The sequence below is a fragment of the Hirundo rustica genome, chromosome 2 (genome assembly GCF_015227805.2).
Source record: "Hirundo rustica isolate bHirRus1 chromosome 2, bHirRus1.pri.v3, whole genome shotgun sequence".
Taxonomy (NCBI): domain Eukaryota; kingdom Metazoa; phylum Chordata; class Aves; order Passeriformes; family Hirundinidae; genus Hirundo; species Hirundo rustica.
In genome coordinates this window covers 1,685,792-1,757,430 of record NC_053451.1, presented here as the reverse complement: position 1 = coordinate 1,757,430, position 71,639 = coordinate 1,685,792, and the positions used below count along the sequence as shown (strand labels likewise).

Here is a 71,639-nt window from a genome sequence, read left to right as displayed (position 1 = left end):
GTGTTGGCCACCCTCTATCTCAAGGAGGTCTGTGGTGACGTTATATTTTTAATTCATTGGCGACCGCAAAGAAATCCAGAGGAAAAAAAGCAGGAATAACAAGACGAGAACATTTGGAGCTGGAAGGGATGGAGAGAGGAAAGACTTCCAAAAGCAGAGATGTAAAGGGAGAGAAATTACTCAAACCTCTGGAAGGCACACAGCAGAGCAGAGAGTCCCTCTCAGTCGTGGGAGCCTGGTGCAGTGTGAGTGCCTCGAGAAAGTGTGGAGGTGAAACGACGGCAGGTGAAGGAAACAGGTAAAACACAGGGAAAGGTACCTCTGACCAGGATTGTAGCTATGAAAGTGCTTTATAGGCTCATAAGTGCTCAGTAGCAAGCTTAAAATAAAAACAGGGCTTTAATAATAGTGATCACGACATTGTTATTGAAGGGTTTAAACTGAAAGCTTAAACTCCCCAGCAGAGAAGAAATTCTCTGGCCAATTCTGCTAATACGTTTTAATGCTTTTTAAAAGACATTTTTAATGCTTTCTGGCTACTTTACATTACTTTGGCTCTGTAAGGGAAGGGTTTCTCAGTCCCTACATGGACATTGTGGGTGATAGAGGGGTTTTATTTGAACTGAAACTAGGCTGGGATTCTGGGCCAGAAAAAAAAAAAAAAGGAAATAAAAGGGAGATGCTGGCAGCCATGAAGAAAATAGACAGTTTAAATTTGTGGAAACTATGCAAAAATGAGTTCTCAGCTGAAAGCATTTGGGGTTTTTAAGAACTTTTTTGTTGTTGTTATTTTTTTGGAAGGCAAGCATATATTCACAGGGTTTGGGTGTTTTCTGTGAAAACTCACAACTTTCTGAAGGGATGGAGGTGTGGGAAACCAAAAACAAAGAGATGCACTGGAAATCTTGAGACATTTCTCAGTGACCTATGTAAATGTTATCTTATACAGCGTGGTGTGTACATTAGATGATTTTGTGACATTTTGTCTCCCAAAAAAAGCTTAGGGAGGTAATTTCCAAGTCAGATTAAACACCAAGACTTAATTCTTCGGTGTTGAACAATCTCTTGCAAGGGCAACAGATTTGTTTGCAAGCCACTGCAGTGAGAGGAAATGTGGAGGGTAAAGCTGAGCAAGATAGACACCATGTCTGCTTCCATTTGAATGTAAAGATTTATTACTTCTGTTCTTGTATTGCCTCCGTTTGGTATTTCTGTGCTTGTTCCTGCCCAGTGCTGCAGCGCTGAGAGGTTCTCCTGTCCGCAGGTGTCAGGAGTTAGTCGAGATATTGGGATACTTGTGACGTTCATCTGCAAAGGGCTGGATTCCAGCGCTCTCCCAGTACCTCAGGCAGTGTCATGGCTGTGCAGGTAGCGCTGCTTCAGCAGATGTCAGGAAGTCATGTGCTTTGGAGAATCCAAAAAGGGGCTGAGCACTCCACTTCGTTGCCTTCCGGGAGTTTCGGGTCACCGAGGACCAGGCAGAACTGAACCCTTTAGCAGATTTAATAATGATTTTTTTTTTCTTTTTTCTTTTTAAATTACTGTGTCTAAAGAAGTAGCAACACATGTGCTGGCTCCAACATTTCCATTTCAATCCATCTGAGCTTCTGAGGATGTTGAGAGCGTGGCCTCTTTTGGACCTTGGAATTAAAAAGAGTATCCGAATAAAGCTTCCTTTTATTAGAGAAGAGAAGCATTCTTTTGAAAGGGTCTCAAATATCATCCTTGGCTGCCAGCACATTTTGGGAAAGACAGGTGAGAAGTGAAACACATTCCTTCCATTATGCCTTTTGCCACAGCGTCCAGCTTTATCATCTGGGCAATTACAAGTCTTTGAAAAAAGAGCTGAAATGCCATTACACTTCTGACTTAAACCAAAAGGGAAAAAAAAAAAAAAAAAAAGGTATTTTAAGCTGCACTTTGGTAGGACCAGAATAGTACTAAAGGAAAGCAGCAGCTATTTTATCACTATTTGTGGCCTGAGTTTTTCTTAGATGATTCTTAACGCGCCACAATTTCAGTAGAGGAGGGTGAGAGAGGGGAGGAATTCCTGGGGTCTGTTTCAAGTGTAAATCGTTACTTTCAATGGGGTTTTGCACATCAGAGATGTCCAGTTATTTCCTCTAATTATTAGAAGCATGAGATGGGTACATGTGAAAAACCATGGCATTGGAACCTGCTTTGGGAGGAGTCTTGGGGACACACAGAATTCCATTACAGTGCTGAAGACAGAGGGAACCTTTAAGAGCGTTAGGATCACTCCTACTGCTCTAATCCCCGTTTTTGAGTGGTTTTTTTTACTGCATGCAAGGTTTCACTGTCCCACACGAGTATTTTCACAGCCCAGTGCTTGTTTCAGTGATGTTTTTTGTGGTTCTCGTGCTGCTCCTGGTGCTCAGTGCCCCAGCAGGGATTAACAGGCTCTTCAGGAGGGAGTTCCTGTAAGGGGAGAAGACCTAGGACTGTTCCATGCTGGATGAAAAATGCTTACATTGCATGCCAGCTGTTCCTCAGGCTTTGCAAGGAGCTTAGACCCATCTTAAACCCCCACTTAAGCCCTACTTTGATTTTTTTTTTTTTTTTTTGCCTGCATCTCCAGCGAATGAAAACTGACAGTGACATCTCTGTGCAATAGCTGTGAGGAGCTGGTCACTTGATCTGAGAAATGCTAATACCTGTGTAGGGAACTGCTTTTAAAAAAAGTTTGTGGTAGAAATGTGATAGCCTCAGGACACTGGAAATGCTCTCCTTCACTCTTACTTTTACTAGTTCTCCCTCCACTTAATTTTGCTCTTCTCCTGTTTATGTTACATAGATAATAAGTTCCTGTCTGCATTCTCCTTAATTACCACTGCATAGCACCACCAGTCTTGTCTCTTGAGGGGAAAGTTTCTTCCCGGATGAAAAATGAGTCTGTGGCATGGAATATCTGCTACTTTTATAGCCCTGCCCTTGAGAGTTGTCCCTGCCCTGCTTGCAAAACCAAAGCCTTGAACTGGAGAACCTCCTGACAGTGAAGCCAACAGGAGAAAAGTAGGATGGGTGATTATAGTTTCCCTAGCAAAATCCAGCTACTGAGTGGCAGTAGCCTGTACTTTCCATTTTCAAGACAAATACCAAGAGTTTTAAAAGCTGTGGCTGTGCCAAGCCCATGCTGTCTTTTCACAATCTCTCCTCTCTCATCCCCAGGAGCTGTAGATGAAACCAAAGGGGATGAGAGGCTTAGGGCAGGTTGGGGCTGTTGGATTGTTTTCATTTGAGTGGACTGGGCTTTTATCTACATTGACACTTATTCAGAAAAGCTATTACATTTAGGGCTGTTTCTCAAATCAGAACTTCAAAAATACCAATTGCTGTGTCTTCTTTAACCAAACCTTACCAAAGTTTCTGTGAATCATTTTCAAGGGGCAGACCTTGGGTCTGTAGGACTTCTCCTGATTGTTGACAGATATTCCTGGTACAGTGTAACGATATCCACAGGAATTTTCAAACCTCGATCTCCTTATGTCTGTCAGCAGCCAGCTTGTGCACCAAAGCCCTTTGGCACATGGAAACGAGGCAGGCAGCTTGGATGCCTGACTTTCAGTCATGCCTGCAGATGCAGCTGTGTTCATTCTGGCCATAAACAACGCAGGGAAAACCTGGGGGGGGAAAAAAAAAAATTGCCATAAAAGGGGAAGAAGTTTCCCTGACAGATTCAGTTTAAGCTGAGAAGGAGTAAGAACAAAGGGCAGGTCCGTGTTAGTCAGCCGGGAGTTTTTCTTGCCACTGGAATAAAGAGTGACAAAAAGATAGGGGAGAGATAAGAGTGACTGCTTGAGGTTAGTTTTTCCCATTAATTCATTGTTTGAATTTCTGTTATGGGATCCCGGAATGGTTTGGGCTGGAAGGGACCTTAAAGATCCTCCAACTGGAACCCTGTGCCATGGGCAGGGACAACTTCCACTATCCCAGGTTGCTCAGAGCTCTCTCCAAGCTGGCTTGAAACAATTCCAGGGATGGGGAATCCAAGAACTCTGGGCACTCTGTGGCAGGGCCTCCCGACCCTCACAGGGAGGAATTTCTTCCCAACATCCCATCTAAACCCCCTCTCTTTCAGTTTGAAGCCATTCCCCCTCATCCTGTCACTGCTTTCATGGTAAATTGTCTCTCTCCATCCTTCCTGTAGCTCCTTCAGGCGCTGAAGGCCACGATCGAGTCACTGCCAAGCTTCTCCTCTCCAGGCTGAACAGTCCCAAAGCGAAGCACACAGGTGTGTATTCCTTGGATATATAATACCTTCTGAGTTGTGGCTATAAAAAGAAAACCAGCGTGACATTTTCTGAAGGACATTCCCAGTTAACATTCCTTTAATATTTAAATTTTTTTTTGGTAGCCATATGGTTTAGTTTTAGGCAGTCCTGTGAGGAGCGGGGAGTTGGACTCTGTGATGGGTCCCTTCCAACTTGAGACATTCTGTGCATTTATGGTTCCATGCCAGGCTGGATACAAAGAGAGAGGTTTGTTGGATTTTTTCACCACAGCACAGCCACAGAGCTGGCTGTTGGGCAGAAAACAGAGCAGGAGGGGAAGTGCAGGTTCCACTGACTTCCCAATTACTTCTTGTACAATTAACCGGAAGGAGAAAATTCTCCTGTGCACACCTGAAGTCTCAGCTTGACACAGGCAGCCCAGAAAGAGATTGCTCTTGCAGAGGCTTTGCTGAGAGGAGTTTATGTGAGCTCCCAGTTGAGCTGAAAGCTGTTCCACCTGCTCCCTGGCACAAAGGCAACGTGCATAATTAAAAGCAGACATTTCAAAGGCTATGAATACCCAGCAGGGTTTTTGAATGCTGACAGTAGTGAGGGGTTCTACCTCATCTACCCACTGTTTCCACCCTTTAAGGACTCTGGAGAAATTAACTAGCGATGTTTGGTTATTATTAATCCTTTTTACAATGGAAAGAGCATCTCAAGGAACGTCTGGTGCCAAGAATCTGTTGTTTCAAGCAGCCTCAGACACTGCAAGTCCTCCCCAGTTAAAATTTTGAGGGTTTAATTTATTCCAGAGTCTGGATCAGTGCTGGTGGGAAGGTGAAAATCCTGTGTTTCAGTATTCACTTCAGTGGAAGTGAGACTCTGTTTTTCTTTCCAGGCTCAGAAGAGAAGCTGATTGCCACAGAATTCCTCTTCCTAGGGAAAAGGGTTTTATTGGTATCAGAGACAAATTAGTGCTTAAAGTGACTTATTCCAAATTACTTTTTCTTCAACAAAGCCACGTTCTTAGATGCTACAGATTTATGGTTATTTCATCCCAGATGTAATCTGTGCTGGCTCATAAATTATCTGCTTAGAAGAGCTGATAACATTGCTTTGTGAGGGAGTCTAACTTTTTTTAATAAAATAAGGAGAAGCAATCCAAACATAAATGAAAATACAATTGCCCACCCCCTCTAAGTTTTCTGTACTGGGATAAGCAGTCAACAGGAATTATCCTTGGTTCAGAAATGGGAAAATATTTTTTAAAAAGATATTTAAAGAAATCACATGCTGATGACATCCTTTATCAAACATCTAGTGACAGAGCTGTCATTTTCTCCTAAAAAGATTAGAACTATCACCAATGAGTAAAAGTGGATTTTACGTTAATATAATTACTTAACACCAGACGAAGCTTTTCTCTCATTGTTTCTCCTTACAAGCCAGTCCTCAACAGAGGCATGGACCAGATGATGACTTCACACCTCTCCAAGGCTCTGTTTTATACCTCTAAATTGAAGTGAACGTTTTTTTGGAGGTTTCCCCTCTCAGTTTAGAAAAAATTATATAAAATACGCTTTCCCCATCTGAGAGAAATTAATACTGAGTCTCCCACTAGGTCATTTGAGAATGAGGAACACTTTGCTCTTTTTCTGCTAACAATACCACCTTTTCCTCAGAGGGTCAGATTCTGAAATGTGTATACCATGGAGTAAAATACATTGATCTGAAAGAGTTATTAATGTGGATATCCGTATTTCCATGTGAATAGGGCTGTAGGGTCAGGCCAGAACCATGCAAGTCACCACGGAAGGATGGATTATAGGATTGGAGAGGAATGACTGCAGGAACTTGCAAACCCCATTGTATTCTTGATTGCATTTGGAATTAAAGGTTTACAAGTTATAGACACCCTATGAGAATTGCCAGACAGTGCTTTAATAAACAGATGTCCTGCTTGGGCGACCCTTCTACACAGGCATGAACCCAACTCATTTCCTCTAGGGTCTGATTTCAGCTGAAGTTGGAATCTGTCAGGACAGGGAACAAGACAACCAGGACAGGAGCAATGAAACAGAGCTCAGCTGCTCATGAATTAATAGAAGTATACAGGCAATAATAATGGATTAAGTGGGTGGCATTCCAGACTGGGGCTTCCCTTCTTCCTCCTTTTTCTCTCCACCATCCTGTGTCACTCCCTGCTAAAGCCCTGTTTGTCTCCGTGGTGCCAATCTGAAAATCACACGTGTCTGCATACTGCCCAGAGAGCAGCACAGCTTTAAACCTTGCAGTGATTCACAGGCTCACAGATTGCTGGAGGTCATCCAGCCCAGCTCTTCTGCTAGAGCAGGTTCACCCAGAGCAGGTTACACAGGATCCAGGCAGCTTTGGGATATCTCCAGAGGAGCAGAACTCCAGCCTCTCTGGGCAGCCTGTTCCAAGTGCTCTGTCACCCTCACAGTGAGGAAGGTTTTCCTTGTATTCAGATGAAACTCTCTGTGTTTTCAGTTTGTGCCTCCTGCCCCTTGTCCTGTCTCAGGGCACCACTGGAAAGAGTCTGATCTCTTGGTTGTCTCTTCTCGAGGCTGAGCAGCCCCAGCTCCCTCAGCCTTTCCTTGTAAGGGATATGCTCCAGGCCCTTCAGCATCTCCACAGACCTCAGCTGGACCTGCTCCCGTAATTCCTTCTCTTTCTTGAACTGGGGAGGCAGAACTGGACCCAGCACTGCCCAGAGAAGAGGGGAGGATCATTTCCCTCAGCCTGCTGGCCACACTCTTCCTCCTGCAGCCCAGGATCCCACTGGCACATGTTTCCCTTGCTCATTTCCCACTCAGGGAGCTAGATTGGTCACAGAGCTCTCTGGATCATCAGGATCACTTCTCCTCTCTCCATCACCATGGATCACTCCTGTCTGGCTCCACAGGAGAGAAGAGTTTCCTGGAGCTGCACAAGTGTGGAGGGCACTGATGTTTTCTTCATGGAGTGCTCTAAAGGCTGGCACGTATTGCAAGAGTGCTCTTTGGCTTTAGATCCGTGAATAGCAGGGCTCATTTTTTGTAAATAGCGGGCAAAAATAGGTGGCTGGCTAAGAGGAGTGTTCCTGAGTTTTATGGCATCCATAAAAGTTGTTGTTGTACAGAGCACTTGGCTTTCTCCAGAGGTCTCGTGCAACAGCTCTAATCAGGTTCGTCCCTGCACCAGGATGAACTAGGAGTTTGCTTGGCGGCTGTTCCACCAAATCCGGTCAAAATCCAGGCTTCCCACTGGAGTGAGCAGAGCCTGTGGATGCACTTGAGTGCTTTGCTGAAGCAGGGCCAGCCTGGGTGAAAACATCTCTACCAGGAGCCAGTCTCACCTTCTTTGGAGATACTTTCAAGGTATGAGATTTTTGTTTTCCTTTCAAATGTTCGGTTTATTTAAGGTTGGTTCTCTGTTGTTTGGTTGTGTTTTTTTTTAAATCGGGAATAATCTCACCAGAATGAAGATGTATGACATCCTCTTGTATATGAAAAATGGCATAAATAAGAACAGATGCTTCCAGTGCAGAGGCCTGAGAAAGGCATTTCTTTTGGAAACAGCACTCAGAGGCTTTTCGTAACTCTCCCCTTTTTGGCTGATGAAATGGTAGAGCACTGAGACCTGGGCTGGGAAGCCCCACTAACCAGTTCCTTCCTTTATAAAACAGACACTGAAGAGGAATTTGATCCAGATCTCTCCTGCACATTCCACCACACACCTTGGGTCTGAGCTCCAAACCACTGAGGGCAGCTGGATGACTCCACTGCAGTTCAGGGAATATCCGACCTGAGGTAGGCTTGGAAAATGTCACAGCAGCATTCCTGGCTTTGCTGAGGATGTGGGCTGCTCCCATTAATCAAGGCCTTAGAAGCAGACAGTCAGGGCTGCATTTAAACTAAAAATGTAGAGGAAAAATAGGAAAGAAGATGAGGATAAATAATGGGCCCATGTGCATTCAGACCCCATTCTTCACATCAACAAAATATAAAGCAGAGCCTAGAAGGAAGCAAGATTTAGTGCTGGCTTCCTTCTAACAAAGCTAGAACTAATGGTATTATACCTTTTTATCCTGTTTCTTTAAACCAAAGCTGAAATGAAGGAAAAGGAGGAAAGAATCCCTCCAAAAAGAGGACTCTCCCTTGTGCTCATGGCCTCTCAGGAAGCCTGCACAGTGAACACCTCCCTCATCCTTTTACTCATCCTTTCCCCCTGAAGAAAAGCAGCAGAGTGAGGTGGTGGGCAGGCTGATCGTGCCCCAGTGTCATTTTAATTGGTTGGAGTTGATGGGTGGCAATATTTACTGCGTTTTAAAATAAAGCCTAGCTCAAAACTGATTGTAGCAAACCACCCTCCCTTCTACCAAAAGTAAAACTCCGGGTTTGATGTATGTGAGAATTCTTTTTAATTGTAAATGACCATTTAAATTACCTCATTCAGCTGGATAAAAACTGTTGGAGTGGAAACCCGGGCTTAGGTGAGTCAGTAAATATTTGTACGACTAACAGCAGTAAAGGAAAAAGCAGGCAAGTTTGCTTTTGTTTAGGCAAACAGAATGATAAAAATAGAATTGTGTCTTGTAGGATGAATGGTTAGTGAAATCTTAACTTCTTCAAGCACTGTTATTAGGTGAGGCTGGAGATCTGTCAGCACTGTCCCAGTATCGAATGCATAAAAGAGAACCTTTTCAGTGTCATTGCAATAATATTAATAGGTTCAAGATGCCTCCAGACATGTCATTTAATCTGTAAGACAACTGTTCTGGAATGGCTTGGGCACCAAAGTGTTCTTTTGTTCCAAGATTTCAGAACAAATTGAGGCAGAGATGCAGGAGAAGATAAAATGTGATAGCTGACGTCTTCCAGGACAGCAAAAGAGACTCTCCTTTTCACAGGTTTTCCACAGTTGTCTCTCATTTGTAATGATAAATCCACATTGCTGGGATTTTCCAAATGCAATTTCAGGGGATTACTCGAACTCCTTCCTAAATTATTTAGGGGTTTTACAAAACTCCCCAGCCGTTTGTCAGCGACTTTCAACGGCATTTAGCATTTCCAGGACGGCCTCAGGCACTTCTCTGGAATGCAAGTGTAGGAACCTGTGGGGATGCTTTTGCTGCCATTTCGAAAGAGCTGAAGGTCATTTATAGGTGCTCCAGCTCCCTGCAAGTTTGGGTGCTTATGGCATTTGGATAAGGATCTGCCACATCCAATTCATCCCGAATAAGGCCCCAAACCAAAATTTTCTGTACACGGAAGAGGCACTGGACGTTTCAAGACCATTTTGCTGTGTGCCTTCAGCTTGGAGACTTGTCTGCTTTCCAGAAAATCTCTCATCAAGAGTTTCACTCTTTTAAATTTATCTAAGCAGCAGTGAGCCTTTTCAGGTACCCAATCCGTGCTTATTTTTAGCTGGCGAACTTTCATTGCTGTCATGCTAAGAAGCAAGAAAAAGTTCCAGCCCTTAAAGAAACTAAACCAACCAAACAAAAAATAAACAAACAAAAACTTAAAAACCAACCAACCAACACACACAAAAAACCAACAACAACAAAAAAACCCAGAATTCACTATGGTAGACATTAAGCTGAAGGCACCTTATTTATTTTGTGAAGTTATTGTTCAGCAATTGGTCTCCAGCTTTCCATCTCATTCTTGCTCCTGGAGGTAGAAGAGCTGGAAAGGGCAGAGCTTAACAAACTCACTCAACATCACAAATATCTCCCTGGTTTTTAGCAAAACTTATGCAAATCTACTTCCCAGCTTTCCAGGAGGTTTTCAGCTTTAGTGGAGGGAGTCAGAGACAAAACAGAAAGCAAAGCAAATACAGGTTGAACATTGACAGTCACTAAATACTGTTAACAATCATTAAGCATTGCTGCCTGAGTCAGTAAAATACCAGTTGTCTCAGATTAAGACTCTGCCTAACAGCCTTTTGGAGAACATTCTTTAACAGAGTGGAGGTTCCATTTCTAAATTTTTTTTAAAAGGTACAGGCAGAATGAACACGATGAGAAGGGCACTGTCAACCGCGGGTCTGATTTTTCAGGAGAAAAAAGCCAAGCAGAGAGGTTCTCCTGCACAGGGCTTTAAATCCAGCATTTTCATAACTATTCAGCAAACCTCTCATGGAAAGACTTCCCACTACCACCTTCCTCCTACACCCATCAAAGTGAAAAAAGCTGTTAAATGATGACTTTAAATCATATTCCAGCAAAGAAAGTAGGCTGCCTGACAACAAGGAGTTTTACATGAAGTTATCTTTCTGAGTCTCAAACCAAACAAAGCCTGTCTTATCTCCACATCAGTTTACATGCTGTACTCCGGAGCGGTTTCACGTTTCGTTTCGTTTGAAGAAACGTTTTGCAAGAAGAAACGTTTCGAAGAAACCAATTTCCCTTCTTTCCAAAGGACCCGATTAGGCCCCAGGTTTGCATAGATTTCCACCCCAAACTCAGGCGCAGGAGGCAGGGCCGTTCTTTGCTTGGCTTGCCCGTCTGTTTCTGTGCGCTGGGAGCGCGGGGGAATCGTGGCAGGAGTGTTTCATGCAGACGGTGCCAGGAATATGGAACAAGTTACCCGAGTCGGGAGTCGGCGCGCGGCGGACACGTGTTCAAATTACCGGAGATTTGTTTCTCTGCTAGCGAGGATTGAGGGATGAAAATGCAAAAACCGTGGGATTCAGCTAAACCAAACAAAGGAATCCGTACTGCGTTTTGGGCCAGATGCGGGGTTTTTTTTCCCTGAAAAGATGTTGCTTCCAAATGATTCAGGTGCAGACTTGTTGTCCGCTGGGACCGAGAGCCAAGAAGCCTTGATTTTGCTTTGGGTGTGACACGTGACTGCAGGCAGGGGGTTTCTGCCTGGTTTTCTTCTGATTCAGGTTCTGTTGGGTTTTTTTATCTGCAAAGCACGTGCGCTAGGTAAGGAGTCCTAGGGGCTGTGGCTGAGGGCTGGACTTTGGCCGGACCTGAGTGGGTGCAAAGCAAGGCAGGGAAAGCTGGTGGAGGTTGTTAAAAACCTGCTTCGTGTTCAGCAGGGTCCAGAGAGGTTCCCTGAGACGAGGCATAGCCTCTGTAGAAAGATCTCCCGGGCCAGAGCTATGGTTATGGCATAGCAGAAAGCAGCAAAACACCTCCTCCCCTGAGCGCTTTTATTCTGAGGAGAAATTCCTCTGACATCCAGAAAGGCAGCAAAACCCCGGATCACCTGAGGACTGGGTTTTACCTGCAAGGCATCATCTCGAGGCAGATGATTGCAAGGGCTTTGATATTAGCTCAAGCACAGAACTGAGCTAACATGTCTGCAGGACTTCTAAATTAGAGCTGGCTGGTGTCCAGGCAGCTCCAAGCAGGAGCAGAGCAGCCTCAGGTCTGTCTGAAGTGTCCTCTAGATGGATTCTCAGATAGGATGCTCTGAAGTGTTGCCTCTTGCGGTTGCAGTTGCCGTGTGGGTGGCTGAGCTCTGAATCGCATCTTGTAAAAACAGCACCTTGACAGCCCCATTAACAATACAGAGAGCTCTGGGTTCAGTATGAAAACCCTTCTTTTCAGAGCTCCTCAGATCTGAGGGCTGGTTTGAAAGGGAAAAAAAAAAAAGAATCTGATTCAGAACTTGAAAGGAATTCATGTCTTTGCCACTACATTTACTACTGGGAAACATTACTAACTTTTGCTCAAAGAGGTATTGACCAATAACTCTCCCAGAGTTTTCCTGGTAGCACAGCAAGTAAAAAGGCTGGAGAAAGAGAGTGTTTTGCTTTCCAACATTAAAAAAGAAAATAACACACCCCCCCCCGCCCCCTTACATGCACACAAAGTGCCCTCAAATCTGCAGAAAGAGCCTGAAACTCAGACTAAGGGCAGAGCTTGCTGAAATCCATCAGGCCGTGTGAACGCAGGGCACTCACACCACAGCCTAATGAAAACCATCAGAGCTCCAACTTCTTGTGGCTTTCATGGGCCCACAGCATCTGCTGGCTTTGTTCTGGAGTTCTGCCTCTGCCCCGTGCGAGTCACTGCGTCAAGAGAAGCCTGTGAGGGATTCCTCCAGGTCTGCAGAGCAGGAACAGCAGGAGCATCACAGCTGAACCCTTCCAGGTTAAAACAGGGTTAGGCAAATGAGGGAGGAGAGAGGGCCACAGGGCTTACACTGCAGGCAGCAGACAGTCTGATGGGCCTTGCACTTCACGCGTTCGTTTCCATATGTGCATGAAGTTCTCGAGGCATTCCTTGACTGCTTAGAATTGGGAGTACCCTGTATGCCTGTAAATGAGCACACAGATCAAAACCTCACCAAACCCAAACCAAAACCAATAAAATACTGCGCCTCGCTCAGCATTCGCTGCCGAGGACAAGTACAGCTTGTGCACAGTGATGTGCGGCGAGGCTTTTTGTCAAGGACTTGCAGATCTGCCTCACCCACCAAATGTTTTCTCCTTGTGCTGGTTTCAGCTGGGGTAGAGGTAACTTTTTCCCCAGTTGCTGGTGTGGGGCTGTGTTTTGGGTCAGAGATGGTTTTGTTGTTGCTGAGCAGGGCTCACACAGAGCCACGGCCTTTGCTGCTTTTCGTCCTCTCAGGCTGGGGAGGAGACACAGCCAGGACAGGTGACCCCAGGGACCAAAGGGACACCCCAGTGACATCCTGCTCAGGATACAAAGTGTGGAGAAGGAAGAGGGGACGTTTGGAGTGACGGGGTTTGTGTTCTCAGAGCACTGTTAGGTGTGATGGGGATACCTGCTCTCCTGGGGATGCTGAGCACCTGCCCATGGGAGAAAGTGAATTCATTCCTTGTCTTGCTTTTGCTTGTGTGCAGCTTTTGCTTTCCCCATTGAACTGTCTTTATCTCAACCCATGAGTTTTCCAGCTTTGACCCTTCCAGTTCTCTCCCTGATCCCACTGGTGGGGGAGTGGGAATGTGAGACTGCTGTAATGCTCTTCACTACAAAATTGCTCTGACCTCAGATAGGCAAAACTGCAGACAGGCTGTTCTAAGACCAAGAAACCCTTGCAATTAGAATTTACCAAAATGAGCTCTTCAGAAGATGCAAACAGGAAAGCATGGGGGGTTTTTATGTCTCTGTGCAGTGCAGGAGGGAGGTGCTGTCTAAGCCCTATAAGTAGAAACGTGTCCAAGCAGCCAAAACAGGGCTGGAGTGAGGTCATGTCTTTGTAAGTGGCACTCAGGAAGCCTGGCTTCACTCTGAGGGACCCCTAAGCCACGTCCCACACAGCAGCCCTGGGCCTGGAAGGCAAAAGCTGCAGCTCACAGGGGTCAAGGAGGAAGTGACTGTACAACCAGGAGCTGTTACTCACCCTCATCCCGCCGTGGTTGCTCAGCGTTGCTCACGTGGATTTGCCGAGGCATAGAAAACACGCAGCAAACGTTGGCTGGATTGGAAAGTGAGAGACCTCAAGGTGGGATTGTAAAGAGACAGAATCAAGCAAGGCTTTCCTGCTCTATAGCAAAATACACAGTTCTTATCACAGCACAGTTTAATTGTATCAGTGGGCTGTGAACAGACAGAGAATCACGGGGTCATAAAATGGCCTTGGTTGGAAGGGGCCTTAAAGATCATCTAGTTCCAACGCCACTGTTGTAGAAAGGGACATCTTTCACTGCCCCAGGTTTCTCAGAGTTTCATCCAAGCTGGCCTTGGACCCTTCCAGGGGCAGCCACAGCTCCTCTAGGCAACCTTTTGATCCAGTCTATCCCAATGCAGACTCCTGAGGGATGCCACTGGTCCCTGAAGTATAAAATTGGAGTCATATAAATCATAAAATCAGCTTTGGAGGCGGTCTAAGCTTTAAAAGAGGCTGGACAGTGGTATGAAGAATTTAGGATCCCCATGATGAAGTATTGAGCAGAGCAGAGGCTGTGCAAAAGAGGAGGAGCTGCTGCTTTTCTTCAGGTAATGAGTTCCTGGTGTGGTCTCTGCCCAGCAGAGCTATGGAAGTCAAGTTGCAGCATAGCTTTGTCCAGCATCAATATCCACAGCTCAGAGATACTTTTGATTAGCTGAAGGAGGCCAAAACACAGACTCAAATATTGGAAATTTGTCCTTTGCATAAGCACAAAGTCCTTACTGTGCCTGAGGCTCACAAGGAAGGTGTCAGAGTGGCGAGCTATTATCTATAATTTGACTAATTAGGAAAAAGAAGGAGCAGACTCTTCAGACTGGCAGGAAAGTGTTTAATAAGTTGTGATGTCTGGGCACTGCAGCCTGAAAGGATTTCAGATTAGGAGCTGGATGCCATTTTTTACCAGTTAAGGTTAATAAGCATTGGAACACCGCTCCAAAAGCTCTCATTTCTTCCCTGAGAATACCAAGTTCTACTGAGTCAAGTGGGTCATTCTGAGTATTTTGGGCATGAGCACATGGCATAAACAAGCTGGTAACACTCATCTTCCTCGCCCAGCAGCAGCTGGCACCTTGTGGGACAGCAGGTGCCCGCACTGGATGGAGTTCCAGCATGGAAAGGGGAGCTTTTTGCTGGGAAAGGTCACGGGTGAGACATTGCTTGGTTCTGTTTCCTCTTAAAACATGTCACCATATGATTTCCATGTTTGGAAGTGGTGAACTCCTGCTCTGAGCAGAGGAGAATGGTGCTGCTGCACTGGGGATGGGTGAGTTTTTATGAACCGTGGAAAGTCGTGCTGTTCACTGGCAAGGGCTTGAGTACACACATTTGTCAGTTCATATTGGAGCATACAAACCCCAGTAAACATCAGGAAGGAAATAAGGTTGCCTGGTGTGGTTATGATCTAGACCATGACATGAACATTACAAAATGTTCCCCTGGGAGAAAAAAAATCTGAAAATATTGCAGGCAAGAGAGCAGAGAAGCAGAAGGGTTCTGAGAGAGAATGGGTGATTTGGGAAACAGCCTTGAGGCTATGACGAAATCCCTGCAACTCAGACTACAGAGGAGAGGAAAAGTTTGGTTTGGTTGGGAAGTTTCTTGCTCTGTTTGAACACCCTGAAAGATGGGCTGGGTGTTTTTATACTCCTTTGTTAACCCATTTCAGGCCACAAGAGGCTTTGTAGCATGATGTAGAGTGGAAGAGTGTGTTTGTGTAGTGGACCTCGGGTTTTTCTCCTGCTGCAGGTCAGGATAGATGGATTTTGAATCCATCAACTCAAGATCAAGCTGTTCTGTGCTCTGCCCGCATATTATATCTGTTAAACAATGCATTTATTTATTTCTTTATGAAGGTCTTTGCGTCGTGGCTGCTGAAGATTTCCAAGAGTCGTGTTTGATGATATTCTGGGTGTCCAGTGAGGAGGGAAATCATTTCCTGGTGCAGGAATACTTCCACGGCAGTATCAGGTAATGGAGCTCCCCCATCCCTTTCAAACACGCACCCTCCCGGAACAATGGTGAAAAAGGAGTCGTGATATTTATCAATTTCCACCATTTAACTTCCTGAAATGGAAACCCTAATGACAGCCCATGCAGGCTGTATGGTCAGGGAATCCAGACAAAGTCTCCCATTGTACCGGTCTGGTTGTTACGGGAGAGGATCTGCCTGCTTTGGTGTAACAGGATGTACTGCATATTTTGTATTTTTGCCCAGTGCTCCAATCCCTGTGGGCTAAACCTTTTCAACAGCAGCAATAAAAGAAGAAAAAGACTGAGGCCCTTCTCTTATACCACTTTTATTTTCGGGGGATATTAAATACAAAGAGTTTCACTCTCGGTGGAAGTTGTCCAACTGACTCCAGGATACTGTGTAATCATTAGGAACTGGAAAAACTCAAACGGCCTGTCTGTAGTGGCTTGGATAAGACCTGCTGGGTGCCTTCCAGAAATGAATATTGCAGCTGTGATGGGACTTGTGTTCGGGCTTTTCTTTGGGGGTGAATCGCACCCTTACGCCCAAGGCCAGCCTGAGCCTAATGCATCATTTGAGACCCACTTTAAGCCCTTAAAATAAAGACTAAAATAGCATTTTAAATGTCACACAGACCTCCCAGCCCTTCTTGAGGGCTGCGAGGTTTGTGCTAAACATTAAAATGTATGTGCTGATCGTGAACATGTCTGTGCTAATCATCGAACTGATGCTTTCCGCTGCTAGAGACAGGAAAATATATCCCAGAAGCTGCATCCCTGTCTTACAGATGGAACATCTCAGCCTGCACAGTGTCTAAAACCTTTGAAAAGGAACGCTGTGCGGGGCTCAGCCGACACTGCAGCCTGATGTTCCTCTAAAGTAGCAGGAGTGGCTGCTCGAGGAAGGAGTGCAGCTGGATGGGAGATCTGGACGTGGAGCGGTGTGCTCAGGACGTGGCACCCACTCGGCACCCCTTTGGGAGGATTAATTTGGTCTGGCTCTCTCTATTCCTGTGCCCTGTGTGCCCATGGCAACGTATTTCCAGTTGAGTTTCATCCCAAAGGAATCCTCCGTGGTGCAAACCAAAGCGCGGGCACTGGAGGGAACAGGAGAATCCCTCCAAAAGCAGGATCCCAATCCTACCCTGGGAGCACCTACAGGCCCTCTCAGACAGCAAGAGCTCTCCAAGTGGCTCTCCTTGGGGATTAAGGTGGGGAGAGCAAGCTCCGGGTTCTCCAGCTTTCCCTTTCGTGGCAGAGCTTTCTCTTTGGAGCGAGGATCAGCCAGCTGAAGCTCTGGACCAGGCACAGCGGTGCCACCCCAGAGTGTTCCCTCGTTCCTCACAGCACCTGCAAAGCCCTTCCTCCCCCAGGTTCAGGGCAGCCAGGGCCGAGATGGAAAAATCCCTGCACGCGGCAACCAGAGCTTGATCCCTGCAGTGGTGGAGCATGTGTATTAATGCCAGGTGAGATCTGGCAAGCGAAAGTTTGTTTTAAATTTCTCTTTAATCGCTCTTACGGTTTCGACTTTGAAGTCCAGGGAAGTGCGTTCTCTGGTTTGTGCCTCAGATGACATGGAAAAAGATACTCCACCTCCAGTACTGGAATATCATTTATAGATGTGTCAATTCATAAAGCTGTGCCTCTAACAGTTTGCCCATGTGGAACCATCCCAATTTGCAGCAACTGAGAACTTGACTGAAAAAGAAAATAATTTAAAAAAAAAAAAAATTTGGGGGGCATTTCTTTGATTATAATTGCCCCAGAATTTCAGATCTGGCCGAATTTCAGAATATAGGATCTATATCCAGGCTATGTGCAAAAGAAGGGCTGGGGGGGACAAGGAGAAGCTGAACATAACACATCTTTGGAAAAAGATTTAAAGAAATAATGACAAAAAGTGGTAAGGTTTGGAGGGGTACAAGAGAATGCAGATTTATTTGAGCTCTGTTTTTCTACTACAGATGTTCTGCTAACTAGAGCGGAGATGTTCAGAGACCGCATATTGGCTGTAAAATTCTAGGACTGCGATTAATTAAATGTCTGCTGCTCCTCGTATAAACTGCACTCGAGAGTTTTTCAGGCCTTCCACTCCTCTGAAGGAACAGCTGTAGAATACATCACACGCGTATCTTGCACCCTTAAAATGTATTTTTATAATAAGTGTCATTTTTTTTTTTTTTTACAAGGAAAGTTTAACATTTTACCCTTCCTCTGATTATCCTGCTGCTGTTGAGAAAATAAAATAGGAGAAGGGTCTGATGCTTACTCTGCTAACATGTGATACTTCCTGCAGAGCACTGCCTCCACCCAACATGTGTTTTTAAACAGAATTCATGGTAGGTTCGATGGTCACAATTATTCACTTGTCTTAAGGCTTATGTGAGTCCATTTCTTGCAGCAGTTGTTGGAAGGCGAGGAGCCCATTCCAGTCTGTTCTCCAGCTGAATGCCTGAAAGTGTAAGAGATGCAGTTCGTCGTTTGCATCTCCTGCTCCTCCTGACTGGACAATCCATCCGCCGACCCCTCCCCTGGATACCTGTAAGACTTGTACTTTTATTACATGCTACATTTTTTATTTATGTTTAATCTTGCAGAATTCTCTTCTCCTCCTCCGTGATAACCTCAACGGTTTGATTTCTAGCCAGGCCTCAGATCGTTTCCTATTTTAATTTGACACGGTACCCGCAAATTCACAACATTCCCGTGTTGTTACAGTAAAACAATACAGTATTTTAAAAGTGCCCAGCCCACTTTTAACTCCACACCCCTCGTGGCTGCCTCCTCAGCCCTGACAGAAAAGCGTGGCTGACGTTAAATGTAAAATTTTCAGCCTACTGGAAGTGTTGTAGCCTTGATCCACTGCTTGCACATGCCACTAATAAAAACACAACCCCCAAGCAAAGGCGTCTCCTTTGCTCCCTCGAAGATGCCATTGGCCATAAAGAAGCAAGTGAAACATATTGCCTTGGAGCCACAGCTGTTCACACCAGAAACACTTGCATTCCTGACCACATAACTGTATAACTTACTCCAAATGCTGGAATATCTAGCCTAAAATATTAATCTTTAGGAATTCTTTGCAAAATTGCTTATAATGAGTATTTTATTTACTAATAAGCCCTTTAGAAATAAATTTCTTCTGTGGTTTTAATGCATCACTGAAGGGAAGCTTTAAGATGAGCAGATTTGAGCACTGTAATCATCATGTTTGCATTGGTAAGACTTCTGATAAGCCCAACAGACCATGGCCCTGGACAGTTCCAGGGATGAGGCGCCCACAGTTTCTCTGGGCAACCTGCTCAAGTGCCCTGCCACCCTCAGAACACAATTTTTTTCCTAATATTTAATCTAAACATCTTCACTTTCGATATGAAGCCGTCTCCCCTTATCCTGTCATTACAGGCTCTTAAAAGTAATCTCGCTCCATCTTTCCTCTTAAGTTCCTTTCAGGGACTGGAAGGCTGCATTAGGTCACCCCAAAGTCTTTTCTCTCCAGGCTGAACAGTCCCAGTTTTCTCAGCCTTTCCTTATTAGCAGAACTGCTCCATCCCTCTGATCATCATCATCATATTAAAATTTCATGTAAAGTTTACAGAAGAGAGGCTTTCGACCCTCAGGAGGGACAAAGCTGTCCTATGTTAAGAATTGTGTTCCCACAGGTAGATTTTTTTAATAGGATCTTACCAAACCTGGATCCATCCTCAGATCTCGCCCTGTGTTGATCACAAGTCTATCAAATGCTGATTTTTTGGTATTTAGAACACGTTGGGCAGGTAAATTTCTTGGGCTTGATTTGGCCTTCTTAGAATTTCACAGAACAAATATTCCTTCCCACAGTAATTGCCATCTTCCCTGTGCAATGACAGAAATGCCAGACAGTCCTAACACCTGAACAATGGAAACTGAACTGAACTATTTTAATTTCCAAGAAGGAAGAAAGACAATTTATTTCCAATTAATGGTGAAAGACAGGTGCTGCTGGGTAGGACATCCCTGCTAGGCCTCGGACAGGACCTTGGATTCATGGTTTTCTAACCCTTTCTAATGTTCCTGAGCATTGAAAAAGAGGTGATGTAAAACAGGACCTTTTTATAAAAACTTGGAAGGACACCTGAATAAAATCATGAACAACTTTCCCAGTATCTCCACATCTCTCAAGCTACTCCTTCATGTGAGTGTTGATAATGCTTACAGCAAAATTCCTTTTGGGACTAAAACACTCGAGGATCAGGAATCCCCTGCCACCCAGGCTGTTGTTTGCAGGATCCTAAAGGGTTTCACAGACAAGCCCAGGGTGTGAAACACAACTTTAATGACAGCAGCCTGTAGCTCCCAGAGACTCCAGAGGGCCGTGTCTTCTTTCATCAGGATTGAATTCCATCCAAAGTGTGCAAGACTTGTGTTGTGCCTCAGAGCTAATTGAGGATTTGTGGCTCTCTATCTCTCAGCTGGCAAAGGTCAGCCTTGAAATTTCCAGGTCAGAACTGTTTGACAAGGATTTAGTGTCATCCGTAACTTGGGAGATGCTAACAGGATTTCTTGTTTAAAGGCACAAGAGGCTAAGAGGGCAAAACTGTGAGGAAGGAGATGATTCATTCCAGTGATTTATCCTTCCACTTCCAGGCTCTCACACTAAAAGATGTTCCCTCACATTGCACGAGGCATGACTGACCCATCTTTCCATGACTGCACTGCTGTGCTGAGCTCTTGCAGTTTTGAAATGTAAACAGGACAGATTTCCTAATCCGTGGGGTAATTTGCACAGAATAATTTGTACCTTCCTGGAAAGCCTGGATCCTTGCTTGGTGTAACAGGGCAGCCCAGCCGACTTCTTCTGTCATTTGGGAAATCAAAGACAACTGCAGAGATGAGCAGTGGGACACACCATTTAATTATCAGCAGCCTTTCTAAGCATTCCTGTTTTTCCAAGGTTATATGGCCGGACAGTTGGAATTAGGCTGTGGCCTGGGAGAACATTACACCGGCCTCTTGTGCACCATATGCCTTTTCATTGACAAACTAACACTTCTTTAATGAGATGTGCTGAGGTTGTTATCCAAAATACATTCCTTATCCCAGATCTCATCTCTAGCACCTCTCCCAGGGGTATCTGGCAGTTCGGACCCAGATATTTGCAAATCCAGGGCTCGATCGGGTCCCAGTGAAGTCAATAAAAATATTGTTGGCGCTGAGCAGACATGCATTAGGCTCAAAGGAAAAGTAAAACCCATCCAAGAAAATCACAGGTTCTTTTTTCAATCAAAATATGTCTTCTCTCTTTCTCTCTCCCTTTAATTTTTTTTCTGCTGTTTTAACTTTATAACGAGTTTAAGTAACTGAGAAAACCCTTAAATTTTTAAATGTTGAATAGTCTTGGCCTAATGCCCAAAAAGTTAGTGTGACCTCCCTAATACATAACTCTTAATAATTTTGAAGCTTACTGATTCCGATCAAGAATTTTTGGAGATGATAGAACACTGAAACGTAGAAAAAGAAGTACCAGGAGGTTAAGAAGTGAACTTTAGTTCGCAGGCATCAGCATTTCTGGAAAAAATGGAAAAAGAAGAATGAACACCGGCAAAACTTTGGTGAGTTAAACATTTCATAAGCACAACCTCAGGGTTATGTTAAAGCAGTCATTTACATGGGAATATTAATTTTTGAAGCTTTCGTGGCTTTAGTTAAGCTGTTCCTTAGAGAAATGGCGGACTTGCAGAGCAGCCCCTGGAAGGTAACGGGGACAGGTCTGTGCATCGCAGCACCCATCCTGACCCTGCCAGGCATTCCAGGTGTGCACGTCATTTCCTTCCAGACAGAGCGGTCAGGGGTGAGGTGCTGCTCACAGGTGAGGATGAGGCTGGAGACCTGCATCCCTGCAGAGTGCTGCGGCCAGAGAGCACCTGTGTCCTGGCTCTGTCTTGGGACGCGCAGGGGAAACACGGCGTAAGTAAGCGCTTCTGTTTGTCGGTGTGGGGTCTGCACCTCAGCTGGGGGAAATCCCTCGGAATCCTCGGGGGTTCCCTTGCCTTCACCTTCCCAGAGCCCTTCCAGCCCACGACCTCGGCAGGGAAGCGGCTCCTTGCCGTTTGCACTCGGTCCGTCGGCAAGGCCGAGGTGCGAAGGTGACCGCGGCCACCTGCCCTTGGCAGCCCCAGGCGGGGGGCGGCAGACGAGGGCACGGGGTCAGCGGGTGTGTGTGACAGCGGGGGGATGATCTGAGGCTCCGAAGTCATCCCCAAGGTCAGAGCAAGCACTGCCTCCTCCCCGCCCTCTCTGCTGCCGGGGCTCGGGGCGATCGCGGTCCGCCCGGGTGGATGACAGCTTGCCGGCGCTTAATGACAGGCTGGGAGCAGAGCGGCTGCCCGCACAAAGACGGGAAGTTCGGCGCTGCCCGGGGCAGGAGCGGGGACACGGCGGGACCCGGGGGCTCCATCAGCCCGGCAGAGCCGCGGCCGCTCCCTCGCTGGCTCCGGAGCCAGCAGGGACCTCTCCTCCTCTTCCTCCTCCTCCTCCCTGAGCTCTGCGAGCCGCAGCCCCGGCAGGAGGCGAGGTAAGCGGGGGACATCCCGAGCCCCGCGCGGCTCCCGGCGATTCGGGGGAACCTCGCGTTTTTCACACACACACACACACACACACGCACCACAAACATCGTTCTCCTGCCCGTGTCTCTCTGCCGTGCCCCCGGCTTCCTCCGGCTCTCCTCCTCTCCTGCTTCCCTCTCTGCCGCTCACTCTCGCCGGTTTTCTCCTCCCCCCGAAGCCGCCCCCCCTCCCCCTTTCCGCCTCCCCTCAAGTTTCTCCTTCTGTCTGATTAAATGAGAAGGAAGTGTGGGAGTGGTGGTTTTGAAGCTCTCCCTTTAAGAGGCAGCCTGCAGTGACGAATTGTTGAAATTGCCATTGCAGGATGGCATTCCGCTATAAATTCATTGTTCCACCTCCTCTCATCTTCACATTTCTCTCCCTTCTCCTCTTGTTCACATCGACAGACTGGGGATAACAACAACAACAGCAGAAAAACTACAGGGAGGGGGCTTTTACAGAAATCCAGGACGTTTTCCGCTTCTTGGGCTTTTTTCTTTTTTTCTTTTTTTTTTTTTTTCTTCTCCTTTTTAAGCATCTCACCGGAGACGATCGAGGCAGTTTTGGGTGCCTGAACTTCTCTCCCCTTCTCCTCCTTCTCTTCAAAACAAAAGAGGGCAAAAGCAGGAAAGGAGCCCACCGGAGCCCGAGAAAGTGCCGAGCCGCAGCAGACCTGCCCCTGCTGCTGCTGCTGGTGATGATCCGGTGACTACAGCAGAGAAGTGGAAGAGGAGTGGGAAGTGCTCAAACTTCTCTACTTGCCGGCTTCGAGCCGTCTCTCCTCCTTTTCCTCTCTCCTCACTTTGCCTCTCCGGCAGCAGCGATTTGGGATTTTTTTTTTTTTTCCCTCCCCCCCGCTCCCTCTCTCTCTCTCTCCCCCCCTGTCCTTCCATGTGCTCCCGGCTCTTCCCTGCAGAGAAACACAAAGTTCACACGCGAGCGGCTTTTGTTGACATTTTTTTCTCTCCCACTCACACTTGACTTGGGGAGCGAGAACTTTTTTTTTTTTCCTTATTTTTATTTTTTGTTGTTGTCGCTGCTTTTTGTTTCTTCTTCTTTTTCTTTTTTTTTTTCTCCCCATCCCCGCATCTCCCCTGTCCTTCCCCATCCCCTTACTACGCTGCCGCGCTCCGCCGGCCGGCTCCTTCCCCCGCCGTCTCCCGTCGTTACCGTCACTATCGCCACCGCAATTGCCCTCGCGGCCGCCGCGCTGCCCCGCGCCGAGGCGAGGATGCTGCCGGCGCTGCTGTGGCTGCTGCTGGCCGCCCGCGCCGCGCCGCCGCCGCCCGCACCTGCCGAGCCCGGCGCGCCGCCCGCCCGGCCCCCCGCCCCCGGGCCGCCCCGCGGGGCCGTGCGGCGCCTCGACCCGACCTACGCGGGGGGCGGCAGGGCGGGCTACGTGCTCTACGCCGGGGGACAGCGCTTCCTGCTCGACCTGGAGCGCGACGGGCCGCGCTGCCGCTACCGCGGCACGGTGGACGGCAGCCCGCGCTCGCTCGCCGTCTTCAACCTCTGCGGCGGCCTCGACGGCTTCTTCGCCGTGGGCCGCTCCCGCTACACCGTGCGGCCGGCGCGCCGCGCTCCGCGCGGGGAGGCCGGAGCGCGCATCTACGGCGAGGGCCCGGCCCGCGCCCCTCACGTCTTCCGCAGGGAGCGCTTCAGCTTCGAGACGGTGCCGGCCCGCGCCAGCTGCGAGACCCGGGACCCCGCCGTGGCGGCGGGCGGGGACGGGCGGAGGCGGCGGCGGCGGCGCTCCGTGTCCCGGGCCCGGCAGGTGGAGCTGCTGCTGGTGGCCGACGCCTCCATGGTGCGCAAGTACGGGAAGGGGCTGCAGCACTACCTGCTCACCCTGGCCTCCATCGCCTCCCGGCTCTACGCGCACGCCAGCCTGGAGAACCACGTGCGGCTGGCCGTGGTGAAGGTGGTGGCGCTGGGCGACAAGGAGAAGGGGCTGGAGATCAACAGGAACGCCGCCACCACGCTCAAGAATTTCTGCAAGTGGCAGCACCAGCACAACCGCCTCGACGACGACCACGAGGAGCACTACGACGCCGCCATCCTCTTCACCCGCGAGGTAGGCATGGCCCTGGCCGCCGGCGTGGCCGTGACGGCGACGAGGTGTCCTCGGAGCGTGGGATGGCCACGCTGCTGGACCTCTGGCCACCCTGCCCGGCTTTGCCCGGTGGTTGCCTCCCCGCTCACGGATCCGGCTCGTCCGTCGGGCGGTGCGGCGTCTCGGGGGCCGGCACCCGTGCCCAGCTGCCGGGGATGGCGGAGGGGTTGAGGTTTGTGCGTGTCCCCTGCCCTGTGCTGTCACCCCCGCTGTGGGTGCACCAGTGCAGTGTCGGGACCCCAGCCCGGTGGGGAGGTAGGGCTCAGCCTGACATCCCTGTGGTTGAGACATGACTTTTTTTGTCCCTGTGAGGTGTTTTTGTCTGTCTGTGTGACAGACGTGACCTGTCTGTACCATGAGATGTTTAACACCCGGCTCCTCTTGCTCTGCAGCGCTGGTCCAGGTGGGAAGGGCTGATAGCACTTCCCAGCCTAAATTAGTCCCCAGCCGAACCTGCTAGTGACAGTGGTGAGAGCACCTTAGGAGTACAGACGTCGTGCTTGTGGAGCTCGCTGGGATGCTATTTCCAGCAAGAATGGCTCCACCGCGCTGGGAGCCAGCAGCGCTTGTGGTTCAAGTGTAGGACGTAAATGCAGACCGCAGGTAAACAGAGCTGCACCGGCTGAGCGAGCTGGGCTGGTGGCAAGGGGCTGCAGCCCCTGTCTTGTCCCCTAAGTGGGTGCCCTGATCAGCTGTGGGTCAGAGCTGCTTGCATTGCCCGTGCACAGCCGTGCCTTGTTGCTCCACGCTGGGTTGTTGATTAATTACGTTGCCAGAGGTCGTTAAGGGACATTGCTCTGGTAGACATGTGGCCGAGTTTATGCAATGGAGTTCTGTAAGAATATCCTTTCGGCGGTTTGGGTTTGGTGTTTTCTTTTTTTTTCTCTTTCCCCAAGTACGAAAAAAAATAACTGCATGACTTTCCGTTCATTTGAGTTCTCCGGCTTTGCTACATCGTAGGAGCCTGCCAAAAAGGATGCTTTGGATGGTTTGTGGAAGGAGTTGCTCCAGAAGGGGGGAAAAAAAGCGCCTGGCTTGCTTTTATGGCTGTAAATAGTTGAAGCATTAGGTTCTGTGTCAGGCATCGCTTGTACAACAGGAGCCCTTTTTAGCAGTTTAAAGCCCGTCAGTGCAATTCACAAGCTTTCATTTTTTTATCACTATAACCTGAATGGAAGCAGGCTACCTAGGCTGGGTCAGAAGGTTTTGGGGCTTGCTAGACATCTTTTCTAATGGCTCTTTAAGCCTGGGCCAGAATCCTTCACCTCTCTGAAGAGTGTTTCACTCTGCCAGTATTGCCACTTGTTTCCCCGGGCTATATGACAATTCAGAAACGCTTAGAGTGGCGGCTGTGAACCTTAACGTCAACTGTTAAAAGTTAATTTGAATTGAGATAGGATGTGACTTTAAAGTGCAGTTGCTTTACAGATGGTTAGCTGTAATTCTTTGCATGGACAGAATAAGAGGGTGCTGCTAATCAGTAATCCACTTTCAAAGAGTCGTGAGCAATGCATAGAATTACCTCTCTGGGATGTAAGTAGCGCATAGGATAAACAAATCACCGCAGTTCCTGTGGTGTCCTTCCGCTCTTGAGATGCAACTGTTGCTTGCACTGCTACTCAGGTCTGCTTCATGAGGAAAAAAAAAAAAAAAAAAGCACAGGCTTGTGTTTCCTTGGTCTGCATTTTAACAGCTCTAACTCTGGGATTAGCTGCTCCATACAGTTCAGGACAACTTAATCTGCTTTAATGCTCTGCTGTGTGCACACGGACATTGTTTGGCAGGGTTTGACTGAATTAACAACGAGACTGGAGTTTCTTGCTACATGTGTTCATGATGTTCTTTGCAGAGAGTGTGTGTGAGCCCACACGATTTTTATATGCTTACCCTTGAAATGTCAACACGAATCTGTTTGCTCCCTGTGGAATGTAAACACGAAAAGGGTTAAAGGATGAAAAAGCGGTGGAGATGTTTCCTGGAGAAAACAGCCCCACTTTGAACTAAAGGAGAGATTTTTTCCAGTTTAGCTTTTCAATGAGAGTGGCAGCAGTTGGCAGGAGAGCACCGCTTTTACAACTCTGTTTTGGACGGATGAAGTTGGTTGCTAAGCGACAAGACGCCGAGCCGTGGCTGCGTGTTTTGATGGGCTCCGAATATCGTCATGCAGATTGTTGAACATCCAGATGTCTCTTTCTAAGTGCCTTGGGTTTCAGGCATTGGGCAGACGTGTGAGGTACATTTTCCATCGTTGTTTACTAACTGAGGCCACCTTGAGCTTTGTCAACAGAATAGTATTTGCAGATCGCTTGTCGGCTGAATGCATGGCCTCAGCTGTATGGAACTGGTTTTGTGTGGATACAATCTGCACTGGGCATGGCTGGTGCTGTAAAATCCCTAATATAATAATTGTCTTTGTTCCAGAGTGACATTTGATTGGATGGGGTTTTTTTTACACCAAAAGAGGGCTGTATTTGAGTTCCTTATAAAGGAAGAGTCTTGACAGAATTCAGCAGTGTTCACTTCATCTTCTTTGGTTTGTCTTTACTTCTTCAAACATGAATTAGTAACTGGTGGTAGAATGAGATTGCATTGGCAGCTCTCCTTTATTATTAAATTAGTAGTGGTTTGTTATGTTATACAAGTTCAAATCATGGTTGTTGTCATCATCATCATCGTTATTCATACTAGGAAGTACTTCCCATGTAAAAAAAATTTAGAAGGAAATTTACTGATTCTGAGTTAAAACAGCCACTTGCTTCTGGTCGTAATCTGTATTTAATTGGATAAGTGCTTTAAAGCAGTTATCCTGCAGATCACAGTAAATCAGTATGAACATGAATTCAGTTTGAGGTGGTACAGGCAATATCTTAAAGCTGTTTTTAGGCTCTGTGTTGCTTATCAGTGATGGCAAGGGTCCATTAGTTGCAGTGGGTCCTGTGTTTACTCTGTAAATGCAAGGAACGCCAGAGCTACGTGTCTGGCCATCGTGAAAACCTTCAGTGGACACAGAAATTATCTGTCACTAAATATTGCAGAAATTTAGTTGGGTTCCACAGCGATTATTTAAATCTGATAACGAGAAGTGTGTTTTCCCAGTGGTCCCAATCTCTCATTTTGACGCACGAGGGGCAGGATGAAGCATGACAGAGGTCTGACTTGACAGTAAAAAAATGTGATAATTTTTCTGGTATTTCTAAATTTCCTCAAGGCAGCTTGACCATAACGGCCCTAGTGAATACATGGGTTCCCTGCTGTTGGAGTACTTTGTGGTTGAGTCCTTGGCAGCAGCCATAAATCTGCGGGCCACATGAATCCTAGAGCATCCTCCATGGAATATGGTGGTGCAGGGATGCAGTTCTGGTGGCCAGGTGAGTCCTCCAGCCCACAGAGAAGCGGCTGTGTGGTAGGGAGGAGGAAGAGCTTGCAAAGCCCTCTTTCCCTGGAGATTAGATCACTCATTGCCCATGGCAGTGAAGTCAACAGCAAATTTAGAATTTAGTGTTTCATCGCTTGTTCTCAGTGGCAGCGAAGTCAACAGCAAATTGAGAGTTTCAGCCTTTTTTATAGTGAACAGTTTGCAGAAGCTGGAGGCAGATTATCTTCAGATTTTTATGGGTGCAACAAAACCCTTGCCAGATTATTTATCACAGTAGCAAAACAGATTAGATGGGGCTTGCAAACTGCAGTTGAACTCGCAGTTCTTTTTCTGAGGTCCAGCCTGCTCTGCAATTACCCTCTAGAATTCATCCAGTCTATTTCATTAGTGGCCCTTAGTTAAATTTCGAGTGAACTATTGAATGCATTTGGACAAAATCCAGCTCTCTTCCTTTCCCCCCAGTTCTGAATCATCTGAAGATTGAAATAGATGTTTCTCACAGTAGATGCAGACATTAGGAGCAAGAAAAAAATCCCTTCGTAAGTGCTTGTTAGCATCATCTGTGATAGTACCATCATGCCTGGCTCGAGCAGAGGGTTCATGCTAGAGCCAAAGGCCACTGTCCTGCCTTTTTCTGCACAATAATTATATGGGGCTGGTGTGTTTGATTTAGTTTAACTGTCCATCTGGCAGTGCTGTTGAAATTTAACAGCAAGCTTTGTATTATCTCAGCTCTGTAGATGATAATTTCATTGCATGGAGTGCATGCTTTCTTTGGCTCTACTTCTTTCTTCTTTTTTTTCTTTTCTCTGTTATCATCTTCCAACAATTATTATCCCCTAGGAGTAAAACAAGTCACTGTACTGTGGTCAATAGAATAGATTTCACTGTTAATTATTATCACTCTGAGGAAATTGTAGTGTGATGTGTATGCCAGTTTCATAGTGTTTTCACCAACTCTGTTGCACATCTGAGACGTTTAAATAATGTCCCTAGGGAAAACAAAGTGGGACATAACTGATAGAGGAGAAATTCGATTCACCCTGGTCTGGAGAGATGGTGTGGAGCTTCCCTACAAAGGAAATGTGGCTTAGGCAGGTTAAATTACACGTTTTTACCTGGTCATCAGTCACCAGTTTCATAAATGAAACTTCTCCTCTTGCAGATTCCAAATGATTTATGTGTGTTTTTGTCAATATGTTTAAATAACGTGTAGTTTGCGTAACTGTGCTGTGGGTTTTTTCCAGATGCTCAGGCCTCAGGCTCACATTTATCATATGAACCCCAAAAGCAAATTACCTCAATTTTTAAGCTAAACTGCTGGGGAAACAGATTTGGGTGTTGTTTTGGTAGCCATGGCGGGTATCAGCATTGTGGTTTTCCTCAGAAGGTAACCAGGCTTTGGCTATCCTCTCAAAATTTGGCCAGGGGAGGACAGAGAAGTAACCCAGCGAGTCTTTCCTCACCCTGAATCCTTTCTGCTCGCATGAACATCACTGTTTTTTCAAACCACGTGTGCCACTCCACGTTGCCGTGACACCAGTGAAAGTTCACCCACTTTGCAGAGGGAGGGTGAATGTGTGTGTTCCTAACACCACCTCACCCCACCCTCCCTGGCCAGGCCTGCGGTGGGAACGCTGCTGCAGGAAGTCGGAAAGTCGTGCTTAATTCCTTCCTCTGCTTGAGGGATTTTAGGTCTGTATCGCCCACCTCCCAGGAGAGGTCCTTAACCTAAGCTGTTCCAGGTGTTAAGGAAACTTTCCACCCCTCTGACCAAAGGTCTGTCACTGTTTAGTGAGTAATTCATACGGTGAGAACGCGAGGAATCGTGACCTGAAGCCTCGGAGTGGAGCGCAGCGCTTGGAGCAAGGTGGTCTGGGTTCCTCAAGCACGGAGAGGAGGCTGTGTCTGGGATTTAACCACAGGCTGCTCAGTGGGAAAGGAGGAGCAACAGGGACCAAAAATCGGGTCCCTTCGCTGACTGCACTTCAGCTGCAGCCTGGGCTAGAGAAACCTTGGGCTCAGGGGCTGCTCCAGGAGGAGCCACAGCTCCCTGTGTGCATGGCAGGAGCCTGGTGTAGTCCATACAGTGCTCTCCTAAAAAATTTGCTTCTAGTTGGCCTCATCCCTGGAAGGAATTTGTAGCTGGATCACGTTCTTACTGGGAAAAGGCTTTAGCTCATGAGCTGTTGCAAAGGGACCAGAAGAACACGTGAACAGAACTTAAAGGTTTTAGCTGTGCTTTACAAAAACTTAAAGGTTATTACTTAAAGATTTTAGCTGTGCTTTACAAGAAGGTGATGTGCAGTTTGGGCTGGTATAAAGCCTCATCCTGTGGGTTCCTCTCATTCTGGTCTGAGAAGCTCTGTAGGCTTGGCTTCCCTCAGGGGCAAAAGTGGAGAAGCATGAGACATCTGCACCCCAATAAGCAGAGTGCCTAGCTGTTCCAGACTCTGGAACTGTGGCACTTTAGGGCCCAGAGGATCCCAAACTGCAAGCCCTGTGAGGGTAGATAATTCAAAAGACCTGAGGACGTGTTCTTCTGCCTTTAAATCCCACCAAACTGTCCACGTTGGTGCTCACATCACATTTTGGATCTGGTCAGCGAGCCCTGACCTAATACCAGATTTCACTGAACAGTTTATTCTTGTTTTGAAACCTTCTGTAGAGCACATTTCAGGTGAAATAAAACTCCCTGCTCCAGGCAGGACATGGTGACAGTTACCTCCCTTCACAACAAGGCCATGTATATGTGGCAGCCAGCCAGCTGCTCCTGATGGATTTAGAATGCCAAGAAAACTTGGCCTCTAATGAGCTGTCTAATTAACTACTAGACTTGTGACGTACAGCTTAGTTTTACTGAGCCGTTCCTTTGCCAAAGCTTAAGTCTTAACATCTCTTGCCTCCTGCATAGCAAATGCACTTCCTTGTCATCCTTCTGTTTTGAGACTGCTGTAAAGCAGCTCAAGGGCCAGGCTGCTTTCCTTCTTTAAAAATATCAAAAAACATTCTTTAAAGCTTCTGCCACTGTTTTAAGGCAATTGAGCATCCATATCTGAGCAGCTGATGAACTTTATAATAGAAGGGGGGAAAAAAAAAAAAAGAGTGAAATAATCATTGGAAACTGATTTTATGTATCTCAAGTCCCCTCTTTCCTCGTGCTTTAGCTGGAGTATGAAAAGTTGAGGCTGCCCACACAGATTTTTTATGATTGCATCATTACATTGAAGCCTGTTTTTAACAAAAAATTGAAATACTTTCCATGGAAATAAAACCACCTACTGTACTCTGAGAAAGTTTTCTTCATGAAAGTAGTAGACTGCTTTCCAGGACTGCTTAGGAAAGCAAGAAACAAATGTAACTATTGATTCTGGTAATGAATAGTCCATAGCCAGTGTTCAATGGGTAAGCAGGCATGATTTTCAGTAACATCACTTGCAGTCAAACTGTTTGAAAGCTGATATTGGTGAATTGACCCAGAAGCAAACCCTTCAGAATATTTGTCTCAGAGATGCCTCTTGATAGGCTGCAGTTCTGGTTTTAGTATATACTACGAAAAGAAACACATTCCAGTTGAAATCTTGCAGAGGTAGAAGTAAAGAAGTGAACGAGACAATGACAATATTCACCAAGGGCTGGAATTGGCAGGGAAAACCAGGATGCTCAAGCCATGCTCTGCTCAAGGCACAGCCATGGCATGCCCTGCTCTAGCAGCAGATGGGCAACCCACAGACATCCTCACAGCAGCTTCTTACAAAGGAGCTGATGCCAGAAAATATTTCCTGTCCTTGTTTGCAGAATCCTTTACAAGCCCCTGTGCTGCTTCCCAGCTGAGATTTGGCAGCGGCTGCGGGACTCCCACCCCGACTGCTGGGGGGCACAGGGAGGTGGCCACGGGGCTGCTGAGGGGCCAGGGCTGTGCTGTAGCACTGCCCACCGCTTGCTGACCCCAGGGTGGGCACTCTGCTCCTTGCTGGGCATGCCTGGTCCCACAGCATCTGAGGACACCTGTTGGCCAGCTGTCCGTGGGGAACTGGAGGAGCCAGGTGATTTTACATAGAAGCAGTTGGCAGAATCACGTCTTTCCTGCTGTGGGATTTCCTAGCACCAGCCTCTGGTACAGCCGTGATCTCTAGGGAAGACATTGTAATGCAGTCCTGTGCACAGCTTTTGAAATGCTGAGGTGAGATTGTGGGAACATCTCTGCCCTAATGTTCCATGCCCCACATATCCCATCAGAATTAGCTCTGTGGAAGTTTACAAGATTGCCTGCTTAGAAAAATTATATATATTTTTAGTTATATTTGTGTCATCAAACCTGGTGAATCATTGTGAAGTCCGGCTGTGCCTGCTGGTGTAAATTCCCAGCATCGCTGCTCCTTATGTGCAAATGGGAATAAATCCTGACTGGCATGGGGCATCTGGGTGCTGATATCATTGTGCCCACTCTGGGAGCAGCAGTGATGTCACTACCTGTGTAATAATGACACCCAAATACAAGAAAAGACTGAGTGACACAGAATCTGCATGCAGAGACAAAGCCTGAATTAATGCAGTTTATACTGTTTTGGCACTGTCAACCTGTCTAGCCCTCCTCAATTAAGCTGCTTTCTGTCTGATTTATGTGCTTTTTGGTACTTGAGTAAGAACTTCAGTTCAGCTGCTTGTGTGCATTCAGGTCACATTGCTCTGTCACAGAATCACGGGATCTATCATGTTGGAAATGACCTCTGAGATCGTTGAGTCCAACCGATCAGTGACCAACACCTTGTGCTAGACCATGGCTCTGAACATCCAGTCTTCCCTTAAACACCTCCAGGGAAGGCTGGGCAGCCCCTTCCAATGTCTAATCAAGCTCTCTGTACAGAAAGTCTTCCTAATGTCCAACCTAAACATTGAGCTTAAGTCTCTTCTTGTCCCATTCATAGTTTCTTGGAAGCCAGAACTGAGCCTGAAATTTCTCCTCCATATATGTCACACTGCTTTGTATGTTTAGCTTGAAAAATGTCTTTTGTTGGGGGAAAAAAACCAAACCTTTTTTTCTTTTTTTTTCTTTTTTTTTTTCTTTTTTTTTTTTTGTGTCTGTAAAGAGGTGCTCTGTCACGGTATCTGTGCACTCGGTGTGGTTTTCTTTGACTTCAGTGGGATTTGGATCCTGTGCATTTCCGAGTTTGCCTCACCTGTCATAATCAGTGAACGCTGCTGCTCTGAAGCCTCCTACAAGGTGTCTCTTATTCCCATGGATTAATTATGAAAGGCTTCATAAAAAGAAGTCCTTGTAGAAAGAGATCTGAAGGGAAGAAGAAGGATCTTGAAAATGAAGGGGGGGAAAATGCTCTTTGATCATTTTGATAATAACATTTGTCATGCCTTGAAAATGACAATTTCATTCAATCACAGTGAAATGTTGGACTGTTCAAATAGCATAGCCCCTAATTTTCCTTCTCATCCAAAAAATGTGTATATATGTACATTCATACTAATACTCTTCTCTCTGCTTCAACAGAAGCATGGAAAAGTGACTGCTGGTGATAAAAACACCATGTCTGACCAAAGTTGAAAGACAAAACCTGATGTTACCTGAATGGTTTTTGGACAACACTCCATATCTACGTGTGGGAGAAGTGGTTAAGTTGTTGGCATTTTGCACTCTCTCCTATCACTGACTCTCAGCAATCTCTGGGAGTTGCTAAATGCTTGGTATATTATTGAGTAGCACGTTCTTAATTTTATTGCTTCACAGATGTTTCTGTGAATGAGGTTTCACACGCACAGTCTCATTTCTGTTAAGTGAGAGTATGGGTTTGGCTTCAGAAAAGAAAGGTGATCTCTAGTTCGAGGACTGATCGGGAAGCTGAAGCTTTCTCTGTGCCTTGGTTTACCTTCTGTAAATAAAGAGAATTCTCAGTTTTTATTGTCAAGGAGGAAATGCTTCCGTATTTTCAGTACCTACCTTAATGCAAGCGTGAGCATCACAGAAATACAAATGTAACTAACAACAATTAGCTGCAGAACGTATCCAAAACCTGTCAAAGTCCATGAAAATACTCCCACTCACCTTACCAGGGATTGATTGGCTTGCAGTGCTTTTACCATCTTTAGCTGGAACTTTACACCGATATTTTCATCCAGGTCCTGCTGTCAGCAAAGGCGGCTTTAACCGGTCGTTACCGCTGGGTGTAAAAATTCATTTTAATATTATTTTTTAAATTTTTTTGTTTTGTTTTCTTTTCCCTTTCCCGGGCAGGATTTATGTGGGCATCATTCCTGTGATACCCTGGGAATGGCAGACGTCGGGACCATCTGCTCCCCGGAGCGCAGCTGCGCGGTGATTGAAGACGACGGCCTCCACGCAGCTTTTACAGTGGCTCACGAAATTGGTATGCAGTGCCTTTTCTGTTCCCCTGCCAAGCCAAACACTCACAACAGCTGCATTAGGAACCAAAATACCCCGCAATTAATTCCAGATTTCCCCCGGCCCGGAGCCCCGCCTGGGGATTAGGGCTGTGTACAAATGCACTTCAGGGTTAACTAATAAGGGATCAGAAGGCAGGGGAAGGCGCTCAGTAGGTGTTTCCTCCCTGACAGTGGCCTTTCGAAGCAGCAGTTGAAGTGAAAATTCAAAGGCTGCTTCTACTGCCCAGAGATGTCAATGCTTGGCCCTCCTGAGAAAGCTTTTGGCCCATCTCTTGTCATTTGCATGCGCTTATTTATCGGAAAATAAGTCTCATTTTCCAACTTGTTGCACGCGCTATTGTTGGGAAGCTTTTTTTCCTTGTATTACCTGCAGAGAAAAGCTTTTGTGGCCAAACCCCCACATAATTCTAATATCTTTGTAAGTGTCCAAGGTTCCACCTTTATGAATCCTGTAATAAGTGAAATAGTATTTAGGTGATAAAGGTTTGGTCACAAAACCTGTGTTTAGCTTTGTTTCAGTTTCCACCTCAGTGGACAGCAATTAAATTAGGAGCCTTGCATGTACCCTTCAGAAGGGTTTAAGATAGAATTAGTGGCAGAAGAAAGTTTGTGTTCCGGGATATTACTTCTGTCATGACATATCCCTTCAGAGAGACTGCTGCCATCCTGATCATGCTGAATTTACTGATGTTTTGTGAACCGTGTTCACTGGAAATACATTTGCTGTAAGGGCTGTTCGCTTTGGGGAGTGAACAGCAATTTGAAAGTGGAGAATGTTCTTTTTTTTTTTTTCTTTTTAAATATTCTTGGAAGGAAATAACAAGGAAAGGAGAACTTCCACAGAGAGCCAGCTGCTGGATTGCCTTGTTCCTCATGCCAAACCAAAGTAAAGTTTGCTTTGGGAGTATCATTGCAGTGGTTCCATTTTCAAGGAGCTTGCAGGTAGAGATGTGAGTGTCTTACAGATCTGGCTGAGGAAACAGAGGTCACCAAGGTTGGAAAATGACCTGACTCTTCAGTGACAAGTGATTCTAACCTTGCTCCTCTTACAGCTCTGCAAAGGAATTACATCAGTGGTGGCTGGAGAAGGGATCAGGCGTTCCGTGAAAATATGAAATACTGTGGCAGGATGAGTCCCCAGAGCAGGAATTTTATTTTAGTAAGCAATAATGTCACAACAAAAGACAAAGTCCTCTAGAATCACTAATTCAGTGCATTTAGGGAGAGCTACAGCAGCGTAGGAAGAAAGTCACCTGGGCTGTGACTGTGGGTGCTGTGAATGAGCCATGACAAACCTGGGATGTGTTAAATGGCAACCTTAGCCTGTCACTCAGAGCCAGAGTGCTGGGGACATTGCTTGTGTCCCATGCACCCAGAGGTGATGTCTCCTGGGGCTCAGTGGGTAGGGTGGGGTGAGGAGCCCTCTTGTTCGTGGATCTGGTGCGTGAAGAGGAGAGCAGTGTCTTTCCTGCCATTTTATCCGCAGTAAATACATTTTTTAGGTAGATTAAAAATGAAAGAACACAGATCAGTAAAGATAGGGATGAGCAGCAAACGTTCACATTATTACCTTGAATTCCACACAGGGAAAATACAAGCAGAAGTGAATTATTTTTAGTGATCCAGAAGCACATTTTGGAGAAAGGCCATTTTCATACCTAGGCATTTACAGGAATCTCTAAAAACTATAATTTTCAATGTAAAAAAGGCATGAATTGAGATGAATAAATAAGAACCCTAATGGACATAAAACCTCTAGTTTGAGGCTGTTTAAAATAACATCCTCTTTTTTTCCCTCCTCCTCACCAGAGTTTTTAAGAAAGGAGGGATGTCAAGTCACAGAATGATCTTTGTGTGTGTGGCCCGAAGTAGGAGAAGCTGAGAAGAAAACACAGCTAAAATTGCTTGAGCACTTAAATCAAAGGTCAGAAAAGGATGAAAAATAAAAGTGTGGCGTGGATACCCTTTAGTTAAGCACTTTGAGGAAAACCTTGCTTTATTTTATTTGGAGACCAGATTTCTTCCTACAACCCAGAAATCTCCAAGTTCCCCCTGCCCTGTGGGCAGGGTGTAGCTTTAATTTTACAGTGGCTCAGTCAGAGGGGATGCTCTGAGCCCCAGATGTGATTTTGTGTCAGTTGGAAGGTCAGGGTGAGCCACTGAGTGAAGCAGAGCCACTATCAGTAGGGTTTGTGCACAGGGAGCAGATGCAGCATCTTAAGTGTGATGTGATCCTCAGAGTGTGCTCACTGTGACTTCCAGGGGACCTAAACGCTCTTGCTTCCCCCCGAAGGATCCAAGAGCATTTTCCAGGCTCACATTCTTTCTCTGGAAGGCAACCAAAGTCAATTGAACTGCGGCTCAACCCGACAGGAGGATGCACAGCCCGGGGGCTCCGCTTGGGTTGGTGCACAGGGAGCCAAAAAGCAGCTTTGCTCCAGAGCAGACCTGCTGCTTCTGTTGCCAGGGTTTCTGCCACATCACGTGTGAGATGTTTGTTTTATTTCTTTCAGATAAAATAGATGGATTTTGACCAGTGGTTTTTGAGGGGGAGAGAATGAATGAGCAGCAACAGGCAGAACCTCCACAGGCCTGTAGAGGAGAGCACAGGAAGGAATAGATGCAACCAAATTCTTGGTACAACTGATTAGCTGGCAATAAGAGGTGGAGATCTTTATATAAAGCTTGATAAGGTAGGACCTGAATCTTGTCCTACTTGTATGTAGGAAAATCAGTAATAGCTTGTCACTAATGTCAAATGAAAAAAAAAAAAAAGAGGACAATGCAACAGAAAACCAGAAAGCAACCTTGTAACTTTGAATGTGATAATCCAGTTTCTCCTCAGATTACATGGCAGCCATGCTAGTACCATAAATGTTATTATTTTGAAATCACAGCATGCCAAGGCGTCCAGCCACCAACAGTAAATCCAAATCTGGTTAATTTCTAGCAGGGGACATGCTGCTGTCAGTTGGGACAGCAGTAGGTTCATTTTCACAAAAATAACCTCCTGGATTCTTGCCTGAAATCCTCAGCTCCTCACCATGTTGTGGCATATGGATGCCTTTTTTTACTTCTACCAGCTCCTTCAGCTCCTTCAGCTACACCTCCACAGCTCTTCAGAGCTGTCTGACTTGGGCACAGAACGTAGGCATTCTCCAAGCCTTTGTTACCAGCAGCCTATTGTCTGCAAAAAATGATGTCTCCTTCCTTCATGAGCTTCCCTGCCTCTTGGGGACACGTGGAGGAGAGCATTAAAGAGCCTGAGATTGCTCATCATCTCAGCAGTTATTTAATGTTTTTCCTAGGGCAGCACTACTCTGCTTCTCCATGTATCCCTTATTAAAATAACCATCAGGAAGCAAAACCAATGGGATTTGCACTCTTAACGCTCTGCACTTTTGGATCAGAGATTTGTTGCTTTGGCAGTGCTGAATTATAGACAAGTGAAGATCAGAATGATCCAGCACCAGCAGCAGGCACAGCCAGTCATCTGGAATTCCATCTGACATATTTTGTGACGGGATATAGCCGTGTCTTGCAGCCTGGTGCTGTTTTGAGTCATGGTCAGAAGTTTGTGCTGGAGTCCCACTGTGTTTTGGCACACCTTAAACAGTTTGCCATCTATAGAAGCAAAATGGGAAGAGTTGAAGTGGATCTAAGGGGAGCTGCTGCTTCTTTCATCAATAGGAAATTTCCCCTAATCACAGAGGGAATCCCAGGGGAAGCCAAGAACTAAAGTTTTGATCTTTGAGTTTTGATCTTGAGTCTCCTGAGTTCTGATCTGGTCCTTAAATACAAAAGCATCCTTCCTTGCAGCCTTCAGGCAGGCGAAGCTCCAGTTCAGCTCAGTGGGAGTTAGATGGGTCTAACAACTTAAATTATATCTATCTTTGTTCTTTCCATCAATCTTGAGAAACTTACTTTTTTAAAAAGAGGCAATGCGGCCTTTTCTCTCAGCGATAACGTTCATCTGACCTTTTGCAATGTTCCTGCTCCTCTGTTACACAAACACTCTGGCATGCAGTTACTCCTTCTGTCCTCCTGAGTAATATGGTTTACTGATGTTCTTTCCAAGTATTTTATTTTTAGGCTATAGCTTTAGCATCGCTACGTGGAACTAATTAAACCTTTGTTCATTACTTTCCTTTTATCTTTCACATGTGACTTTTGGGGAGGAAAGGCCAAAGGGCGGGATAAAAGCAGCCTTCAAATACGTTAAGAAAATTGCTGCAAAAAATTTGCATAATAAATCATTCCCCATGTCCACCTGGGACAGCACAAGGGGTAATGGCCTGAAATTGCAGCAGGGGAGGTTTGCTTTAAGCATCAGCCAAAATCATCTAAGCAGGACAGTGGAGGGCAGAACTGAAGTGCTTGGAGAGGCTCCAATTCTGGAGGTTCCCAGGAGCCGGCTGGCCAAAGCAGCTGTGGCTCAGGGGATGCTGATCCTAGCCCAAGGCAGAGGATGCCTTTTCAAGCTCTCTGCTCAGCATCATCTTCTGTGGTTATGAGGAGTTATCACAACATCCTCCACAGCTGGGCTGTGTAAGGCCTGAAACCAAGGTGCTGCACAGAAACTAAAACTAGAGAGTCATGGAATGGTTTGGGTTGAAAGGGGCCTTAAAAACGATCCAGCTCCACCCCCTGACATGGGCAGGAACACCTTCCACTATTCCAGGCCACTTCAAGCTGGCCTTGGACACTTCCAGGCATGGGTCAGCCACAGCTTTTCTGTGCCAGGGCCTCACCGCCCTCACAGCCAGAAATTTTCTTCATATATGAAGTAACGAGTTTGGTACCAAGTCTTTTCCAGCATGGCGTCATTCCTTGGCCTCTGCCACCACTGAGGACCAAAGTGTCACCAGCACCATCAGCAAAACGTATTAGAGAGGATAATGTTCTGTCAAAAAGCCATTTTAGGAGGGAGTTATTGCTCCTGGCATCTCTGCTCACGTGGTCCACTGAAATACATCAGAATACCATGAACTCTGAGTGGATTGGAGCTGTCTGTTCAGAGCTGGTTTTGAGTTGCAGACCACTGAGGAAGGAATATCGTGTCTAACTTAGAGCAAGCTCTGATTCTGCCTCCTTCAGTAACAAATGAGACTGAGAACAACGTGTGTGATACTTAAAGGAGTCTTTTGATGTCCGCAGAAGAGTCAGAAAATACTCCCACTCCTTGTTTTACCACATGTGCTCATTTTGTGTACGCTCAGAAGTAACTAAAGACAGCAATCTTTTCTTTGCCATGTTCTGCTGAACATGCAGCCCTTTGATTTCGAGGCTGTCGAGATAAAGCAGATAAAGACAAGCTTCAGACCTGACAGCTACAAATCTCCTGCAGCCTTTCATTTAAGGGGGATACATTGCCAAGGGCACAGAGTCTCACAGCCACATGAGAAGAACAGTGGAGGTTGTGAGTCTCGTGTTATGTTTCCTTCATGACAGATGAAGTTTAGGCAAATATCCAGGTAATCGTAATTAGGCAGATTTGCTTTCTTAAAACAACAACAAAAAAACCCCAGAGAATACACTCATCCAGGTCTTCTCTGCTGACATACATCAGGAAAATTGCTGGATTCCTCCTCTTTGAACCTTTTTTCAAAGTTCTCTCTTAACTTCTGCTTGCAACAGCTCTCAAATTAAGCCTTCATGAACATACTCCTTTTGATTAAGAGAAAAGCTGGGCAGACAAAGCTAAGCCTTCACAAGAGCTGAAGGTGGGGCAGAAAATTTTAGCTAATGCCTCAAAAAGTAAACATCAGCTGCCTAAAAGGTTGCTGGTTAAAATTTTGAATAAAAATTCTTGGCTTGCCCGGCAGTATTTTTTATTAACTTGTAATGTTATATAAAATATATCATCGTTCCACCTGCAGCAGACATGGTGCTTAAGGCAAACTGTAAAAGTCTGTGTTTTGCCCAATATTTCACAGCAGTCATTATCAAAAAATATGTTACAGGCATGGTTTAGTGGTGGATTTGGCAGTGTTGGCTTTATGGTTGTGCTCAGTGGTCTTTTCCAACCTGAGTGATCTCTGACTTTATGATCCTAAAAGAAGTTCAGTGTTCAGCCTGGGCCTCCAGCCTTCCAGACTGCAGGGTAAAGTAGGGATTGCCTTCCTCCTTGGCAGGTAGATAATACCAGTACAATAATGCAGGTTTTGTGGGGGGAGACTTCTGGTGCAGCAGGTAATGCAGTTTTTACATTCTTGCACTGTGTGCTCCCACAGAGTTCATTCATTTACCATGAGCTGCTGTGAATTACGTTCTTTCCACGTTCCTCTGAGTTGAACAGCTGTGAAATAGGTGTCACCATCTCCTGCTTCTTCACTGGAATGAATATTTCTCTTCTACATGCCCCATTAATTAGTGCAGTGTGGACCTCCCAGGCCACATCTTGTTAATGATTATTTATGAAGTTTGTGTGGACGCAGTGGTCTCTGATTGCCTGGGCACAGTCTTGCCTGTCTGACAGGGGTGATATGTCTGTGATCTCCCATAAGTCTGTTACAACAAGCCAGCTCAGCACAGGTTTGTTTTGTGTAAAGTCTGGTGGCTGAATGTCTGATTGGAGCTTTTTTTTTAATGTCTGCTCCTGAGAAGAAGCTGCACTCCAGACTGTTGTTTCATTGAGTCTGAAGAACTCTTTTAAGCCAGAAATATTAAAAACTGCCTCTGGGCTGGAGGTTTAAAAGAGTGATTTTTTTTTTATTTTTTGTAATCCTTTTTCTTTCATAAGTGACTGATAGTGGTCAAAGAAAAGAAAGCTGGAAGGAAAATTCAAGAATAAAAATAAGAGGAATGGCTAGTTTTACGTTCTGTGCAATTTTTTTGTAAGCTTGTCTAATTCAAATCACTTCTGTTTATTAAAAAAACCCACCAGCTTTATTAATTGTTATTGTTTAAGATGACTTCAGGAAGATTCCTGAGTGATACAGCATGAAGTTCTTATGAGGGAGTCAGGTACTCACAGGAGTTAGAAAAACAGCCCGTGCCAGAAGAAATGGTTTTATTTTGACAGAGTTCCCACGTGCAAGCTCTGTTTAGCCAAGGGCAGAGCAGGAGGCTAATGCAGAAGGTCTGGGCTGGTGATCAGCCCAAGGAATGTTGAGCCAGGAGCTTCCTGAACCCTGGTCCCAGAGAGCCACTGACTCACGGGGTAACCTGGGGCACATCTCCTCACCTTCTTTTGCTCCCCAGTGTCCCAGCTGGGAATCAGGTGAAAGGCATGACCTCCCTGGCAAACACGTGCTTCACCCAAGCTGAGCTGCTCCCAGAAAACAAATGCCTGCAGCGTTCTTTAGCCTGCTGTGTCACCTTGCTCATGCCCTGTGGTCAGATGGACTGCAAGAGCTGCTCTTTGACAGGCTGTCCAAGCTCTTGTCCATAAGCAGGGATTGGTGGCTTTTTTTCCAGGAGATCCACTTTGGTTTGTGCTTTAGCAAAACCCGGAGTTGGCTTTGCTGTACGTCGTGGACATTTTCTGTTTTCTTGTTTCTAATGGTTGAAATGGAAACCAGTGAAAAACGTATGACGGTAGAGGAATTTTGCAAGAGAACCTCTGCAGATAGTCTAGAACTGCATATTAAGAAAAACTAGAAATACCCAGACTTCAAGAAGGGTTTGGACAACGCAGGCGTAGGGTGGGATTTTTGGGGCTGTCCTGTGCAGGGCCAGGAGCTGGACTTGGATGATCCTGGTGGGTTCCTTCCAGCTCAGGATATTCTGTGATTCTGGTTTGCTTCTCAGTGTTCCTGGGAATAGGAGAGCTGCTTCACCACACACCCAGCACAGCTGTGGTGCACTCCTGCTTTCCCTGCAGGGCTCTTGTGTCCTAACCCTCAGAGAGGATGAAAGTTTTAACTGACCTGTCATAATTTCTCTGAAGTATTCCCACCTTGGATTAGGGATATACCCTCCATTCCTACCGGGTGTAAGGATCATTTTTGAACCCACTGCAGGTGTTATTTCCTGTTGGACTGTAGCACATGTTGGCCTTCAGCAGGGAAAGCTGTGAGGGGAGGATTTCACTCCGTTTGGGTCGTTGGTCTTTTTGGGGTTTGAGATGAAGTTACAATCAGGCCACCTCCTCCTTGGCTACAAGAGGGCAAACCCTGCCTCCCCTCCATCTGTTCCCTTCTCCATTTCGTGCATTCCTACAGCATAACTTAACTGAGCACCATCCTGCTGGTAAAATTGTATTATGTCATTTTCACTCGGTGGGAACTGTCAGCACCAGTGAGATGCTTCATTAAGTAGAAAACGGCAGATGATCTACGAACCCGTTCTCAATCAGTCATCGTTTTACACAGCTGCTGGGAGCCTTTTCTTTTCCTTCAATAGCCCCGTTTGACGTTCGTGCTCGTACAAAATGAGGTGGGGCTAAAGTTGGCATTCTTTTTAAAAGCCTCCTTTGTAAGAGCTGTGTTCCTCGAGTCTTTGCTTCTGTCCAGAGCTTTCTCCAGGGCTCTAGTTCCATGCAGAGATGCTTCTGCTTCCCACCAGAAAATGCCAGAAACCTCCCTAATGTCGTGTAATAACATCAGCAGGGTTATGCATGTGAGGGGTGGTGAGGAGAGACTTGATGAAATAGGAAGGGAAGTGTCCCTTCCTTAATTTTTGGATGCAAAAGGATGAATGGCGCTGGTGTTAAAGGACTTGGCTGTTCTCACTTCTGTGCTAAAAAGAGCAAAACTTAGCCAGGCGGTATTTAGAGATTACACAGCCCTGTGATATTTTGAATTTTGATTCTTTTTAATCAAATGCAAAACCAGATTTCAGCGTCACTGGGAGTTTGTCATATGCTTTAATTGCTTCTAAGTCTGGTCAGAGTGCCTTAAAAGGCAGAGTTAGGACAGGGAGAAATTTAGGTTGTGGTAAGAATTAGGAATTTTAGCTCCATAAAATCCTTCGAGAGTTACATTCATGGTGTTTGTCACCCCAGGACATGTGCATACAAAGTTAACTGGCAAATCAATGTGGAGAGCTAAAATCCGTGTATTTAATGCTATTATCCTCACCAGCATCACTGGTGGCTAATTTAGAAGCCGAAGTACTGACAATCAGAATTATGTATTTTGGAAATTATTCACTACTTACTGCTTCTTTCCTTGTCGTTGATGGGTTTTGTAAAATTATTTTTGAAAATTTTAAACATAACAAGGGAGATTCACAAATACTTTGAGAAGCTTCTCCTCCAAGAGGCTGAGGCCTGCCAAGTGAGCGACTTAGTTCTTGTCGTGCACTGGAACAATGGCCTGATTTAATATGACAAAGTAGATGCTGCTAATGAGGTGTGTCCTCAGCTCACCCCATTTATCACAGTAAAGCAGAGAAGTTACGCTGCTCTCTAATTAAAGGTAGATTCAGTAGCCTGACACTTTCCAGGAGATGACCCTGTTTCAGATTCGTCTGCTTTTGCCAAAGTATTTGGGATGAAATGTTCTGTGCTGAACAGTGGCCTGAGAAGCATTTCATTTTATTTATTTACTCTGAAATTCGCCGCAGAGGCTGTCCGGCCTTTTTCTGAGGAGGGCGGCAAAATTGCAGCAGTGTTAAGAAGAAATCCTCAGTCTCTCTGCTCAAAGTGAAGGGCTTGAAATTTACCTGCAAGCTTCCTCATGTCCAAAGGATATTTTATTAATTGTCTCCCTGAAGGAAAAAAAAAAAGATGTCTTAGGTAGCAGAGAAACTCAAGAGCAGCCCAAGCTGCAGGAGCATTAACAGGCCTGTGAATATGTGCACCGTGTTGTTTAATTATGTACTTACATGGGATGTCCTTAGCAGAAAATGAGCAGTTCTGAAGAGTGAAGTACAGTTATGCAATAAGGGATTTGTCTAGAGAACAGAAGTGCATCTTACGTGGGTGAAGTGCTGCAGGGCGGTACCAGAGGCTGTGACAAACTGCAGTTCTCAACCAGACTGAAAGCTTCATGTCACAGATCTCTGGGTAGTTGTGAATGGTGCTGTGAAATGCTGAGCACTCTGAAAAATTACATCCTCGAGTTGCTGGTGTGCACCCAACTATCATTCGTATCCCACACCGAACCAGTGCTGAGTGCCACGGGATGCTGCTCAGCCAAACTCCTTGGGTCAGTGCTCCAGCTTTTTTTATCCACTAAACTGCATGTTTAGTACCAAGGCAAAGACTTGGAAATTTATCTTTTCCCCCAAGAGACCCTCACTGCCTTATTTCACAAACATTCTGCAGCGAGGTAATTTCCACAACTGGGAGCAGCCGATTGTTGATAGATATCAATGAGTACAGTTCCTGTCCCTCACAGGACTGTGAGCTCCAGCTGGTAAATTCTGGGCAGCCACACAATTTTATTTCTTTGTTTCATTTCCACAGGGCACTTGCTTGGGCTTTCCCATGATGACTCCAAGTTCTGTGAGGAGAACTTTGGCTCCATGGAAGACAAGCGCCTGATGTCCTCCATCCTGACCAGCATTGACGCTTCAAAACCCTGGTCCAAGTGCACCTCAGCAACTATCACAGAATTCTTTGATGATGGCCATGGTATGTGTTATCACTCCCCGTGTCAGCTACAAGGATACCTGTTACTGTGACCCTCTGTTTTTTAATTAGAACATTTTATGGCAGCTTATTGGCTAAATATGATGTTTACCCCTTGGGGAATAAGGACAAAAATTTTGTTTTCCAAAAGCAGAAATAAGAAAGCACAGTCTCCACTCTTAAAATGATTTCTTTAAAATGGATTTTTAAATCTTCACTGTGCTCCCAAACCAACTGCAGTTATTAAACAAACCACTCAAATTCCAAAATGCTGAGATAAGAATGACATAATTGAGTGAATGGATCAAGTTGTTATGGTAACCAAAATGCTTATGGATAAAAAGTATGGTGTGTCTGCTGAATGTAAAGGTTTGCTTTTAAATATTCTGTCGGTTTATTTCAGTGCTCTTTCAAATATTTTTCTCTGAATGACTTAATTTTTTTCTCTCAATTTTATTAGATTCATTAATCTGTACTATCCTGTTTTATGGTCCATATTGCTCTGGCATTGATTTAATATTACCAAATTAGTTTCCACAAATGAAGGGAACTTTCCCTTTTGAGTTACTGAGGTAACTCTCCCACCATCCATGAATGACCTCTGAGAGATTGTAAGGAGCTGTTTTCTCCTCAGTTCATGGGTAGCTATCATTTAGGTGTGTGGTCTTCAAGAGTTATTGATATGATGAAATTATTCATAGAAAATCTGCACCTCTCATCATGTAGGTCCTCTGGGAATTAATTTTATTGCTGATGCTGTTGGTGTGATTTCATATACATAATATTTGAGGAATCTCTTCTCTTGATGGATCAGCCCTTCAGAGACTTTTTCTAAGTAATAGTCATCTTTTCTAGAAAAACTTAAAATTTCCCAGTTATTCATTTAACATTTAGCTGTCATTTAATAGCTCTATCCTAACAGAATACAAATGCCATCCGTGAAATCAAAATGGAAGTCAGTGATTTGACTCCAAATGATTTGAAAACTTGATTTGACAATCGATGGCCTCAGCAGCCCTGGGTGCATTGAGTGGTGCTGAATGACACCATAAGCTCATTTTCCTCAGCAGTGGAACACCTGACAGCTGAGTGCACTGCAGACACCAGCATTACATGAAGTCAGCTGAGTAAATCCCAACAGAAGTGTCTGGTCCAAGGTCAGCCAGAGGGCTGGGGAGGATCAAGGTGCTGATTCCCTGTCTCCTGGGGCCTGCTCTGAGAACAACAAACAGCTCTGTCATGATATCACCATTTGTTTTACACTCACGAGATGACCCCGGACAACAGTTTGACATTTAGGAAGAAAAGGCTGGGTTTGTGTCTAGAGGAGAGTGACATTTATATCCATCTGCTTTTGGCCAAGCCTTTCCAAAGGTACTAATTGCCTTTATTGTCATGCCAACCACCAGGCCGTGGGGTGGTTGCTTGGGACTTACTGTGTTCAGTCCCAGTGCTCTGTGCAACCTGGAACAAGGACTGTTTGTGTTTTAATTAATTTATATCCTGCTTATCTGCTTCCTGCACAGATCTTGGTCTGCCTTTATTTTTCCCCAAGATATATTACACACAGCATTGAGAGAGATAATGAGATGGCTTAATTAGCACTGTCATCAGCCAACAATGTTGCTCTATTCCAGGGCACAAAGATGTTCTTTGGTGCCCAGGACCAAAAAAAAAAAAAAAAAAAAGGGAATAGCAGTATGTATATGCTCTGGATGTTGAGATGTAATGCAGAATGGAAGCCTTCTCTGCCCTCCCACCAGGGCCCACTCTGTCCTTTCTGACTGTGACAAGCAGGAGGTTGGCCCAGCTGGTGGTGAAAACACCTGCAAGTCACTGCAGCCTGTCCAAACACAGGCACTGCTATAGTCTACCCATGTAAAAATGTTTTTTTTTTTCCTGTGGGAAATCCTCAGGGGCCTTCCCTATCTTAAGTTTTGAATTTATCGTGTGAGATCAGCTGGAGCACCTAGCTTTGTCGAAATGACACAACTTTCCTCAGTTGGGGAGAGATTTGGATCTCAGTCCCCTGTGTTGTGGAGGGGAAAAAAAAGCTGCATTTGCTGTGTAAGCTTGTGAAACCTGTTTGTTACTCACATACGGTGGGTTTTAACTGAAATGATTGACGGATGAGTATATGCAAGGATGAGACTTTTCTTCCCTTTTTCTATAAATTTGTATTTCCAGTCAAAATGAAGCGTTACTAGAGTGTTTTAAAATACTGAAAAACAGCTCTACTTGGGAGTTCGGTAAACTTCAGCATAGGTGCAAAAGCAGTGTATAATACTGAATATTGACTTGCTCCAGCCTTCCCATCACTGCCCTCACGTTTCAGTGGCTTCCTTCCTCTTCACAAGGTATATGAAGGAGGATTTCCACTGTTAATTTATTTTTACAAAGTGTATTTTTGCCAGAACTTTTGCAAATTATGTCCAGAAACTCCAGGAAAAAAAGATAGGTGCTTCCTTACTCCTCATCACGTCTCTTAATATTTCACACTACAACAACCCAGGGTATTTTTAATTATCTTTATCCTGCGACAACTAGCATTGGCACACCTTGTCTGCATTAAAAATTCAGCATAATCCAGATTAAATACAAGACTAGGGTAAGTCAGGGTCAGCAAATGGAACAGGTTTAACAAGACTGAATTTTTGGTTGCAGGTCATCATGCAGAAAGAATTTTTGGCTAGTTTGGCTAATTGGCATTAGTCTTTAGAAGGGCAGAGAAGTTGCAGTAAGTGTGTGTTTTGGAAGGAAGACTCAAGCTATTGAGAAATGGGTTATTTGGTTTGCTTAAACTCCCTGGCCAAGCTTGAGATTCTGTTCCATTTTGTGTAAATAGTGAGGGTTTTATAGATAGGCTTTTTTCAGCCGTGGTGCAAGTGAAGAACACTGGTGTGGATTCCAAAGTGAGGTAAATTGTGGTGAGTTATTTTGGCCGAGGATGAGTGGAGCTTGCCCAGACCACATATCCCTTTCATGAAGTGTAAAAGAGGTTACACTGAATAAATAGTTCTGTATGTCAACAAGTGAGGTTTTCAACATAAAAAAAAAAAAAAAACAGCTATCAGAAGATACCTAGAACGTAAATGTGAGTTCTCATTTTTAGAGTGTGCCGGACGAATCTTGACCAGACCTTAAAACACGTACACAACTCTGTACATTGATGCAATTTTTTCTTTCTGTTATTTATGGGTTGTTGTGTAAAATGGATAACCCTTTTCAAACTAGTTCCATAAGCAGCCAAGCATCACTCCTTAGAAGAAAAGTGCAATCCAGCTTTAGTGCCAACATTAGTTTTGATACACGGCTTATATTTTTCCTTTGGCCTGGTAGAAATTTTTATTTTTCAGTCTATTTTGGTTGGGGTTTTTTGGCCTCATTGGCTACAAGTCTGTGCTTTTTGATTTTTCCAGCATCCCTTAGAAACTTTACTATTTCTGATTTAAAACTCAAATGACATCTGCGCTTGCTTTGAGTCTCGCGCGCTCTTTAGATCACAAAGCGATAAATAGCGTGAGATGTGTTCCGAGTCTTGCGTAAAGGATTGAAAGGACCTGGGTAAAACTCATTTACACCTCAGGCTGGGACCAGGCAGCTCAGCAGCGGGGTCAGAACACGGTGGCAGCAGTTTAGCCTCTAGAAAACCTGATTTCACCTCAAGAGTCTTCGCATCACCGTCCTTTGAAGGAGGTTCGCTGTCTCCCGAACGACTTTGCAGCGCTGCAGGGAAAACGGGGAAATAGCAGCAAATAACGGAGTAAAACAGCAGCTTGGCTTGCTCTTCCAGGGAACTGCCTGCTGGACCAGCCCAGGAAGCACATCGTGGGCCCCGAGGAGCTGCCGGGGCAGACGTACGATGCCATCCGGCAGTGCAAGCTGGCCTTCGGCGCCGAGTACACGGTGTGCCCCGGCATGGACGTGTGCTCGCGCCTCTGGTGCGCCGTGGTGCGCCAGGGGCAGATGGTCTGCCTCACCAAGAAGCTGCCCGCCGTCGAGGGGACGCCCTGTGGCAAGGGAAGGATCTGCCTCCAAGGGAAATGCGTGGACAAGACCAAGAAGAAGTACTACTCGGTAAGTCACCGGCCGTGGCGCCGGGGGGAATCGGAAGAGGTGATCCCTCGGAGGTGCTGGTTCTTGTGGGAGTGGGAGGGGCTGCACAGAAGCGAGATTGAAAGCTGCCGTGGTTGTTTAGCACATAACTGGGCTGTTGTTGGTGAGGGATGTAGGAAAAATGCTGCTGAAGTTCAGGAAGTGTATTTTGTTCTTTAAGGAAAGCCGCCATTCCTGGAAAACTGGGAAGGTCCTTTCAGAGGAGGTGATTTGCCCGTTCAGTAAATGGCAGTTACCAGGATATGGCTTTCTGACTGGGCAAAGAAAAAGGCAGATGAAATTAATTCAGAATGTAACTTCTGGATCAGAAAAGTTTGTGCTTCCAGTGACAGAGAACCCCTGTCTACTTTGTATATCTGAAGCTGCACAGTTCAGATACTCCTAAAATTCTCTGGGTAGACAGCAGCCCCTTCAGTGACACCCACAGAAGAGATGTGGACTTGTAGAGCTTTGTGAAAATATTTGCAAACTGTGGGAGCCATTCAAATCAAGCTACAGCCCTTATAACACGTTTTTAATGGATTTCTAAACCCTTTTTATGGATTTCTATACTTCTACTTGATACTGCAATACTATAGCCAATGTAGCAGGGTTGGTAACTCCACCTCTTGACAGTAATTCTGAGCAATACCTACACATCACAACAGTTGGATGTAATTAATCTCAGATTGGCAGTATGGGTATATTGTGGGAGTTGAACCCCTTGGAGCCAGTTCGAGGGGCCTTTTTGGTAGGAATAGCAAAAAATAAGAGAGCAGCCCACGAAACTGTGGGTGTGTTCCATGAAGAGGCTGAAGGCGGCCGTGTGGAGCAAGGCCCAGCACTGGCTTTACACCCGCAGTGCAAATGAGACATCTCACCAGTGTGCAAATAAAAGGTAGAAATTAACTTAGCTGGGACAAAGAAGGTTCCCAAGAACTGTTATCCCTGAATGGTAGGAATGATGGAATGAAGGAATTTAGTTGAGGGAAGCATTAGCAGTGACTTTGTGAGGTAACAACTCCGTTCACACTTGGATGACGAACTCACCTCCTGCTGTTCCTTGTGTTTTTCAGGCTTCAAGCCACGGCAACTGGGGCTCCTGGGGACCCTGGGGACAGTGCTCCCGCACCTGTGGGGGTGGAGTTCAGTTTGCCTATCGCCACTGCAACAACCCAGCCCCCAGGAACAACGGGAGGTACTGCACGGGCAAGCGGGCCATCTACCGCTCCTGCAACGTCACCCCCTGCCCCGCCAACGGTGAGTGCCCTCCTGCTCCTGCCCTCCCTTCACAGACACAAACACTGATTATCTGCCCAAAATGTAGTTATCACGGCAAGACGCTCATCGTTAGTGCAGTATCCTGATTCTTCACCCACGTGCCATAGAGATGGACACTTGAGTGAAATCCTCGCCCTGGATGCCGTGGAGAAAGGACACTTGAGCCAAAAAAAGTCAGTCCTCTAAAATGAAACATCAAACTTCAGGGCTTTAATGCTTTGTTATGGCGTGGGGAGATTTCCAAGCTAAAACAGTAGAGGGGTTGGAAGGCCAGGTCTAAGTAAAGAAGTGGTGTGACATAACTTGAAAATGATGTAGGAAAGAAATGGGAATAGTAGGTGGACATAATGATAGTTGCAGCATGGTCTGAAATTGGTACTAATGATGTGACTAATTCCACAGCTAAATCCTTTCGACAAGAGCAGTGTGAAGCAAGGAATGGCTATCAGTCTGATGCAAAGGGGGTCAAGACTTTTGTGGAATGGGTCCCCAAGTATGCTGGAGTACTGCCTGGAGACGTCTGCAAGCTGACCTGCCGAGCCAAAGGAACCGGTTATTATGTGGTATTTTCTCAGAAGGTAATGGCAGCTCCGGTCAGGGTTTCGTGCTCCAGTTTAGAAGGGTCCCATATTTTAGAAATCTTTCCCTACAGCCAGGGAAAATAAGTTAATCATATGATTCAAATACTTAACTGTGTGATCAGATTTAATGGTTTGATCCAGTGGTTGTACATGAGATAAGTTTTTCCACATCTCAGTATGTGAATGCATGAAAAATACAGGCCTCTCTGCACTGGTTTGTTTTCAGTAGTGGATAAAGTGCTTTCTGCCTGGAGTTTTCTGTCATTGTGGGGTTTTCTGGAGGAGAAAGTATTAGGAGAAAAGAATAAGTCTAACCCTGAACTATGTTAAAGGAGTTCAGAGTAACTCCTGAAGAACCAATTAGCATAGGATAATTAGTAGTACAGACGTGACTCGTGGTCAGTTTGTTCTGTCAGATGCAATCCAAACTGAAAGTTAGCTGTCATTGCTTTTGTCCTTTTACTAAATTTCATCTGCTTTTTTACCATCAATATTAGAGAAACTCGGTCTGGTCCGACCTGCTCTGAGTTGGTGACTTAAATAAGGAGCTGGGTTTTGCCAGCTGAATCCAAACCCGCAAGTTTCTGTGGCAATTTGAACCAAGTTTTATTTGCTTGCTCAGGTCACTGATGGCACAGAGTGTCGACCCTACAGCAACTCAGTCTGCGTCCGAGGGAAGTGCATCCGAACGGGCTGTGACGGCATCATCGGATCCAAGCTCCAGTACGACAAGTGTGGGGTGTGTGGAGGAGACAACTCCAGCTGCACCAAAGTCATGGGAACCTTCACCAAAAAGAGGTATTGATCCCAACAGCAAATGCATCTTGTTGTGCAGATAGTTACTCTGCCGTGTGCTGCTTGCTTTCTGTCTCTAAATGCAATTTGCGTTCACATGGAGGGAAAAAAGCACACTGCCTGTAGCTTATTGCACTTTCCAGATGTGCACAGCTGGCTCCTAGCATTGCCCTGAAATTGGCAAAGCACCAACTGGCAAAACACTGCACCCAGCTCATTTCTGACAAAAAGTGCCAATGAGGCAGGTGAGCATCAACAGGAATAAGGCGTAGCAACTCATGCCACTTGAAAGTCCTGCTGTGTCAGACGGACTGTGGTTCCTGGAGGACTCATGAAAAGGAAGAGAGAGGTGAATCAGAAAGTTGTTGAGATCAGAAATATCTGCATCTCTCTGAGAATTTGCATTTCCCACTTGTTGCTGCGTTAGGAAGGTACACCCTGAGAATGCTTTTTCATCTCATCTAGATATTTTGAGCGGCACTGAGGACATCCCACCTGATTTTGTGACGCACATTCCTTGTATTAGAAGTGCAGAGAAGCAGACAGTTGTAAACACCTTCCTTGAGAGCTGAGAGAAATTATACCCAAAGATTCCCTTTTCCCACTGCTGAGTATGTGTGGAGTTCAGGTAAATAGATGAGATACCAGAAATGTCACAGGCTTACTCATGACTATATGCCTTCATATCCCTTCATGTCCACTGCCATAATATCAATCTCTAGATGGATTTTTTAAAGTCAAAATATTTATAGCAGTTATCCACGAGGCATTTTTCTGTCAGAGTTCACCTTTTAACTGTACTAAAACTTAATTCAAGTAAAATAAAAGGAACTCCTGCTGTGGTTTTCCCTCACCACACTGGGGGCAGTACTGATAGACCCATCTCAAGTAAATCCTTTCTATCGGCTAATTTTTTTTCCCTCTTCAATTCTTAAGATTCATAGAAAAATTGGGATTTTTAATCATCATTTATACAGATTCCAAGGTCTCAAAGGACTGATCTACACATAGAAACTTTTAGTTGACAGTTTCTACTGAGAATCAGTGACTGCATTAAGCATCTTTTATATATGAGCTTGATTTTATATCTTCCAAATTCTTACATAGCATGTTGAAAGCTACCAGAAGTTGAAATCTGACTCTTGAAATGATCTTTTGTTTCTATACATTTCAACAGACTGATTAATAGCAGTCAAAACTGACTTGGAGAGTGAATTTATTCTAAAAATAAACGTAACTAATCTTCTTCCTGGTAAACCAGTGATTGCTCATCTAACGATGCCAGGACACCTCTGCCAAAAGGAATGGCTTTCCAACCAAATTAGTAATTGTATAAACCAAATCTTTTCCAATTTGTAAATATTGGCATGTCTGGGAATGTCTAAATGAAGATGACAGTGGGAGATGTATTTCTTGTGATTTTGTAATAATCGGGCTCCAGGAAAAGTTTTAGAGGGGCTCCATGAATTTCAGTGAGGCCAAATACGTGTCATAGATGCACTTGGAAATGGCGAGATTTATTGTAATTATCCCTGTGAAGTTACCATCTTACTCCTCAAATCATGCCTTTAAGTGTCATGAGAATGGCCAGAGGGGTAAAGTTATGTTCTAATATGATTTTGATTGGATTTGGGACTGTTGATTTACTTTTACTGGAAAAGTTGTTTGAGGCAATTCTTCTCTGCGAGTAATTGACATTAAAATAAACCCCCGGTTAAAATAGTGAAGTCTTAATTGTCTGTAAACTGTTTTAACAGTATTGTTTGAAAGGGCAGTGCTGGCAGGAAAATTGTCTTTCCTCCACTGAAAAATGGCAGCTCCCTTGTTGCTGTCCACTATAAACTTTAACGATCTGCACTTTGAATGTACAGGGAAATTAAAATGTACAAGGCAAAACTATTATTTCCCATTGCAGATAATTGCCATAACAACGTTTGTCTGTGCCTTTTTTTTTTTTTTTTTTTTTTTTCCTCTTAAAGCAGGCAAAACAGAATCTTCTGGGAAATTTGCTTCTTTAGATTTTTGTTCAAAAAGCCGTAAAGCCAAATTAGCAGAAGTTGGGAAAGAGGGGAATTAATCTGCACATGCTTCTCTGTGCACATAGAGCATTACGGCTCTTCGTGCAGGCAACGTGAATCCTCCAGGACTGCTTGTAGGTTTTGAACAAATGGTTTTGTAACTTTAATGAGATGTCTGAACTGAGTTATTCTGGTGACTCTTGTGTAAAAAATATTTGTGCAGTGCTGTAGAGCAGAGTCCCCAGTCTGGGATTCGCACCATACTCCTCCAGCTTTATGGAGGTGCTAAATCAATGGAGTCTTAAGTCATTGTCCCAGAACTGCTGGAAATAGCAGGGGATCAGCACGAATGTTTCATCTGTAGTATGTGCAGTCTCTACTTGTGCAGCCAAAAGTTCTCAAAATTAGCAGTCTTTTCTTTAAATAATCCCAAAGGAGATGCCATCATTTGAACGTATTTTTAATTTATTTTCTCACTCAACCTTTCAGGTATGAAGTACTTTCAGGGTGGCTTTGTAACGGGTTTAAGAATGAAAACACATCCCCAAAGTCCAGCTGGTAGCTTACAGCTACGTAAAGCCTTTAAATTTTTTTCTATATATCAGTGAAGTTATAATAACATACTTGAGATAGTGATAAATTCCATCACACTTGCAGGTTGAATGCTTGTCACTTTTGGTAGAAGAGTTTCATCTCTTTTTCTAAATCCCAGTTAAGATAGTTCTTAAGTAGTGGAGAAGTCCATGATGGTACAAATGAAGCCTTTGGGTGCCTCTCTTATTAGACACTTGACGATTAATCTTTGGCTTTATAAGTTTCAAAGTAAACGAATGTTTTCTCGGTGATCAAGATTATTTTTAAATGTTCCCAAGGTACCTCTACCCAGCTGTTCTTCTGCTCGTGCTTTCCTTAATCATCATTATAGCAAAGACAGCAAGAAACAGCTGTAACCAATGCAGATCTCATTATCTTTTTCCTTGGCAGGCAGCGCGTGCATCGTATTTCATATCTCCCACCCTCTGCTGAAATCTATAAGCTATCTGTTATTTTTCATTCCTCTGGTATCTGACCCACGTCAGATTGTCCCTAAAGCTAAAGATTAAGCAATCTGCAAGAAGTGCAGTAGAAACTTCTTGGAGAACATGAGGAACAGCACAGTAGGCCAAGAGCGGTGCCTGGTCAAATTAATCTCAGGGAAAATCCAGGTGGCCTGAACTGAAATGAAGCCGAGATGTTGCTGTCGGTAGGTTGGACTCAAAGCTCTGTTCCAGCCTGGTTGATTCCGTGGTTCTGTGTCGTGCCGGTGACTTTGTGAGGCGTTGCAGTGAGACTCTTCCTTCTCTCCCTTCCTTCAGCAAGGGCTACACGGACGTGGTGAAGATCCCGGAGGGGGCGACCCACATCAAAGTGCGGCAGTTCAAGGGCAAGGACCAGAGCAGGTTCACGGCCTACCTGGCCCTGAAGAAGAAGAACGGGGAGTACCTGGTCAATGGGAAGTACATGATCTCCACCTCGGAAACCATCATCGACATCAACGGCACCGTCATGAACTACAGCGGCTGGAGCCACAAGGACGACTTCCTGCACGCCATGGGCCACTCGGCCACCAAGGAGATCCTGATCGTGCAGATCCTGGCCACCGACCCCACGCAGCCCGTGGACGTGCGCTACAGCTTCTTCGTGCCAAAGAAACAGGGGCAGCTGGCAAACTCCGTGCCCGGCGGCGGCGGCGGCAAAGTGACGGCGCAGGCCGCGCAGCCCCGCTGGGTGACGGGGCCGTGGCTCTCCTGCTCTCGAACGTGCGACACGGGCTGGCACACCAGGACTGTGCAGTGCAAGGACGGGCACGGGAAACTGGCCAAGGGATGTCTGCTCTCCCAGAGACCCTCAGCCTTCAAACAGTGCTTGCTGAAAAAGTGCTAACCTGTGGTGGTGAGCTGCTTTCCAAGAGGTTCGAGGAAGCCGCTGTTGGCGTGCTGGTGTCGGGTCTGCCCAGACAGAGGGAAGCAAAGGCTTCGATGTACTTGCGTTCAGTCTCTAATTATGGGCAGAATCTGCCTGTTTGGACCAAATGAAGATGTGCACTGCTTTAAATAATAGTAGGGTGGTCTTAATATGTCAAAGAAAGTAAGCATTAAAGTTGTTATAAGCCCTCTGTGTCTGCAAAAAACGGAAAATAAATTAATGCAAAAGAAGAGAAACTAGTGAATGGAGGATCCTGGGATATTTGAAGGTTACAGAATCATCTCCCCTTCTTCACCTACCTCTACTACAGTAAGTCCTTAGGAAACGTCACAAGTCCCCGTGGTCCCACAGTAGCTTATTTTATGCTGTTTTGTAAATATCTTTCGGTTGGTATATCAATTTCTATCACTTCCTTCTATTAAAGAAATCAAAAGACAAACTACATAAGCAAAATGATTGACCAAAGTATATCTGCAGCCCTTGTGGACTTGGTCCATCCTTCAGAAGGGGCCACAGATGTTTTACTGGAAAATGAAGAGCTTGCTGCTGGTTTTAACAAGTGATACCTTTTGGTTTTGACAAAAGGAAATAGGTTTTCGTGGTAGGAATTTCCTGACAGTGTATCATTAGTGTCTGACAAATCCTGTGTTTGCGCCCCGAAATTCTCAGGAGGAGCCTTGCAGCAGCTTGCAGAGCAGGGAACCCCACACTGCTCCAGCAGCAGGAGCATCAGCAGCTCCTCCCCGTGTGCGTGTCAGGCGTGCAACCTCCCTGGCTCCAGCTGGGTCACAGCCTGGGCTCCTCGTTGTCACTGAACGAGAGCTGCTGGAGCTGCTCCTCTCCATGAAACAGAGGCATGCTGTACTTTGTAGAAAACTGGTTAGAGAACCAAAAATCACAGGTGAGGTAATCAAGTGTCTTCTAACTCAGATATTCTGAGGCTGCGTTCAGCTGCTTTCTCTGGTATTTTCTCTATGGCTTCCACCTTGAATTTAACAATGTGTAATGTACCTACATCTTTTCAAGAGGCTATCAAGGTCAAAAAAACACAGCAAGCAGTTAATATTTTATCACTGTTTTGTCCATCGTGTCTAACTCTGGTATTCATCTTACCAGCAAAAGTTTGTAACTATTTGTCTTTTTTTATTTTCGATTGTTTTGTGTGTTTTGGTTTTTTTTTTTTAAAGAAGGCATTCATGTTCTGTATATCTACCACATTTGGGAGGAAGAGGGGTCACTAGGAAGTCAAACCACATCAGGATGTGGAGGACTTGTCCAATATCAATAAGACTGTTTCCACAGCACAGGCAGTAGCTGGTAACAGTTTTCCTTGGCAGCAATTTCTGAATCCTGTTATTGTCTTGTGGAAGTTCTGTGACTGAGGCTGGGCATTTTACCTTGTGCAGGTGGAGGCCTGAGACCAGCCCCGGTAAAATTGCTCTCTTTAATATCAGCAGGCTTTGAATTAGACCCTAAGATAACAGATGCCAAAAGAAATGGTTAAAAAACACTGACGAAAGTAGAACCCCATCTTTTACGTCTTTATTCATCCATACAGGAGAGTAGGAGACTGCAAGAGGATTTTCAGAAGAGCCTCAGCTGTAAGTCAGTGTTACTTGAGCACTGAAACACCTCAGGCTCTTCTGAAAATCCCAGGCATGAAATCAGCAGGAAAACTTGCTGGAGTGTGGAGCAAGAAGGGCAGGTCTGACTCCAGGCTGACACAAACATGTTTTTGCAACTGTGGCATGTTTGTGTGAACTCTAAAAAATCATGTGACGATTTCAAAACATCATAGAGTTGCTACATCTACAACTGTGAAATCTGGAGAAGGATCTGGTTTTTTACCCTGTTTTAAATAAACAGTACCAAGGGCAGGGCCTCCTCCTCTGTTCAGTGGATTGCCAACAAATGTTATTAATCAGCTTTCAAAAATGGCGTGGCCTTCTGTTCAGGAGCAGACCCTATGCAAAACTGTGGCTCTTGAGGAATACTCCCCATTTATTCTTGATCCAAGTTGAAGAACCGAGGTCAAGGCTCAGAAAATTTGCAGAGTGCTGGGAAGTAAATGTTTATGCCTCCTCTGCCTGTTAAAACAAGATCACTTTGAAATGCCTTATTTTTCCTTCAAAATAATCTGATTTTGATGCTTATATGTGTATTACACATGTCCCAGAACCTCTCCAAAAAGTCCATAACAAATAGAAACTATCTTGAGATGAAAAATCAGGAGATTTAATGTGTCTCAGCATAGATAACATTTGTCTCAGCATACAGCTGCTGCATTAAGTGGTGTTTGTGTTCTGTCCAAATAGAGACAGAATGTGCAAGTATTTGTGTTTGCATCGTGATAATAATTTATTATATGTTCATCAGGCTGAGTAAAGGTTTTGGATGCTATCTAGGCATGCCATATGCGGGTATAAATTCAGATCTTCCTTAGATCAAGAGTATCTTTTAAAAATGAAAGAGTTTACTTGGAAATGAACACGAGAGGAAACCCCTGCAGTGATTTTCACCAGTGTAGCAATGAAGCGAATTAACACGAGCAAAGATGTGAGGGAGCAAAGAGGACAGACCAAGGCAGCACCCTAAAAGTGTAAGATAAAGGGTAAGTGAAGCCTTGCTTTTCCAGGCGTTCCTAAATCAGATCCAGTTCCAAACCTTGCCCGTGGCAGTCACGGCTGTCCCGTGTACCTGATGAATGAGGAATTGGTGCAGGGTCTGTTCTCAGCCGAATCCCGTGTCACTCGCACTGTGACATCATTGTTTACATTTCTACCCAGTGCTGCACAGCTGGATTCAGCAAATGCACCAAGGGGATGGAAACCTGGGACTCTGCTCTCGGCACAGCCAGGAACGATCCCAGTGTTAAATTCACTCTCACTTTGGGACGCTCTTCCAGTGCCCTTAGGTGAATTTGGACCCCTGAGCATCCGTGGGGTTTACAGCAGCTGCTTTTCAAGTAGGATATTCTCATTAGGAAAAAGCCTGGCATCTTTGGTTTGACTGTGTACAGGAAATTGTTTAGCTGCCCTCCTGTGGAAACAGTTTTATCGCAAGGGGAAGAGGGAATAATCTTGTGGATTAAAAACAACTGTTTAAAAAAAAAAAAAAAAAAAAGAAAAGGCAACACAGCACTGAAAAAAAATAAAATAATTTATTGTTTTTACAACTGGTATGTGAATGGATGTAATGGATTTATTTATTCTTATTTAACAAAATACCAATTGTGGAAATTCTATATTTAAAATGTTTTGCTATTGTCTCTGTCTCTTTTTCTGGCTCTCTTTTAATTTATGCTTCGGATTTGTGTTGCAAGTACCGCCTTGTGAGTTTACATAATATATGGCACTGGTCTTTTTTTGTATGATTTCATTCAGAAAACTTTCTGCATGGAACAGGAGTATATGTGGATGCACATGTATAGATGTATATTCTTTTTCTGCCTCCACCTTTTCCTTAGAGAATTGGTAGCTTTTTCATTTGGTGGCACCTCGTGCTCCAAGCTCGTTACACTTCAAAAAGCCCTCAGCAAGCAAGTCCCAAAGGTCTGCGGACCAAAAATGCCCCGTAATGGCTCCTGAAGAAGTCAGAGAACAGATTGGTGTCTCAGAGGCATGTGCAGGTCATGCTGGAGGCCTCAGTGATGGAACCCCCAAGCTGATCCTACCCCTTGCTTAAATTGTAGCAGAATTTCAGTACCTGGGAGTCCTTCCCCTTCATGGGAGTGAAGTTTCTCTGAGTTGTCAGCGCTCTTCTCTGGTGCAGCTTCTTATGCTCAAGTGACAGCACTTAAGAGAAAGCTCCTGGCTGTCTCTTTATAAAATAGCTTGATAAACATATGATCTGGTTTATGGGGGCTGAACCATTTGAAAAGGTTTTTTTTTCCATGTTATCACTGTTCATACACATAGATAAATACGTATATATGGCTATAAAAAGTCAAAAGCCCAACTTGGAAGGCTTTGCAATGTTTTACTTAGTTGTATTTCAGCTCTTTGCACCACATCAGGCAAAGTTAGATGGAAAACAAACAAACAAACAAAACAGCAGAGTATGTTTCCATGAGAATAATACCTGTTTGCTTCCACTTTTCTTCCAGTTCAACCAGTGCAGACCTGAAGGGAGCTAGAACTGGGTGCAGTGTGAGGGGAGGAATGTGGTGTGGACAAACCTCCAGCTTTTCTGCAGCCAGTTCATTTACCAGTACAGATGGCTCTGCAAGGGCAGTACCACAGGCTGCACATACAGATCCAAACTGCTGGAGGTCACCTTGCTCGCAGTGCCCGCGTTCACGTGAGTTAAATTTCCAGCTCAGCCTCTCTCCTGCCACCCAGGCACTGCCCAAGGCCAGAGCCAGCTACCAGGCTTTAGAGGAATTAGGGATGGCCAGTGGGTGATGCTTCCTCTCTCAAAGCCCTATCCAGAATGCCACGGAGTACAGGCCTGGGCTTTGATGCTCGTAAGGGCGGGCTTTGAGCAGGGTTTCATCATTAGTTGTGGGCTTTCAGCAGTGTGTGCAGGTGAATGTTTCTCCTCGTGCCATGCTGTTACCACTGAGGAAGTAGAGCCTATAGCAAGAGGCAGAATTACATTCTCTGGGCATAGGCTGGAATTTTCAGGGGTAAAAAAAGTTACGTGGTTTGGAGGATTTTTTCCTTTTTTTTTTTTTCATGAAGTGACTTGGTTTTCATAGAGCTGCCAGAGTGCCTCACTGCATTCATACTTGCCATGTGCAACATTTTCAAGGGTTTTTTTCCTATGGGTGCCCTTAAACTAACCTGTTTAGAAAAGCTAGTTCAGTTCTTGTTTCAAACAACATTGCAAATGCAGATACTTCTGGTTTATTACACTCACCAGCAATATCTCTTCATGTAAGAGATTATTGGGGCCTCAGATGGCACCCCAAAACATGCTTTGGGGCTTAGGTTTAACCACAAGCACAAGTTTTCAGTGTGAAAATTTGAAAAGCCCTAAACACAGGTGAGTGGTGTTTACACTCCAAACATCCCAACACCGTCCCACTGCTCTGCACTCTGTGAGTTCCAGGACAAAACTCGGGGCATCTTTAGCCCTGGAAGTTGTTTGTGGAGGCTCAGAGTCAGTGTAAGGACAGCAAAATCCTCTCCCCAAACATCAGCCGTGTTCAGACACCCGTGGCTAAGTGTAGGTGCATATTTTGTGTGTGTGCTTGTGTATGTGAATACTTGGGTCTCCATAACGCCCACTCACAGGGGAAGAAAAAGTTACACTGGGTTTAGTAATACCTACATAACTTTAGAGTTATTTCATGGCATCATTTGCAAAGCATCCAGCTTTGCCTGGAGGTGCTTCAGACTTACACCACTGTGACAGCATAGTTTTTTCTTTATTTATAGTAACTGGTTTACACAATTTATCATGTGAACTGTGAAATCTGCAAATAGGTTATCTTATGAAACACAGTGACAGGCATACAGGCATTGGTAAAATCCCATCAGATGCAGGAAATAATGTGCTGAATTAAGTAAGTTGGGGACAGGGTATAATTCTGTAGAACAAGAAATTTAACTTCTTTTGCCAGGTCATCTGCTTAGCATCAGATAAGAGAAGATGAACAAGGGTGTTGCAGGCAGGACTAAGGGGAAAGCACAAAGTTTGGGTTTGCTTAGTTTACTTCATGTGCCTCTTTGTGCACTGTTGGTGTCAGCATATTGTGTCACCTGGCTGGAATACCAGTACCCTTTCAGAAACTAAGACGTGTCACAAAACTCATTTTTGTCCTAATCTGTGTCTAATCAGAGGGAGTTAATATTTTTGGAGCACCACTGTGTCAGCCAGTTTACATCATGCAAAATATAAATTCCTTTGAACTGGACTGTGCAAGGTCTACACTATACAATGAGAGAAGGCCAATATTTTGTTTTGTGAACTATTACATATGTATAATTTACCAGTTGTAATCTTAAAACACTTGACTGTGATTTCAGTAAAAGTAATAAATACAAACTGTATCATAGGTCCAAAATATTTGTTTATATGGTATATTTGGGGGCCTCTGTTTGCTCTTTATGCCCCAGTGCAGGCAGATGAGCATAAAGGTCTTGAGCATAAATTGAAGACATAAATATTCATTCTATATGTGAGCACTGCATTTTATTTGTGGTGAGGTGGAGTTCCAAAGGGTTCTGGGGAGTTGTGAAACAGCAGGGAAGTGCAGAAGGTGGTGTTTGTTATGAGATTTATGATCATCCATCTAAACCAATCTCAGAGCAGTAAGGACCTGCCAGAAGGGATGGTGTTGGTGCTGAGGTGGTTGCACAGAAAGGTAAGAGGTTTTTTGGGGGAGACAGAGCTGCAAATACTCCAGTTGGAAGTGTGGCTCTTCAGAGGCATTGTGTACAAAGATTTCCTTTTCTAATATAGCCTTATAATTCATTTTTCATGCTGATTTCTCGCTTATCCTTTCACATTCCACAGCACTACGTTGGGAGCTTTTCTTGTTCCCAAAAATGGTGCTTTCCAAAAATACATTCTTCCCAAAAGTTAAAGCAAACTCATCCTGTTTACATCTTACCCCACATGTGTGTCTAATCTATTGATTGCTGGCATTTTTATGAATTTGGGATTTTGCCTTTCATTAACTTGGAGGTTTTGCTTTCTTGTGTTTTACAAATTGTGAATGAAATTGGCTTTTATTTACAGAAACATTTCATATATGCCTAGGAACAGCTTTTCTTCCTAGGCCATTAAACAATGGCAGTGCAGCTTTACAGAGCTGTTAGTACCTACAGAAGGGCCCAAGCTCTTTACAAAAAAGTGTTATCACCGTGGGCATACATCAGTGCCTCCTCCACAGCGTTGCTTAACAAGCTGCAGTGTCCCTGTGGTCATGGCAGGTCCTGTCTTCCCAAAATTCCATTTTCATTTCCCGCTTTAGAGTTTGCAGTAGCTCAGAGAAAACCACTGGCAAGGGAAATCCATTGGTGTACAAATCAGATAGAGGAGACACAGCATTACAGACTTTCCCAAATGTCCAGCGCTGCCATAATCCCATTACTGTGCAGGGACTGTTATGTGTCAGGAAGATGAACTCACGCTCTCTTAATGCATTTTCCACCTCATCATATTGTGACATTTCACCTCTTCAGAAACTATTTGTAATTACATGTGAGGAGGGAGATCTTTATTCCCAAGGTTCTCAACTTGTAGACCCAAATCTCATTTTTAGGTGGGGATGCAAGATGGATTTGATCCAATTTCAGTATTCTAGCCAAACAAACCCTTTTTTTTTTTTTTTTTTTTTGGAATAAATAAGCAAACAGCATCAGTTTTGGAAACCTTTGAGTACATCCGGTAATCAAACTAAAAGAATGTACGAGTCTTTCCACATTGCTTATGCTGTTACCTCATTCTCCAGTACTCTGTGTTAAAACAATAAATCCATCATACTTAGACCACGTGCCATTCTAAGCTGACCCAAGGACAAGGTTGAGGAGTAACTGCATGGGAAAAATAATTTAACAAAAGCCAAGGAAAAATTACTATTTTCCATGCTTGGAGGGCCAGGGCGGCAATCCCCTTAGCTTTCCCTTGATTTTTCTGGGGAAAAAACCCACATCTAAGTGAAAACTCGCAGAGAACTTAAGCAGCTGCTCAAGAAGGCTTTGTTGTAGCAATCTAAGGCTGACCTTATTAAAACAGCTGCTTTGGCCATTGCCACCGTAGTGACTGCTCCAAGTGTTGCTAAAGAAGTACAGTGAGACAAAGAAGTTGGACGAAATTCTAGAACATGTAGGTGTGAGAGAAAGAAGGGTGAAGAGCCCTTATTCCTTTTGAGCTTTAAGCTGCTGGGTAGCAGGTGCTGTGCCCTCTCTCGACAGGATGCATCCCATGCCCATGGAACATTTTGCTTGTGATCAAAGGCCAGATGGCCCTGGTGAGGTTTTAGATGTGAATTCAGCCCTGGTAACCACAGATGTGTTAGTGCACAAAAACGACGTTTGAGGGGAAATTAAAGGTGCGAATTGCAGCTGACTGGCAGTGCAGCGGAGGGACCCGTTGGAAAGCAGCCCTGTAAAGCCACGGAGGGAGCAGAGAGGAACATCACAGCGAGCACCAGGACGGTCGTGCCGTGCCCCAGCGCATCGGGGAGCTCACATCTTGAAATAGTTGAGAGCTGGCAGCAGGCCACCCGTGCAACGGTTGAGATGGCAGCTGCCCAACAAACAAGGCTTAGTTACCTAGTAAAGGTGGTCTGTAACTAAAGGGGAACAAAAATTACTCTGGAAACTTTCCGAGAGCGCTTTAAAGTGGTCGATTTGAGGCCGGGCCCTGCCCGCTGGAAGCGGGCCTTTGCCGAAGGCCTCGCTGCGCTAGGCCGGGGTTTGTCCAGAACAAACAGCGCTGGGTGCATTCTGTGTGGGCTGGGAGGAATGTTTTCTCACTGATATTTATGTGGCATGCAAAGATCTGACAGCCATCCAGAGAGGGGTTTGGGGCCAATATTTCATTTTCAATGCACGCTGCGCACAGAGGAAGGAAAGCAACGTGCAGTGGCACTGCTTGTGAGGGGTGACCCGAGCGGCAGGGCCGAGACGGGCTCCGCATGGCGAACCAGAGATAGAGGTTGTTTCGACAGGAATTCGAGCTATGAAAGGATTTAAGGGGAAATTACCAAGCAGTCTGGCATTCAGATGCCAAAATACACAGGCAGACTTGGCTGCACAGGCACGCTGTAATGCTCCTCAGCTTGCTTTCAAAGGGAGAAGGGAAGTGGCCGGACCTGGCTGTGGAAACCTCAGCCTCTCCGTGCACGCAGGGAGTAAAAAAATCACCATCACAACACCACCCCTTTGTCAGGATCAAATCAAACTCTGAAGAATTCTACATGAAGAATTTTTCCTTCAGAGAATAGATGAAAGTGCCAAAGGATGCTTTGCTCCCCTCTCCATCAGAATATTTAGTATTTTGGGATGAGATTGTTGTGCATTTTTGCCTATTTTCCCCCCCGAAATAGGCCAGGTAGAGATGAAGCAAGAACCTAAGGCAAGTTGTGATGTTGCTGTGGAAAAGCTTTGCCTCCAGAAGGTCTTTGCCTGCCTCAGCCTGTTCAAGGCTTTCCCAGTATGGCTCCAGTCTCAAGCTCCTCTTCCCCAGAGCCATTTCCTTTGGCTGCATTCATAATGAGTATTTAAATCATCACCTGGTTTGCTTTCAGGGCTGGTCAGGTTTCTAGAAATATGGAAAATTGGACATCTAACACCAAGTAGATTAGGAAAAAGAACCACATCAGAAAAAAAGAAATTAGGAGGTGTAGTTGCTTCTCATTTACAACTACAAAAGAGAAAAAAAAGGGAAAAGCTCCAAGAAGGAAGAGTATCTATGAACTGTATCTCGTCTCTCTTGAATCTGGATGTAAACCATAGCCAGGCAGCATCCAAAAACTCAGGGAGTTAATTTAGATCTCACAGAACTTCCTATCTTGAGCTAAGCTTTAAAATACAAAGCAGAACAGCTAAACTTAAGAGAATAGAGCAGTGACAGAGGAAAAGTATTTTAGTTTTCAGTTAGATACAGCAAGGAGGGATAACTAAGAAGGGAGCCCAGACGGTTTAGGGTAATTTCATACAAGGTTACACTTAATAGATCGATATAAGGAAAAAAAGAAATTGATTCCAAAAGGATAAATCTGGATTTCCATTAGAAGCAGTAGCTGAAGAATTCATAGCCCATTTTTTATGAGAACGTGGATATTGTTACTAAAAAACTGAAGGCTGCAGCCAGGATGAGTCTAACATTTTAAGCCCTTTTAAAGCCTAGTTGATTTATTTCATTAGATACTCCAGGAGGCTCTGCTCCTGCATGGAAGCTATGGTAGCTGCTACATGCATTAACAGCTCCTGAAGGGGTGGGAGTGAGTCAGTCACTCCTGATGTACCTCTGAATGTAGCACAGGCTTTCAGAGCAAAGGGTTAGGAGGGAAAATAGAATTTCTTTGTACATCTGCTCAGGTCAGGAAGATGCACCTCAGAGACTCGGGATTTAGGCATCAGCTTGATTAACAAGATTGACCGCCAGGGCTCTTGGTTAAAAGAAAAAGCCTGGGACCAGGGTGAGGATCCCCGCTGGATCATGACCATGGGTTGCAAAGGTAAGTGCTGACCCCAGAAATTTGTGAGGATGAAGGGATGAATCCTGCCCGGGAGCCAGTCCTTGAGCAGGGGTGTGAGGCCGATTCACCTGCCTTGGTCCTGTGAGTAAATCACTTGGGACACGGCTTTAAGCACCGCAGGGAAGTAGCTGGAGGACCACAAACACTACATTGGTGTCTATATGGCAACAGACAGAGGTTATTTTAGCAGTGTGAAATGTTTTCGGATTCCGACAGCACGCAAGTAGAGCCAGAGTAATTTGCCAGTGACAATAATGTGTGGTGTAATGCTGAGGATGAAAAGCCTTCAGCTGGGTTTGACCCAGTATAAACCATCCCTGGGTTATACTCAAGTTGTTTGCAGTGTTTATCAACTACATCTGGGCTTTTTGTCTGGGTAGTATCCATCACTCGAATAAATATTAAATTATGTCTACAATTAGATTTACACTTAAAATGTCACTTTTATTTCTAAATCATTCCAGTGAATTTGTAAATCCCATCCTTAAAGCTTTTGAAAAACATACTCTTTTTTTACTCTGCTATTTAACACCAGAGTGTGGCTCCAGCCAAAAACTGAAATCCCACGCAAGACAGATTAGGTTCAGCTCTCTGGCTGTCTGTGTATTTTCCTCTTCTATGTACCTTACAAGCCAGAGCCTGAATTTAGCCCTAAAGGCATATCCTGAGCATACACTCAGGAGACCACATTGAGGATCCTACCACCCATCACATGGAGCTGATGGATTCTACCAGGACTGGTATTAAACCATCGTTTCAAAAATGGCTCTTCACTTAAAGCCTTCTCTTTTTTGTTTTAATGGTATAGTAGTTATGGCAACTGCTTCCTGCCACCTCTGCTGCCAAAAGCCACAATCCATCCGTGAAAAAGAGCTTCTCCATCCAAACACATTTTTCAGTGGACAGCAGCATTCCCTGGCTGGAGCACACTCTTCCCTTCTGCCAAACAAAATGTGTAATGAATGTGAGCTAAAGAGTGAGGAATTAAGTGAACTCCTTACAAATGACTTTGTATTTTTACACATACATGCAAGAGACAAGAAATAAGAACACCTCTCAGGGAGGGTTGAGGGGGAGAACAGGGTAGTGAATCCCCAGGGCTGTTCACTGAAAGAAAATGTTTTCCTTTCTTAGAACACATTTGGAATTCAAACTCTTAAAAGTCTTGGCATAATACTAATTTAAAAATTGGTGAGCTATTTCCCCTTTTCCCTTAGTTTTATTCTACCTTCGAGGTCAGTGGTAGAATTTCTCAAGTCTGGGGTATTTCCTGCACGATGATCAAAGTTTGCTGTATGAATTTAAAACTAAAATGTTCCTATTCTTTGCTGGTCCCATAACTCTCTTTCTGTGGGCAATTCTTCCTGGTCTTGACACAAAATAAGTCTTAAATCTCGTGTTTGACAACATGATTTTAGAAAAGCTTTACAATTGCTTTCATAGGCCATATTGATAGCTCTAATTTTCCCTCCCTAGGTGTAATTCCGATGCACTGCTTTGTGGATCTTGCTTGTCTTTCCCTTGCTTTGTTGGCAGTGACCTTTCCTCGCTCAGAAAATAATTAGTACATTTTCCAGCAGATAGCTGGATGTTTTCATGCCCTCTTATTATGGGAAAACATTGTAACAGAGCACTGGAGCAAACAGCTCCATGTGCTGTTCTTTCAAGCCCCTGTGCAGCAAATGAACTTAAATTTACAAGTATGTTGAAAATTGAGGGAATCAAGAATGAGCAGCCGCTTATAAAGCGGGGACTTTTCTAATATGGACTGAATTTGGAAGTGTTCTCAAAATGCCACCATCATGATTCCAGTCCCTTGGAGATTTTTGGCTGCCTGTGAGAAGACAAGCCATGAGTTCCAGGTCTAATTAGGCATTGCACGCATTGGAGTCATTAATGATTTCCACCACAGTAGCTTCAGCCGACGAGGTATTTTGCAAACAAACGGCAGAAGCACAGTGTGGGCACCCAAACACACATACAGTACACAAGCTGGAAATCATGGGAAACAGAAGGGAAGGTAAGAGCAGTGACACAGATCCAGCCCCAAATTTGAGGTCGATATTATCAGCTTTACTTCCAGGTTCAGCAATATATTGCAGTAACAGAACCAAAGGAAACGAGAAGGCAAAGCTCATACGTATGATGCCATGAAAGAAATTGATGCTTGCGTTTCCAATGATTGACTGATTGATTCATTGCTTGGATTTTCTCCCAAGTAATTTATGATGGGGTGATCCGGGCCTAAAAGACAGTGCGGCCATTCAAAGCCTAATCCTAATCAAATATCCCCAAGTCCCTCTTAATGTGAAGTTGAGCTGCAAGATTTCAGAATTTGTCTAGCCTTGCACAGGTCAGATGAAGTGGTGACAAATAGGCACCAGAAGATATCCTTTCCCCCGGTTTCCCTGCTGGAGCAACTGGAAGACATAAAAGTCATAGTTATCCTGGTTTAAGTCACATAGTGAGTAGAACCACAGCCAGGAAGGTACCGTGGGCTTCTAGGCTCCAAAACAGTGATATAAAACAACTGTTCCTCTGTTACCAGGATTTTTTACAGCTGCTTTCAGCATCAGGTTTGCATTCACAGTTATTTTTCATCCCAGCCACCTCTTGCAGCTGCATCCACAGAAGCAGCTCCACACTGCAGACTGGAGCACTGGCCCTGCCTACAGCACCTTTAATTAGTCAAGCCAGGTACCTTTGTGAATTGGCAGAGAATCCCAGAATCACTGAGGTTGGAAAAGACCTCCCAGGCCATCGAATCCAAGCTCTGTCTGATCCCCACCCTGTCACCAGCCCAGAGCACTGTGTGCCACATCCAGGCCATCTTTGGACATGTCCAGGGATGGGCACTCCAAACCTCCCTGGGCAGCCTCTTCCAAGGCCTGAGCACCGTTTCCATGGGGAAATTCCTGATGCCCAACCTGGCCCTGCCTGAGGCCATTCCCTCTCCTCCTGTCCCTGTTCCTGGGAGCAGAGCCTGATGCCCTGGCTGTCCCCTCCTGTCAGGGAGTTGTGCAGAGACACAAGGTCCACCCTGAGCCTCCTCCAGGCTGAGCCCCTTTGCCAGCTCTCTCAGCCTTTCCTGGGGCTCCATGCCCTTCCCTGGACACGCTCCAGCCCCTCCAGGTCCTTCTTGCACTGAGGGGCCCAGAACGGCCCAACTTGGTTTCTTCTGTAACCAACTGAGGCTGCACTCGATCCCCTCATCCAGATCATCACTTAAGACACTAAACAGGACTGAAGATACCAAACAGGACTGCAAAGCAGGTCCCTAAGGCGTACAATGCTTGTGGCTTTTGCCCTGACCTTAGGATCAGATGAACAATGCCCACAGGTTCTTGCCTCTCCCCAGTGGTCCAGGTCCTTATAGATGGAAAATGCATCTCCCTTTGACCAGACAAATCCATCCCTGGGCTCAGACTGCTCTACAGGCTGCATTATGGAACAATGGCTGACTTTTCTGGGAGTAGATCTACGAAGACAAACACCGCTGTCATAATTTATTCCAGTGGCTTTCTGTCTGCCAAGGCTGCATTACACTGCTCCTCCTATATATATATATATATTTTTTTTTTTTTAAAGCCTAAATATATAAAATTGTTGCAACTGTTTAATGGGCTTTCAAAAATGTAAAAAAAAATATTTTGACACTGGGGAAGGGATTCCTCCCAGGACTTCTGGATGTGCCTCTGAGCAGTGTTTGTGGATGCCTTTTGGATTCAGCAGGGAGAGAAGGGGCACTTGACTCGTGCTCTTCCTTTCAGCCTGCAGTGGATGCCCATAGTGGGTCAGCTGGATTGCACATTCCAAATGTGCCATGTTCCTTTCCAGTGACAAAGGGACACTGGCTGCAGATGCAGACAGCCACAATGCAGATGTCTGAGGCTGAGTGAGATGAATCTCATTCCAGGTCTCGAAGGGCTCGAAGTGCTTGGGAGCAGTATCCTGTTTCCAAAGAGTTTTCAAGCAAGAGCTCAGTTCCAAATGGCCATAATTCTTTCCAAAAATTGACTGGATGAAGGCAGGTTTGTTCTGCAGCATTTTTTTTCACTGAGCTACAATTGTGAGAATTAGTAATGTTCCAATTCAGCCTCTCTCCCTCCCTATCATCCCTCCCCTTGACATCCTCCAGCTCTTACTTCACTGCAAAGTTATCTTCAAGGCCAAAGGAAGAAACTGTACCTCCTCTCTTCTATAGAAAATATCTGCAGTGCATTCGAATCCCCTCAGAATGTGAAGGTTGCAATGATTGTCAGAAAAATGCTTTGCTCACCTACACCTGCCCAAAATATATTCCTGCGGAGTGACCTCATTTTTATACTGTGACTTATTTTCAGATTTCTTTTTTTATAATTAAAATATGAAGTGGTTTAAAATCAAATTAGGAAGGCCTCGGAGAGACGTGCAAGTATTTGCTGCGCTTGGCCTTGATACACAATTTCAAAATTGTAACTGCAGAGCTTTTGGAGTCAATGATTGAATGCTGTATTTGCAGTTGTTATTAGAACTCAGTATCCCTATTGCACATCCAATATTGGCCAGCCTTCAGCTTCAAGGAGCTGGGACTGTGAGAGCCAAGATGTGACCATGAAATACCCAGAGCCCTTGACTGCCCTGCATTGTGCAGAATCTCGCAGTGAGGAACTCCTGTTGCTGTGCTACCAGCACAAAGGGAACCCAGCTCCTCACCCATTTGCTGTGTGTGTACTTCCACTCTCCCTCCTCTTTTGCCTTCTTTACTCCATGGTGCATAAATTTAATCGAGCCAGCAGCTGCCACTTTCACGTCTGTGCAGTTTTCCTGCAGGTTCTCAGTTCTCTGGTATGTGCTCCGTCTCATTCCCTGAAGAAAACCCCAACATCCAAGCTTCTTATTTTGCTTACAGCCAAATAGGCAGTAAGAAAGGCAGGAGTGAGTGAATTACTGAACTCATGGAGGGGAGGACAAGCTTTGGAGCAACTGGTGCAAATTTTTGTGTCTGGTTCCTGGTAAGCTTCTTTTTATCCTCCTACTTTAGCTGTAGTTTTACAGGCAACCACATTCAAAAGAGGAGCCTCATAAAAAGGGGAGTCAAATATTTGTGGAAGGTGTTGGATCTCTCAGCTCCTTTTGCTACCCAAATGATTTCTGCTCCAAGCAAAGGTGGTGCTCAGTGTTCTTTCATTTGTATCATTTATTATTAACATGTATTTGATTAAAAAAAAAATGGAACTGAAGTAATTGTAGAAAATTACTCCCACAGGATGTGAGGATTCCTCCTCCAGCATTTTCTGTGAACACTCTCATCTTTATGGTTTGGTATAAATTAGAGGCCACTTCTGAGTTTTTAGAGGTTATAAATATGAAAGGGTTGGGGGGTTTTGTTGTTTTTTTTTTTTCCCCCCTCCTTCAACTCTTACACCATAAAATGAAAAGTGACTAGCAAAAACATGTCTTCTTGTCTTGTTCTTCCTATTGCAGAAAATAAGCTAATTTAAGAATCAAAATAATCAGCCCTACCCATTAAAAGAAGGTAGTGACAATCAGCCCCTTGCTAACACTTGTTATTCCATGTAGCTCCATGGGCTTTGGTGGGATGGCTCCACACTGCACCCACATAAATAAAAAATACCTTGGGCCCAATAACCACAGATTTATAAAGGTCAATGTACAGCTTTTAAAGAAACAAATATTTTAAGTGCAGTGCCTAACTGCTGGGTAATTTTAACCATTTTCACAGCTCACCAAATGTCACATTGTCATGTTTACAAAAACATGAATGCTTTCATGTGGGTCTAGGAAAGTCATATTTGCAGTGCAAAGTTTACCTGCTTATATAAAAGTCTCCCCAGTTTTCCTGTTGGTCTAACATAGAATCATCTAAATTCTGATTCCTACTTTTGCACACAAAATTACAGAATTAAGCTAGTGAGCTATTTCTGAGTATTATTAGCAAATTTTCGGGGGGGGGGGGGGGGGTGCCTGTGAGCAGGACTAAAGGCTGTTTAGTGCCACCTTTTGGGTGGTCCTAATACTACAGAATGGCTTAGTCAAAGCAACTGTAGATCTGCCACCATTCCTGTGCCTAGGAAGCAATGTGTTACTTGTGTCTAGAGAGCGTGGGGATGACAAAATCTCAATGGGAGGAGCAGGAATTGCTGAGAGTGTTTC

The 71,639-nt window shown here is 45.1% G+C and overlaps 1 protein-coding gene across 1 annotated transcript; it reads left to right on the top strand.

Moving 5' to 3' along the window:
* Positions 1-23,440: 23,440 nt before the first annotated feature.
* On the top strand, positions 23,441-58,514 carry ADAMTS5 (ADAM metallopeptidase with thrombospondin type 1 motif 5; the record flags this gene model as incomplete). Its single annotated transcript, XM_040090450.1, has 8 exons — positions 23,441-24,241; positions 33,904-34,036; positions 44,428-44,595; positions 48,386-48,669; positions 49,764-49,947; positions 50,371-50,546; positions 51,172-51,347; positions 54,718-58,514. Coding segments are annotated over 8 exons (2,490 nt in total), but the record flags the coding sequence as incomplete, so codon positions are not given.
* Positions 58,515-71,639: the final 13,125 nt, after the last annotated feature.